The sequence below is a fragment of the Pyrus communis genome, chromosome 7, assembly GCF_041283825.1.
Source record: "Pyrus communis isolate YQ-2024b chromosome 7, ASM4128382v1, whole genome shotgun sequence".
Classification (NCBI taxonomy): Eukaryota; Viridiplantae; Streptophyta; class Magnoliopsida; order Rosales; family Rosaceae; genus Pyrus; species Pyrus communis.
The window spans coordinates 11,786,701-11,858,789 of record NC_142571.1 but is presented as its reverse complement, the minus strand read 5'-3'; the positions used below and the strand labels follow the sequence as shown (position 1 = coordinate 11,858,789).

General features: G+C 40.0%; 1 long non-coding RNA gene across 1 annotated transcript; it reads left to right on the top strand.

Moving 5' to 3' along the window:
* The first annotated feature begins 30,059 nt into the window (after positions 1–30,059).
* On the top strand, positions 30,060–69,721 carry LOC148695726 (uncharacterized). Its single transcript, XR_015963912.1, has 2 exons — positions 30,060–30,297; positions 69,485–69,721. It is a non-coding gene; the product is annotated as an uncharacterized LOC148695726 (long non-coding RNA).
* The last annotated feature ends 2,368 nt before the right edge of the window (positions 69,722–72,089 follow it).

The window sequence follows — 72,089 nt, the reverse complement described above, 5'->3', positions numbered from 1 at the left end:
CTAAAATTTTTTTCCCTCACAAAATTTATGATCAACATTTATTTACCAAAACATAAGGTTAAATCTCAAATTATTCACCAAATTCGTTTTCTTAGTTCAATTTATCAACAAAAGATTTATCTCGATTATTTAAGGCTGCATCTAACCCCTGTTAAATTGCCTACGTACCATTGAACGGAATCAAGCCTTTCGTAGTTCACCATTCAATCTTAATCCATTTCCAAATATATTCCAAATAAAGGAAATATCCAACATTATTTCTAATGATTTAAACACATCCAATGGGTACCAAATTCTTATTTAGAATATCCAAATTTGTACAAAATAGCAATATCAGCCCACTGGCCATGCGCCGCCGTGGGTGGCGGTTTTTGGGGAACGGAAACCCAATTTTCCGACTAACTCTAAAAATTACTAAATTTTACAGGTAAGTAGAGTTCAATGAGAGGAACAACTTTCATACCTAGGATGAAGTCTAATTCAGTTGGGAACACCTCAAATCGCCCTCGAACCGCGGGAAACCCTTGATTTAAGTGCTCTTAATTCAACTCCAAAACAGCTTTATCGCCCCCAAACTTGTTTGGGCTTTGTTCCTGCACTCAAGAGGATGCTATAGGTGGTGGTGATTAAAGGAATTTGTTTCAGAAATAGGAGGATCGACGGTAAGAACCCCTCACCCACTGTGCCGTTTCTCCCAAATTCAAAGCCAATTTTCCTATATTTTTGGGTGAAGTGGGTAGAGAGAACGACTGCGTTCGAGGTAAGGATCATTTTGGCACCAGTCCCATTGTCAACGGTGGCCGAAATAGAGAGATATGGCTAGGTCGGGTTGGCGGGTCGAAGAGGGATCCAGTTCCCTCTTTCTCTTCTCCTTCATTTCCCCTCCTTTCCTTTTCTCCTGATTGGCCGATCCCCTTCCTCCTTTCTCTCCTTTCTCTTCTATCCTTCTCATTCAGCCGTCAATCTCTCACTCTTCTTTTCTTTTCCTTTCATCCCAGCCACACACGTGGCATATCATATGGCTCCAGAAAATCTGGAGCCTTCTAAAGAAGGTTAAAATTATCAAAATATCCTTGACTTTAAACGTTAATAACTTCTTCGTTATAACTCCGTTTCACAAACGGTTTACGCCTACATATTCGCGAGATCAAGCTCTCTTCAAAAATATAAATTGTGACCTCGAAAGGTCTATGGATTTTGGATAATTAATTTTCAAACTTCAAACTTTGTAACTAATTTAATTTAAAACTAGATTCAAATAAATTAATATAAATTCTAAAATCTCAATAATACAATTACATAAATTATAATAATTTCCAATAACAAAATTTTAAAATTCCTCAATTAAATTTTCATAACCATAAATCGATTTATTTTCGATTTCCTCCACATATTCATAATTATTGTCACATCCCCGCCCGGGGCGGATCACTTCCCCGGCCCGCTCCACCACTGTAGCACAATATTGTCCGCTTTGGGCTTACCATTCCCTCACGGTTTTGTTTTTGGGAACTCACGAGCAACTTCCCAGTGGGTCACCCATCATGGGATTGCTCTAGCCTCTTTCTCGCTTAACTTCGGAGTTCCTATGGAACCCGAAGCCAGTGAACTCCCAAAAGGCCTCGTGCTAGGTAGAGATGGGAATATACATATAAGAATCACTCCCCTGGGCGATATGGGATGTTACAATTTGTCACATCCCGGCCCGGGACGGATCACTTCCCTGGCCCGCTGCACCACTGTAGCACGATATTGTCCGCTTTGGGCTTACCATTCCCTCACGGTTTTGTTTTTGCGAACTCACGAGCAACTTCCCAGTGAGGCACCCATCATGGGATTGCTTTAGCCTCTTTCTCGCTTAACTTCAGAGTTCCTACGGAACCCGAAGCCAGTGAACTCCCAAAAGACATCATGCTAGGTAGAGATGGGAATATACATATAAGGATCACTCCCTTGGGCGATGTGGGATGTTACAATCCACCCCCCTTAGGGGCCCGACATCCTTGTCGGCACACACGCGGCCAGGGTTAGGCTCTGATACTAATTTGTCACATCCCGGCCTAAGGGGGATCACTTCCTGAGCCTGCTTCACCACCGTAGCACGATATTGTCCGCTTTAGGCTTACCATTCCCTCACGGTTTTGTTTTTGGGAACTCACGAGCAACTTCCCAGTGGGTCACCCGTCATGGGATTGCTCTAGCCTCTTTCTCGCTTAACTTCGGAATTCCTACGGAACTTGAAGCCAGTGAGCTCCCAAAAGGCCTCGTGCTAGGTAGAGATGGGAATATACATATAAGGATCACTCCCCTGGGCGATGTGGGATGTTACAATCCACCCCCCTTAGGGGCCCGACGTCCTCGTCGGCACACACGCGGCCAGGGTTAGGCTCTGATACCAATTTGTCACATCCCGACCCGGGGCGGATCACTTCCCGAGCCTGCTCCACCACCGTAGCATGATATTGTCCGCTTTGAGCTTACCATGCCCTCACGGTTTTGTTTTTGGGAACTCACGAGCAACTTCCCAATGGGTCACCCATCATGGGATTGCTCTAGCCCTTTTCTCGCTTAACTTCGGAGTTCCAACAGAACCCGAAACCAGTGAGCTCCCAAAAGGCCTCGTGCTAGGTAGAGATGGGAATATACATATAAGGATCACTCCCATGGGCGATGTGGGATGTTACAATTATGAATATTCTATTTCATATATTTAAATTGTCAAGGTATTACATTAACCCTCTCTTCAAAGTTATCTTTCGCTTTAAAATATTAATATCTTAACTTTATCCTATCTTGTAGGGCATAAGTTTTATTTTAAGCTGTTTACTAAATAGTATTCTTGTATAAAATATGTTGCGAGACCCAATTTGCTAATTTGAAGAAGTAACAACTGACCTCGTATATTTACAACGGTCAGTTGCTAATTCTTAAGAAAATTTCCCACCCCGTCCCTTAAATTGAAAATTTATTAATGTCGTCTCTGAAAATGAGTGTCGCAAACCAATGTAATCATTCCGTCACAATTTTGTCAAAAATTATGTTACATGTTGATATATAACATAATTGGGTCTCACAAGTCTAATTAAATATTGTTAGTTGATTAAGAATATTTAAATAATAAAAAATAATTTTTGTGTTTGATATAATTAAAAACTTAAAAACTAAAAAAAAAAATGGGAAATTTTATTTGAACCCATGTAACATCTCTCTACACCCAACTTAAACTGTAAATGTAAATTACTTTATTATCTTATTGCATAATTATCATAAAGTACAAGATAAAACTAAAAATAAAAATGATTTTAAACCTAGTACACGTAATAATCAAACCTAACCATCACCATCACGTATCGTTCTCCTACGTTCTATTATGACAAAAATCATAAGACACTTTCATAGTGAAAAACAAGCCCTTTTGTGCGGATGGATAGTAATTTTGAACTATTGACAATCTATACTAAGCCAACTACCCCTTCTCTTATACCCAACTGAAATGGAAACGCATGGAGTGGACGCGAAAAGGGAAGGAGTTTTTTCTTCCTTTTCTATACAGAGGAAGATTAGAAGGGTGTGGCGTGCATGCAGAGCCATCATATTCAATCCCTTAAAAGTTGGACAGATTTGAGAGAAGAAACAAATAAAAATCTTAGTAAGGTTTTATGTAAGCTCAAATTGTAAACATGGGAACATAAACTTGTATGCAGCACATATGATGCACATGAGAGCCTAATTTCAAAAACATCTTTAACAAATTAAGTCTTTAAATTCTACCCATGATATGTCAAATAAGAACATGCATTGTGCTGCAATTAATTATATTAGAAACTGGCTCTTACAGTGAAACAAATGATTAAGTTGCAATTCAAGGACTCCACTCAACAAATCTAATGAGAAAATTGACCAATACTATCAAGTCCCGACAAATACGAACTAAGTTGAGAGAGCAATGCTGTAGAGAGTGATGGAGATTCCATCAAAAGTAACTGTTGGAAGGAAAGAACGTCAGAGAAGATAATGCTTTGATTTTTTGGTTTTTTATTTCTCATATGGGTGTAAAAGATAAATTTACATATTGAATTGGGTTTGTGAGGGTAGTTTATGTAGTAAATTTGGGTTTAAAGAGATATTGAAAGTTTAATTAAAAATAATATGGGTGTAAAGAGTAAGTTGGGTGTAAGGAGAGGTTAAATGGGTTTAAATAAAATTTCCCACAAAAAAAAGGGTTCTTTAGATATAGATCATTGCAACTTTTATTTCCTAGGTAAAAACCCACCTAATTCTAAACATCAAAATAAAATCCAAATTTGAAAAAGAAAAAGTAATTGACCTATTATTACAAAATGTTTACAACTTATGCCACAATATTCAAATCAAATCAATAAATATTATTACTTACCTTAATTATAATGAACAAATAATTATTACACATACTATTACCCCTAACATATGTAAATACACACAGACACACACACACACAAAATTGTGACAACCTATCTCGGACTTTTCATATCGTAGGGGTGAAATGACGGTTTTGCCCCTAATATTTTTGTTTCGTTGTGTGGCTGTTTTGGGGGTTTTGGGGGTTTTGGTTGGCTGTTTTGGACCACACACACATACACCCACACTCACCCTCATCATTTCCCTGTCCCGTATCCATGTCTCTCTCTCTCTCTTTCTCTCTTTTCTTCACCATACGTACGGACAAGACCCATTGTGCTTGAAAACTTCATGGATCGAGGAAGAAAACTACATATTTGTGCTCGTGAGGTCCTTAGGAGTTCAACCATACCCACTTCAGGTAAGGGAACCTTCATTGTCACGTCGAACCCGAGATGCTCAATTCTGGGTATTGTTCATGCAAACGTAAATTCATGTGTTTTTGAGAATTTCAAGCTTGTAGGAAGCTTGGTGAGGTCCTTAGGAGGCTCGGGGTAGTTCGTTTGAAGGTTTTGGACATCGAGATCGTGAGTTGCAGGTTTGGCCGATTTTGGTGGAGTTTTCCAAAATCGGAATATTCCTGACGGCGTTAATTGACGCCGTCAGTGTGCCAGGCACGTGTCTGTGCGTAAGCGACGCGTGGGGGCGCATGCGGTGTCAGAAAATTATTTTAAAAATATGGGGATGTTCGTGAGGTTGAGTAGATCACGTTGGTGTATTCATACACCCCATTTGAGCATTGTATGAGAAGTTATTTCGTAATGCTGGTTATGTGCTTTAAAATTAACGTTTTTATAGTTGTTTCGCATATAGATGAGACCTATCTCGAGGACGTGCGCAGTCACTTGAGGCAAGGGGGTTACGACCCTTCTACATACCAGTGAGTGGGCTTTTGGTTTTCCGCATATACCTATAGACTGTGATTTTCCCAGAAAATGAAATTAAACGTTTATATGTTTTATATGCCATGCATTATGTTTGCACGTTTAATTATGCATTATTAGTTGCATATGTATATATATGTTTGGTGCTACAGACGCACAGGTAAGTGCCAGGTAAGTTATGGTTTATGTTTATGTTTAGTAGTGATTTGAGATGCATAAAGAGTTCATAACCTGCACCCCCGGTGTTAGTGCTCCCGCCTAGAGTAGGGCACATTCCTTCATGTAATGTTCACCTCCCGCACCACATGCTCATCTTGGATCCAAGTTAGGTGCACAGTCCTGTTGTACAGACCACTATAAGTGGTTCTGACTCGTAGGTGACCCGCAATTATTCGCCCAGTCTTCATGTGATCGTAGCACTTGAGTGTACTTATTTACACCCAGTCCTGTCGTACAAACCATTTTAGGTGGTTCCGACTCGTATGCAGGTATAGTTAATGAGTTGAGGATTTGAGCTCTAGATTCAACCGTACAGGTCACGTTAGGTGACTCCGGCTGACAGATTATATAGCATTGATTTGACATTACCTGAGTACTTGCATTTTGTTTTGAGGAATTCGATATGGCATATATCTAAGCATGTTTTATATATGCGTGCATATTCTATTTTCTGGGAAACTATACAGGTTTTACGGCGAGGGGTTAGTACTTTGGATATTGAAATGATTTTGAAAAGCTTTGTTTTTGCCCACTCACACTTTCTGTTTTGCGCCCTTCCAGGTTGTAGTTTGGATAGCTCTGTTGGTGGCTCTCGAGGGATTCACGGCATATCTGACAGATTATCACCAGTGTAAGACCACCTTTGGGTGTGTTTATTTAGTGTTGTTTCTCCCGGACTGCACTAGGTCTTCCGTGCTTTGAACATTGTTTTTCACACTTACGCTTGCACATGTATGTTATTTACGCAATGTATAGCTTGGTTTTTATTTATTTGTACTTTTATTATCATTTTTTAGCTTCCGCACTGTGCACATGGTTACGTCACTTCCACATGATGGCCAGCATGCCCTGATCTCGGTCGGGGTGTGTCAGTTTGGTATCAGAGCCTAGGTTTGGCAGTCCTGTACTTTTGTGAGTATTCTAATGGTTTTGGTGTCTTCTATTAGAACTATGTCACCTCGTAGGGAACAACGTCGCTCTGCTGAGCCTAGCTTCCCCGATGTAGCTCAACTAGGGGAAGCTATCGCCACCGCTATTTAGTCGGCGTTCTGCCCTCCCCAGAGGACTCCTGTGGAGACTATGTACAATCTGAAGCTGGATAAATTCGAGGGCCACGAGGGTTTTGAGGGAGCGGAGCGGTGGCTAGAACATATTGAGAAGACCTTTCGTGTTCTGCATAATCATGGGAATCTCCCTGTTGAGAAGTGGGTTGAGACGACATCTTGGTTTTTAGGTAAGGATTTTACATCCTGGTAGGAGTAGGAGGTTCGTCATTTGTCCCCAGAGGAGAAGACTGATTGGGAGGTATTTAGAGAGCTGTTCAGGAAAAGGTTTGTGCCTCATGAGTATATAGACCGCAAAAAGCAGGAATTCACTGAGTTGAGGCAAGGGAAGTTGACGGCGAACGAGTATTACCGAAGGTTTACTGATCTGTCTCGTTATCATCCAGATGTTGCTGGCAATCCGGCAGAGATGCTTCGTCGTTTCTGTTTAGGTACTAAGAAGAAGTGGCGTTCGATGGCGACCGCTACCCATTGTGACACCTACCAGGAGTTCTATGAGATTCTGTTGAGGATTGAGGATTCCGAGAACATGCCCAGCGAGAGTGAGGAGGAAGAAAAAGATGGTAACCAGAGGAAAGATGACAAGGGCAAGGGTTAGGCATCGCTTGGACCTCGCAAGACCCAGAGCTTTAAGCGGGGTGGAACCAGTTCTAGTTATTCTAGTGGTGGTTTTGGTACCACTGGTCAGGGTCGTGGTGGTAGATTTGCTGGGGGTACTAGAGGCCAGAGGCAGGATGATACTGGTAGAGGTAGGGCTCTAGTTTACCGCAGGTGTAATAATCGAGATTTTGGAGAGTGCGGGCGAGGCAACGGTGATTGCTTCACTTGTGTGCAGATGGGACATTGGGCTGCAAATTGCCCCTAGAGTCAGTAGAAGCCCCAATAGACTTTCTTGCCACCACCTGCACTGATCCAGCAGGCTTCTGGTCTTGGTAGTTACGGGCAGACGGGTCGTAGTGGTGCCTATTACTATCAAGGCGATGTTGTTCCTTATGCCCCAGGACAGTATCCATATCCCCAGGATCCATATTATCAGGGTGGTTATCCCCAGTATTGTAGTGGTTATATGCCGTATCCTTCAGTTCGAGCAGGTCGGTCTCAGTGGTTTCAGGGAGGACAACCTCAACAGGGGGAGATTGCTGCAAGTAGTGCAGGATCTTCGAGGTAGTCTAGTCAGCCTAGTTAGGGGGCGTGGTGCACAGAGTCATGATGGCCAGACGAGTAGAGGTCGTGGTGGACGGCAGCAGACCCAGGGGCGTATTCACAATATCTCTCTGCAAGATGCTCAAAATAATCCAGACTTGATCATGGGTACGTTAAATATCCTTGGTTATTTTGCTAGAGTATTAATTGACTATGGTGCTACACATTCTGTGATTTCTCATACATTTGCTCAAGTGACGCAACCTCACCCTACACCTCTAGGGTATGATTTAGAGTTTGCTATGCCTAGAGGGGAGAGATGTACTGTTGATTGTGTGTATCCAGGATGTCCAGTGATGGTGGAGGATGTTATTATGCCAGCTGATCTTATCCCATTAGATATTGTTGATTTTGATGTGATTTTGGGCACGGATTGGTTGCATTTCAATTATGCCAATATTGATTGTTACGGGAAAATAGTTACCTTCCATCGTCCTGAATTACTTGTGGTTAATTTTGTGGGCAAGCAGAGTGTGGTGAGACATGGCGTTATTTCTGCTATGCGAGTGAAAAGGTTGTTATCGAAAGGTTGCCAGAGATATTTAGCTCATATGGTGTTAATGTTGGAAATGTGCCCTAAAACCAATCATATGATGATACTTTACGGACATTTCAAACTAATGTAGTTTAAATGTAAAGGGCAAAGATTATTGTTTGAGCCGTCTCATATAAATGTTATATGCTTAAACGATAAGTCCAAGGAATATGTGATTGGAAGAATGCGATCTAAAGAAGTTAGATTCATGAGACCATTCTTTCGTTGACACATCCTAAACGTTCCTGATCATAGGATTGTCAATTGGGCATTGACAGTCCGTTAAGATCAGTACGTGCTATGTCTTCTCTCAGGGAGAGTGACTAGTCTCGAGTCATTGGTGTGTGTGACATCAAGACAAGTACGTAGGTGCTCAATAGAGAATGAGTTCACTGAACACGATCAACGAAGAGTTCTCATATTCATGTCACATGAGAACTCATGGTTGGGATAATGCAAATTAGTCTTTTGACCTGAGGCATCACAGTTGTCTTGTGGTTAGGTCCTTAATCTTTGATTATGTCAAAGTCACTCCATCAGGAGGGTGTCCACGGCATCGTTGGGGTTAAGCCACTTAGCCATGGAGGCAAGTGAATGCGCAACAAGGGATCTCTAACCTTCAAACTGTTTGAGGGAGAATACTCTATGATATGATTTAGAATCTCTGGCTAGAGTATGAATGAGATGTTGGAATGCGTTCCAGATCACATTCAAGGTAATCATATAAGCACAAGACTCACATTGGATAGTAGACATGAATAAACTATCAAACCAAACAATGTGGTCAAGAGTATTGTATTAGAGAAAGACCGTATTGCATTTGTAATCCTAAAACTGAATAGGTTCTCCACCTCTTCTGATTAGCTTGGGTAACCATGACATGCTGCTAGGCGTCAACCATGGTTTGTGGAAGCCCTAAAAGTGTATTATCACTAACGGGAGAATTGAAAGTAAGTTCCAATTCACAATCGATTTGAAAGAGTTTGAATCGCCCACTGCCTCGCTAAAAGGAACCTAATGGATCGTACACCGTGTAAGGTAAAGATTGAAGATTCAACGGAGATGAGTAAGAATAATTAAATGGTTTAATTATTTATGGCAAGGATTAATTAATATGTTAATTAATCAAACGAATAAGTTCGTTAAAGACCTCGGGATAGTTTTGGACCTTAAGGCCCAATGGGCTTCGAACGTCAAGTCCATTGACTTAAGTTGTATGACAACTTAATGAATAATGATTCACAAAGGCCCAAATAGCCCAATAAATCCCCTTAAATTCGGCCATTTAGAGGAGGGTAGTGAACTTGGCTTAATTGCAAGTTTGCCACTCCATTGTGAGGTGGTATAAAGACATCTTTATAGCCATTTCATCCTAAGGGTTTTTCTAAGGAGAAAAGATGAAAACAAACTCTCTTTTCTCTCCAAAATGGCCGGCCAATCTAGAGGGGAACATCTAGCAATCTTACTTCCTCTAGATCACTCATTTCTTCTTCAATCTTGCCTTGGTGTGGAGACTTAGAGGTTCTCAATTTTGGGAACTTGGAGAAACCTTTTCATCCATCCAAATCCATGGATCTAAGATGCAAGGAATGAAGGCCCTCTCTTTGGGTGATTAGCCTTTGCTTATGCAAAGAGGAATCTACAAAGGTATTGATTTCTCAACTCACTTTGTTTTGAGTTGAGTCTTGGTTCACCTATCTACTAGGCTTTGAAGTTCATGGGTTAAGTTTTGTTTTTGAGTGCATATAAACATGATTCCGCCTTTTAATTGTTAATTGCATGTTGTTGATGTTGCTCAAATGAACTTGTTTTTCACAAATTTTCCTTCAGTTAAACGATGCTACTCCTAGTCGTGTGGAGGATGTAAGGGTAGTCAGGCATTTTCCTGATGTTTTCCCTGAGGATTTACCTAGTTGACCGCCAGACCAAGACGTGGAGTTCACCATTGATTTGCTTCTAGGTACTAATCCTATATATTTGACTCCTTATTGTATGGCTCTTGCTCAGTTGAGGGAATTAAAAGTTTAATTGCAGGATTTAGTGGATAAAGGTTTTATTTAGCCTAGTACTTCACCTTGGGGAGCTCTAGTGTTGTTTGTGAGAAAGAAAGACGGAACTTTGAGGCTATGTATTGATTACTAGCAATTGAATCAAGTAACGATTAAAACTCGTTATCCATTGCCACGTATTGATGATTTGTTTGATCAGCTTCAAGGTGTTTGTGTATTCTCTAAGATTGACTTAAGGTCTGGATACTATCAATTGAAGATTAGTAGGGAGGATGTCCCTAAGACTGCTTTCAATACTTGTTATGGTTATTACGAGTTTCTGGTTATGCCTTTTGGATTAACAAATGCACCAGCTGCTTTTATGGATTTGATGAACCGAGTATTCCAGCCATATTTGGATAGGTTTGTTATTGTCTTCATTGATGATATTCTGGTGTACTCTAAGTCTAAATCAGAACATGTTCGACATCTTACTTTGGTGTTGAAAAGGTTGAGGGAACACCAAATGTATGCTAAGTTTAGCAAGTGCCAGTTTTGGTTAGACCAAGTTGTATTTTTGGGGCACGTCATTTCTGCTCAAGGTATCTTGGTGGATCCTCAAAAGGTGGCAGTTGTGGAGAAGTGGGAGCAACCATAAACCGTCACTGAGGTGAGGAGTTTCCTTGGTTTAGCAGGGTATTATTGACGGTTTGTTAAGGATTTTTCTATGATTGCTTTACCACTGACGAGGTTAACAAGGAAAGATGTTAAATTTGAGTAGGATGATAATTGTGAGCAGAGTTTTCAGCAGTTTAAGTATTGTCTCACTCATGCACTTGTTTTGGCACTCCCGGATGATAGTGGTGATTTCAAGGTCTATAGTAATACTTCCTTCAATGGTCTGGGATGTGTGTTGATGCAGCATGGTAGGGTAATTGCTTATGCTTCACAACAATTGAAACCTCATGAGTTGAATTACCCTACGCATGATTTAGAGTTAACAGCCATTATCTTTGCGTTGAAGTTGTTGAGACATTATCTTTATGGAGAAAAATGCAAGATCCTTTACAGATCATAAGAGTCTTCAGTATCTTTTCACGCAGAGGGATCTTAATCTTCATCAGCGGAGGTGGTTAGAGCTGCTTAGTGATTATGATTGCACGATTGATTATCACCCTGGTCGTGCAAATGTGGTAGCTGATGCACTTAGCAGGAAGTCTCAGGGCCGTATCAATGCGTTGTACGCTAGTGCGTTCCTCTTCTAGCAGACTTAAGATCCACAGGAGTGAGGTTAGAGGCAGAAGATCAGGTGGCTTTACTTGCTAATTTTCAAATTAGGCCAATTTTAGTGGATCGTGTGCTTGAAGCTTAGGTAGCTGATGAGGAAACTCAAGAAATAATCTAAGCACGGAATCAAGGGAAGAGGAAAGACCTCAGAGTTCATGAATCGGATGACATGCTTATGCAGGAGGGTAGGATGTTTGTGCCTAATAATTTGGATTTAAAGAAAGCAATTCTCGATGAAGCACATATCTCAGCTTATGTTATGCATCCAGAAGCTACTAAAATGTATCATACCATTCGACCATTTTATTATTGGTCGGGTATGAAGAGGGAGATAGCTGAGTATGTTAGTAGTGTGCCGTTTGCCAGTAAGTTAAAGCTGAAAGGAAGAAGTCATTTGGGTTGTTGCAGCCGCTTCCCGTTCCAGAGTGGAAATGGGAAAACATTACTATGGATTTTGTGTACAAGCTTCTGCGTACGCATAATGGTTTTGACAGTATTTGGGTGATTGTTGATTGGTTTACTAAGTCAGCACATTTCATTCCAGTGAGGGAGAAGTATTCTTTGGGTCGATTAACGGAGTTGTTCATCTCGAAGATCGTGAAGTACCATGGTGTTCTTGTGAATATTGTTTCGGATCATGACCCAAGATTTACTTCTAAATTTTGGGTGGCGTTTCAGGAAGCTTTGGGTACGAGGTTACTTTATAGTACAACATATCATCCTTAGACAGACGGACAATCAGAGAGAACCATTCAGACGTTGGAGGATATGTTGAGATCTTCGGTGTTACAGTTTGGCGATGCTTGGCACAAACGGTTGGATTTAATGGAATTTGCCTACAACAACAGCTTTCATTCGAGTATTTGCATGGCACCATTCGAGGCGTTGTATGGTAGATCTTGTCGCACACCCTTGTGTTGGTCAAAGGTTGGAGAAAGAGTTTTGGTGGGCTCGGAGAATCAAGTCTAACCTGAAGGCGGTCCAGGATCGACAAAAGAGTTTAGCTGACCGGTATGCTACAGACAGAGTGTATGAGGTTGGCGATTGGGTATTTCTGAAGCTTTCACCGTGGAGAGGTGTGGTACGGTTTAGAAAGAAAGGTAAGTTGAGTCCTAGGGATATCGGACCGTACATGATCACTGAGCGAGTTGGTGAAGTGGCGTACAGACTTGAGTTGCCATTTGAGCTGGCAAAGGTGCATAATGTTTTCTACATGTCTATACTTCGACATTATGTTGCGAATTCGTCTCATGTGATACCTCCTCAACCCTTTCTAAATTAATCCGGATTTGACTTATGATGAGGAACCAGTGACAATTCTGGATTGGAAGGAAAAGGTTCTGAGGAACAAGACTGTGAGTTTGGTGAAAGTTTTGTGGATGAATCATTCAGCGGATGAGGCTACTTGGGAGACTGAAGATCGAATGAGAGATTTGTATCCTTGGTTATTCTTTGATCGTTAGTGGTTGCTGTGAGTGGTTGTTATGAATTTTGGGACGAAATTTTATTAAGGTGGGTAGGTTGTGACAGCCCATCTCGGACTTTTCATACCGTAGGGGTGAAATGACGGTTTTGCCCCTAGTATTTTTGTTTCGTTGTGTGGTTATTTTGGGGGTTTTGGTTGGCTATTTTGGACCACACACACATACACCCACACTCACCCTCATCCTTTCCTCTGTCCTGTATCCTTGTCTCTCTCTCTCTCTCTTTCTCTCTTTTCTTCACCATACGTACGGACAAGACCCATTGTGCTCGAAAACTTCACGGATCGAGGAAGAAAACTACATATTTGTGCTCGTGAGGTCCTTAGGAGTCCAACCATACCCACTTCAGGTAAGGGAACCTTCATTTTCATGTCGAACCCGAGATGCTCAATTTGGGGTATTGTTCATGCACACGTAAATTCATGTGTTTTTGAGAATTTCAAGCTTGTAGGAAGCTTGGTGAGGTCCTTAGGAGGCTCGAGGTGGTTCTTTTGAAGGTTTTGGACGTCAGGATCGTGAGTTGCAGGTTTGGCCGGTTTTGGTGGAGTTTTACCGGCAAGATTTTGTTGGTTTTAGTGCTTGAAAGTGGTAAGGATTTGTTCCTCTAGTTGTAAGCTTCATTTTGGTACTAATTTTATGAAATTTGGGTGAAAAATGAGTAAGATACGAAGTTTGGAAATTTTCCTGATTTTCTAGCGACGATGACGGCGCCGGAGTTTGGCCGGAGAAGACGACAGAATATTCCGTCAGATTGGACCGAATATTCCTAACAGCGTTAACAGAATCTGTCAGACTTAATGGAATATTCCTGACGGCGTTAACTGACGTCGTCAGTGTGCCAGGCACGTGTCTGCGCGTGGGTGGTGTGGGGGGGGGGGGCGCGTGTGGTGTCAGAAAATTATTTTAAAAATATGGGGATGTTCGTGAGGTTGAGTAGATCACGTTGGTGTATTCATACACCCCATTTGAGCATTGTATGAGAAGTTATTTCGTAATGTTGGTTATGTGCTTTAAAATTAACGTTTTTATAGTTGTTTCGCATATAGGTGAGACCTATCCCGAGGACAAGCGTAGTCACTCAAGGCAAGGAGGTTACGACCTTTCTACATACCAGTGAGTGGGCTTTTGGTTTTCCGTATATACCTATATACTTGTGATTTTCCCAGAAAATGAAATTAAACGTTTATATGTTTTATATGCCATGCATTATGTTTGCGTGTTTAATTATGCATTATTAGTTGATATATATATATATATATATATATATATATATGTTTGGTGCTGCGAACGCACAGGTAAGTGTCAGGTAAGTTATGGTTTATGTTTATGTTTAGTAGTGATTTGAGATGCATAGAGAGCTCATAACCTGCACCCCTGATGTTAGTGCTCCTGCCCAGAGTAGGGCACAGTACGTGATGTTCACCTCCCGCACCACACACTCATCTAGGATCCAAGTTAGGTGCATAGTCCTCTCGTACATACCACTATAGGTGGTTCCGACTCGTAGGCGACCTGCGATTATTCACCCAGTTTTCACATGATCGTAGCACTTGAGCGTACTTATTTACACCCAGTTTTGTCGTACATACCACTTTAGGTGATTCCGACTCGTGTGCAGGTATAGTTAGTGAGTTGAGGATTTGAGCTCTAAATTCAGCCGTACAGGTCACGTTAGGTGACTCCGGCTGACAGATTATATAGTATTGATTTGACATTACCTAAGTACTTGCATTTTGTTTTGAGGAATTCGATATGGCATATATCTGAGCATATTTTATATATGCGTGCACATTCTATTTTCTGGGAAACTATATAGGTTTTACGGCGAGGGGTTAGTACTTTTGATATTGAAATGATTTTGAAAAGCTTTGTTTTTGCCCACTCACACTTTCTGTTTTACGCCCCTCTAGGTTCTAGTTTGGATAGCTCTGTTGGTGGCTCTTGAGGGATTCACGGCATATCTGATAGATTATCACCAGTGTAGGACTACCTTTGGGTGTGCTTATTTAGTATTGTTTCTCCCGGACTGCACTAAGTCTTCCGTGCTTTTGATAGGAGCATATTCATGCGACTTAATTAGCTTGTTCTCGTGCATTTATGTTGTGTTTATTTAGTTATTTTAGTGTTTAAGGCCACTTTTGTGTATTTTCAGATTATAAGGTCAAAGTGTGCAAGAAGATGCAAATTGGAGTCTTTTGGAGCGAAAGAGGAATGAATGAGTTGAAGACGTGAAGAAACGACGAATTCCTACTCCAACGATGAATTCTTACCAAAACAAGGAATCCTACTCAAACAAGGTTTCCTACTTGAAGTAGGAAAGTTAACCCTAAGTTTCCCGTTTTGGTAACCTTTCCTAATCTAAACGTCCGTATTTTCTAGCCACTTTGAAGACCTTGTAGGTACTTTAGGACATAAAACGAAGGCCCTAGGGCCCTTAAAACCCTTTTGGCCGTGGGCTTTAGCCCAAGTCCTTCCCTTGCCGTGCAAGGGGGGGGGCACTTTGGTCCCATTTCATGCATTAAACCCTAACCCTAATCACCCTAATCACCCTAATTACCTTGCAGCCGCACCCTATTCAATATTCATTCTTTCAATTTCAGCCACCATCCCTTTTTCCCATTTAAGCCGTGACCCTAATATTCACCCAAAAAAAGAAAAAAACACCATAAGCCGTGGTCCCCCCCCCATTAGCCATTAACCATAATAAAACATTCAGCCATTGCATGCAATTCCCTTTCTAAGCCGGATCCCACCATTCAATTACAATTTTTCTTCCACCCACGCAGCCACCATTGACCCTAATATTCTATTCCATGTTTCCTCCCTAGGTCAGCCGTGACTCCCACCCAAAAATTCTCCCAAAAAAATACACCCTAGCCGCTGCCATTTAGGGGATTCTAAATACAGCCGCAAAAAATGAGATTCACCCTAATTTTCTCCCATCAGCCGTAGCCTCCCATAACCAAAAACCCTCACAGCCGTGCCTTTTCCCATCAAACTCCAGCCAATTCCCAGCCTTGCCGCAGTCATCCCCTCCACTCCAGCCACCTTCCACACCTCCATACACCTTCCTACCACCTTGCCGCACCACCACACTTCCCTAAACCCATTCCCAAACCAGAAAATCATCCAAAAACCACCCACACCATCTCTGCCACAGCAAGGAGAAGAAGAAAGAGAAGCTTGGACGCGCAGAAATTCAAGTGGATTCGTTGTGCATTCTAGGTGTAATCAATCTTTTGTTCTTTATGTTTAAATTCAATTGTATTTCTCTTTTTGTGAACATGAGAGGCTAAACCCCCTAGTTAGCTAGGGGGTGATTTGAAACCATGATTATATATGTGAAATAAGTTGATTACTTCCAATTATTGTTGCATAAGTTTTGAATACAATTTGCTTAACCGTTTGATTTAGAACTTATTCTTGTATGTTGATTGAGAGTGCACGCTTAATTTGCATGCTTGAATTTGATGCTAGGATATAAGTTTGTTTCACCTAATCGTTATGAATTTATATTCACAAGTAGTGAAGGTTGCTAGTCACGATCATGTTAAGTAGATTCCTGGCAAGCGTATCATGCTTTTCATAGTTACAAATGCCTTGTCGATGCTTATGATTTCCAAAGAACGTAATGATTCTAACTTATATCTTTATCATGCTGTTCATATAGAGAATTTGTTAGGAATAATTTGTTTGCGATGCATATTCATCCAATTCTATGATTCTAGGGAAATCTGAAGGTTAATTTAAGCGGACCTAATTAACTTGGAGTGTCGAGGTTAATAACTTATTGGATTGATAATTGGAAATTGATTTACGTTGCATATATTTCATGTGTGGAGAAGAACCCCTTAGCTATCCCATCATCCATTGATTCATCATAATTTTGTCTTAAAATCTATTTTCTTTACAATCAGCCCATTTAGTTTAAATTCATCCAACCACAATCCCCCCATATTTTGTTGAGTCGTAGTCATTCGTATTTGTTTTATTTTGTGTTTTTAAGCATTTGGAGTCATAAACACTTTCAAATTCGACCAAATTAAATTTTAGTTTTTGTGTTTTTGAGTCAATTCAAATTAGATTAGCACCCCTAGTTAATCCCCGGTTAGAACGATCCCTACTTACTTCATTACTACAATTGTCACAAATAGGGTTTAATTTGTGTGTGCTTAATTAGTTCGCATCAAATTTTGGCGCCGTTGCCGGGGATTAGCAACTTTGCTAATCCCTTGGTTCTTTTCTTTTTGGTTTAGTTGTTTTCGTTTTAGTTTCTAACTTAGTGTTGTTTTCTTTGTTTGTTGTTATTTTTGATATTTGATTTAGTTCTCTTTTTTGATGTTAGGTACTAGAGAAGTAAGATATGGATTTTGCTAGCATTCAAGCTCAATTGGCAAATCTTACTTCTCAATTGTCGCCGTATGCCGAAAGGACCACAACGCAGAGTGTCCCTACATTTGGTGCTTCATATAGGCAAGGATTTCAAGCCAATCAATGTCCACAAAGAGATTGGAGGGATCATTCAAAATCTATGTGGTGGGAAGCTCAACAAGTTCAACGTGAAGCATATTGGCAGCCATATGAGGAGTTCTATTCAAGACCTATGCAGCCACCTCAACTTCATATGCAATATGCTCAATCAAATTCAAGTTCGTCAATAGATTATAATCAAATTCTTAATGAATTAAATTCTTTGGTGCAGGGGTCACAAAATCAAGCCAAGGAGGCTCAACAAGAAGCATATTGGCAACCATATGAGGAGTTCTATACAACACCTATGCAGCAACCACAACCTCCCCCACAACAATTCCAATCAAGTTCGAGTATGTCCATGGATAATGATAAAAATTTTCAATTACTAACCTCTTTGACGCAGGACGGACAAAATCAAGACAAGAAGTTGGGTAAATTGGAGGAGCAAATTGGGCAGATTATGGAGTTCATGAAACAAATTCAGGAGCAAAGTGAACTCTCCAACTCAACTATTGAAAACTCGAAGGATGATTTTGAAATCCATAATGCTATCACTTTGGGAAGTGCTATGGAGGTTGGAGCTGACCTAAAAATGTCCAAACATAGCCTAGAAGTGGATGAGGAGCTGCTAATTGAGGAGGAGGAAGAAGACATGCACACGGCAAGGGTAGAACAACCCTTGCCGCAGCCCCCTAAGCCCTCTAAACCACCCACCACAAGTAAGGACGTCCCAATTCCATGTTATTCTGATGTTATTCCACCCAATGTCCCTTTTCCTAGCAGGTTTTTGATTCCCAACCAAGAAGAGAGTAAAAAGGACATCGTGGAAGCCTTCCCAAAGGTGCAAAATGCTATTCCAATTCTTGGTGCAACACAGCAAGTTTTAGATGGTGTTGAATTCTTCAAAGGACTTTGTACACCAAGAAGAATGATTCAAGAGAAGGTAGTGGCTGGAGAAGATGTAGAAGGCATCAAAGAGGACATATTTGAAACCACAAAACCCAAAGAAGTTGAATTTGATGACATTGGACAAGTCATAACCATCACATGCAATCTGGCAAAGTCCAATATCCCTGAAACTTTCAAAGGAGTGGTGTTTGTCATTGAGTTCTTGTCGGACAAAACAAGTAAGTCATCTTCTCCAAATTCCATTACATTTTATACTAACTGGCTGCTTTTGATGAATCAGGCACCTACACTAGAATTCAAACCAATGCCGGTTCACTTCAAGTATCACCTTCCATTCAAGGATCAATTCCATGCCGTGGGACCTAGGGAAGTTTGAATGGAAGTTTCGTCCGGCTGGAAGACGTTAAAGCAAGCGTTACTTGGGAGGCAACCCATGCAATCAACAAAGGAAGAACTTGGGAATCGCTCCACACTCAGATTTGCATCCCTAAACCCTTTCCTTTGTTGCTTACTTTATGATATGTGTAATGTGTTTAATTGTGTCTAAAACATTGAGGACAATGTTTAGTTTAAGTGTGGGGGGGGTAACATTCTGTTTTGAGATATTTTTGCATGAAAAGTCGTAGGGTATTACCACCTAACATGTCTAAACTTGTTTCCCACTGTTTTTGAGTGTTTTTAACATGTTTTGAAGTCTTTTTATGTGTTATTTTGAAAAATCCGAAAATCCCTAAAAAATTGAAAAAATTGTTTTGAAAAACCCAAAAAAGAGTTGTGTTTGTATGTTTGTTTGTGTCGTAGGTCACCTTCCAACACAATGATGAGGATTTGGTTTTTAATTGCATGATGGTTAAAGAAAGTTACAAATATGGATGGACGTTTGATATACTCTTTGGTTTATGCTTGTTTGTAGTTATAGTTTACGAATTCATATGTAATCACAAAAGAAAAAAAATTAGTTTTTGTAACATGCTTGAAGGAAGGAACTTAACAAACGCTACAGCCCTGTGAGACTTGAGCCTAAACGTTATTTGGAGAGTTAAAATCTGTGCATTATTGTTTTCTAAAATCGTTGCATGATCTCATTATTCATTGCTTGGTTACTACTTAGAAGGCGGTTTCATCACTTAGTTCCAAATGCTAGAACTCATGCCCATTTCATTCAAAGCATGTTATTGAATTGCATAACACACATTCAAGATGAAGTTGTGTAGTGACCACCATCAAAGCCAAACAGCCATGTGCCCTTCACTCATTTTGTGTTTAAGTGTAACCCCATTGAGCCGTGTTAGCCATGTTCTTTGTTAACCCATATTATCCTCACCTAGCCTAGATTAGGACCATCCGTACCCTTGTTCTTGAAGCATAGTAAGCATGAATGAATTCCCTTTGATTAATGTGTTTCAGAAAATAAGTGTGGGGGAAGGATTATTGATATGAGTTTATGTGCCATAGGCATGGTTAGAAAAAAAAAAAAAAAAAAAAGAAAAAAAAAAAAAGAAAAAGAGTTGAAAAGTATTGTTTGTTGAAGTAAGGGCCCAAAACAATGAATTAGGCCCTAAGAGTTGTTTGAATCTCCCCTATTTGTCTAACAGTTGATTTCTGCATTCTAAGTGGATTCTAAGTCTCAATTTCATTTCTTTGCTTGCTATTGCTTAAAGAACTTTTGTTTATCCCTACCTTTCCTTGTTAGCCAATACCCCAAGCCCCGTTACAACCCTTGACTTCTATCTTGAGTGTTGTACATTTCAATTGTGGAGTTTGAATTTGGTATGAGCATATGGTGTCACTGGTTCTCGCGTTTAAGTAGTAGCATTCCATTCATGAGATCATATCTAAACACGTTTAATTACTCCAGAAATTGTGTTCCTTGTTATAACATATGTGAGTACTAGTCTTTCATGTTTACATCTATCTTCTCACATATAACTAGTGTAGGTGTGTAGTCAGAAAATCTGAGTGAAAATTGAGTGCATAACTAGTGAGGAATTGAGGGAATTCTCTAAGGCATGTGACTACATTCAAAATGTGTTTTAATTGATTAAATGCGAACTAGTGAATGGTGACTATGATTAAGTATGTGCTCGAGGGGAAGGAAGACTAAAAGCTATGTGAGTAATGATCTTTGATATGTCATGTTTCATTGGAAATCCCTGAGGCAAACGTTGGAAGGTTTAGGTTATGTTTTGTTTGTTTTGTTTCGTTTTGTTTAGTTTAGTTGTTTAGTTTTGCTCGAGGACTAGCAAAAGTTAAGTGTGGGGGAATTTGATAGGAGCATATTCATGCGACTTAATTAGCTTGTTCTCGTGCATTTATGTTGTGTTTATTTAGTTATTTTAGTGTTTAAGGCCACTTTTGTGTATTTTCAGATTATAAGGTCAAAGTGTGCAAGAAGATGCAAATTGGAGTCTTTTGGAGCGAAAGAGGAATGAATGAGTTGAAGACGTGAAGAAACGACGAATTCCTACTCCAACGATGAATTCTTACCAAAACAAGGAATCCTACTCAAACAAGGTTTCCTACTTGAAGTAGGAAAGTTAACCCTAAGTTTCCCGTTTTGGTAACCTTTCCTAATCTAAACGTCCGTATTTTCTAGCCACTTTGAAGACCTTGTAGGTACTTTAGGACATAAAACGAAGGCCCTAGGGCCCTTAAAACCCTTTTGGCCGTGGGCTTTAGCCCAAGTCCTTCCCTTGCCGTGCAAGGGGGGGGCACTTTGGTCCCATTTCATGCATTAAACCCTAACCCTAATCACCCTAATCACCCTAATTACCTTGCAGCCGCACCCTATTCAATATTCATTCTTTCAATTTCAGCCACCATCCCTTTTTCCCATTTAAGCCGTGACCCTAATATTCACCCAAAAAAAGAAAAAAACACCATAAGCCGTGGTCCCCCCCCCCATTAGCCATTAACCATAATAAAACATTCAGCCATTGCATGCAATTCCCTTTCTAAGCCGGATCCCACCATTCAATTACAATTTTTCTTCCACCCACGCAGCCACCATTGACCCTAATATTCTATTCCATGTTTCCTCCCTAGGTCAGCCGTGACTCCCACCCAAAAATTCTCCCAAAAAAATACACCCTAGCCGCTGCCATTTAGGGGATTCTAAATACAGCCGCAAAAAATGAGATTCACCCTAATTTTCTCCCATCAGCCGTAGCCTCCCATAACCAAAAACCCTCACAGCCGTGCCTTTTCCCATCAAACTCCAGCCAATTCCCAGCCTTGCCGCAGTCATCCCCTCCACTCCAGCCACCTTCCACACCTCCATACACCTTCCTACCACCTTGCCGCACCACCACACTTCCCTAAACCCATTCCCAAACCAGAAAATCATCCAAAAACCACCCACACCATCTCTGCCACAGCAAGGAGAAGAAGAAAGAGAAGCTTGGACGCGCAGAAATTCAAGTGGATTCGTTGTGCATTCTAGGTGTAATCAATCTTTTGTTCTTTATGTTTAAATTCAATTGTATTTCTCTTTTTGTGAACATGAGAGGCTAAACCCCCTAGTTAGCTAGGGGGTGATTTGAAACCATGATTATATATGTGAAATAAGTTGATTACTTCCAATTATTGTTGCATAAGTTTTGAATACAATTTGCTTAACCGTTTGATTTAGAACTTATTCTTGTATGTTGATTGAGAGTGCACGCTTAATTTGCATGCTTGAATTTGATGCTAGGATATAAGTTTGTTTCACCTAATCGTTATGAATTTATATTCACAAGTAGTGAAGGTTGCTAGTCACGATCATGTTAAGTAGATTCCTGGCAAGCGTATCATGCTTTTCATAGTTACAAATGCCTTGTCGATGCTTATGATTTCCAAAGAACGTAATGATTCTAACTTATATCTTTATCATGCTGTTCATATAGAGAATTTGTTAGGAATAATTTGTTTGCGATGCATATTCATCCAATTCAATGATTCTAGGGAAATCTGAAGGTTAATTTAAGCGGACCTAATTAACTTGGAGTGTCGAGGTTAATAACTTATTGGATTGATAATTGGAAATTGATTTACGTTGCATATATTTCATGTGTGGAGAAGAACCCCTTAGCTATCCCATCATCCATTGATTCATCATAATTTTGTCTTAAAATCTATTTTCTTTACAATCAGCCCATTTAGTTTAAATTCATCCAACCACAATCCCCCCATATTTTGTTGAGTCGTAGTCATTCGTATTTGTTTTATTTTGTGTTTTTAAGCATTTGGAGTCATAAACACTTTCAAATTCGACCAAATTAAATTTTAGTTTTTGTGTTTTTGAGTCAATTCAAATTAGATTAGCACCCCTAGTTAATCCCCGGTTAGAACGATCCCTACTTACTTCATTACTACAATTGTCACAAATAGGGTTTAATTTGTGTGTGCTTAATTAGTTCGCATCAGCTTTGAACATTATGTTTCACACTTACGCTTGCACATTTATGTTATTTACGCAGTGTATAGCTTGGTTTTTATTTATTTGTACTTTTATTATCATTTTTTAGCTTCCACACTGTGCACATGGTTACGTCACTTCCACGTGACGACCAACATGCCCTGATCTCGATCGAGGTGTGTCATAAATACATTCCAAAGTATATCATACTACTAAAAGTTCAATATACATATAATTTACCTATATGTATATAGTACTACTATACATTCAAATATATACATGCGCAATACTAACGTATATGTTAAAAAATTATTATATGTAATTAGTTTACCTATTTGTAAATTTATGATTAGCAATTAATATATTTTGTAGGTAAATTAATAATATTTTCTAGGTAAATTAGTATTAAATAAAATAATATTGCTTTATTATGTAGGTAAATTATTTTGTGACATCCTGTCCCGGAAATATCGAAACGCACGTGTGAAATTACGATTTTTGCCCCTAGTTCGTTTTTGTCACGTTATGGGTTGTTTTGTGTGGTGTGGCATGTGTTGGACCACACACACACTCCCACACACAGACACTGTCCCTCTCTCTCTCCTTCTGTCTTCTCTCTGTCTCTCCCGTGCTCCCTTCCTCCCTTCTCCATTGAAACTGTACGGACACACACATAACCATACCAAACCTTGCAGATCAAGGGAACCAAGCATACCATTGAACTCGTGAGGTCGAGGCGAGCACAGCCATACTATTTTCAGGTAAGAAAACCAACATTTTCACGTCGATTTGAAGTGGTCCGACTTGGGTACTGTTCATGCAAACTTAACCTAGTTAGTTTTTGGACTTTTGAAGCTTGTAGATGTGTTGGTGGGGTCCCAAGGAGCTTGGGAGTGCATCGTTGGACAGATTTGGACGTCGGAACCACGAACTGTAAGTTTGGCCGAATTTTCATATTTTGGAAAGTTTGATCCCGTTGTTTTTAGGCCCTAAAACTAGTCCAATGTGGTAGATTATGTTTAGGGCTTCATTTTGGTATAAAGTACGTGAAAAATGGATGAAAAACAAAGGAGAATAGCGAGTTTTAAGTTTCCCAGTTTTTCCGGCGACCGGTGTCCGGCGAGGGTAGGCCGGAGAAGAAGCAGAAATATTCCGTTAAGTTTAACGGAATATTCCTAACGGTAGTAACGGTATCCGGTTAAGTTTAACGGAATATTCCAGAATCTTAACGGAATATTCCTGACGGCGTCAGTTGACACCGTCAGTGTGCATGGCACGTGGCCGCGCGTGGGGGGCGCGTAGGTCCGTGCCTTGGCCGGCGCGTGGGGGCGCGTGCGGCGGAGGAAAATTATTCTAAAAATATGGTTGTGATCCTGAGGTTGTGTAGAGCACGTTGGTATATTCATTTGTCCATTTTGAGCAATGTATGAGAAGTTATTACGAGAAGTTGGTTATGTGCTTTAAAGTTAACGTTTTTATAGTTGTTTCGCATTTAGGTGACACGTACCCCGAGGACGAGCGTTCGCACTCGAGGCAGGGGGGCTACGACCCTTCCACTTACCAGTGAGTGGGCTTTTGTTTTCCGTATATACCTATATACATTTATATTCCCAGAAATTGATTAAAAAGGGTTTTGTATGTTATGCCATGCACCGTATTGTTATTGTTTATGTATCATCACATGCATTAGTAGTGGCATACATTTATATATGCATATTGGTGCTGTGGACGTACAGGTAAGTGCCAGGTAAGTGTTATTCACGTTTATATTTCAGTAGTGGTTAGAGATGCTTAGAGAGCTCATAACCTGCACCCCCGGTGTTAGTGCTCCCGCCCAGAGTAGGGCACAGTCCTTCACGTGATGTTCACCTCCCGCACCACACGCTCAGCTTGGATCCAAGTTAGGTGCATAGGCCTGTCGTACAGACCACATTAGGTGGTTCCGACTCGTAGGTGACCTGCGATTATTCGCACAGCCTTCACGTGATCGTAGCACTAGAGCGTATATATATATTACACCCAGGCCTGTCATACAGACCACTTTAGGTGGTTCCGACTCGTGGGCAGGTTCAGTTAGTGAGTTTGAGATTTGAGCTCTATATGCAGCCGTATAGGTCACGTTAGGTGACTTCGGCTGCCAGATGTTGTGCTATTGATGTGATTTATACCTGGGCACTTGCATTCATTATGAGGTTCCGACATGGCATATTATGGAGCATGATTGGCATACCCTTGAGCATGTTTGGCATATTTATACATACGTATATATGTTTATTTTTCTGGGAAGTATACAGGTTTTACGGCGAGGGGTTAGAATGTATTTTGCTAAATGGTTTTCAAAGAGCTTTGTTTTTGCCCACTCACGCTTTTGTTTTGCGCCCCTCCAGGTTCTAGTTGCTTAGCCGTTGCGGTGGTTTCCCCTGAGGGCTTTCCGGCGTTTCTGACAGACACTCCCCATTGTAGGGTCGCCTTCGGGCTTACTACTGTTGTCGTTTGCGTTTGGGCTGCTATAGACCTGCTCTGAAATTGTATCTCACTTACTAGCACTTGTTTTAGTACTTTGTATGCTAGTTTTTAATTATTCATACTTTTTTATTATTACTTTATTAGCTTCCGCACGTGCACATGGCTACGTCACCTTCGTGTGACGGCCAGCACGCTCCGATCTAGGTCGGGGTGTGTCAATTTAGCATGTATTTTGCATATATATATATATATATATATATTTGGCCAAATGTATTTTGCATATATTGGGTTTGTTTATTATGTAGGTAAATTATTTTTCATGTATTTTACATAGATTGGGTAAATTATTTTGAGCAATCTAACACTTTAAAATTTTAATAGTAGGTGCACTATTTGAATCAAATACTATTTTTTTAGGTAAATTATTTTGCATGAAATTTTACATATATTAGTTATTTTTTTATATATGTGTGTGAAATAATTTACATACATTAATATGTTAAATATAATGTTAGTGGCTTAATTAAGCATCTATATATATAAAGTGAGAGCCCTAGTCAATATATTAGACAAGTCTTATTGTTATTATATATTAGGCAATGAATTTATGACAAATGTTTTTTTTAGTAAAATTATTAATTCTCCTTTATAATTCGCATGACATTAATTATGTACATCAAACAAACATTCAAATAGGAGTATTTTAGGCATTCAGAAAATTTTAAGTGTGTTAAGTCAAACTTGAATCCAGTAAATAAGTTTTATTTGAGTAAGAAACTTATGTCTATTTTTATGTAGAGAAAATTAAATTGTAGGGGATAAAGTTATATTTTCAGTAAAAAGAACAGTTCATCTTCTTCACCCCTGGGACGGTAACTTGGGTTCTTCACTTTTCAACAAATCCTTTGTCCCTCCTTGTTTTGAAGGGAACAAAACTATCATAGTTCATAGGGTTAATTATCTTCAAAACTCAACCCAATTTCTTGGAATTTAATTCCTAGTTTTTTCCAGTAGATGAGAGTGGAGTGGGACTTCAAGGACGATGACCTTGCTGCTTTGGTGGGTTCCAGCATCTCACAAACCCAGATGAAGAATAAACCAACTAAATCTCTGGGATTGGATTTCAAGAAATTGGAGGATTAATGGTAATAATAATGGAAGTGATCATCTGAAAGTAATATGCTTGGTCGACGATTGCAGGGCAGACCTCAACCGTAGTTGGGGAATACCATCGGCGGCACAGAGTCTGCGAGCTCCATTTCAGGACCCCGTTGTCGTTGTCAGGGGCGAACATATTTAAATAAAACAAAACTATTATAATTTTCATAATTCTAACCAAAACTTAAGGTAAAAATACTACAATACGATTCTTAACTAAAATAATTACAAAACTATATTTTCTTCATCTTTGTCAACTGTCTGTAATTACAGACTCGAAACTGTGGAGGCAAGTTGCGATTATCCTGTGTTGGAACTTGTGTTATGTGGGACTGCCGGTCTCACATCGCCCATACACCGGTAGTCCCACATCGCCCATACACTCTTTACACTAACTCTTTATAAGTGAGTTCACTCATTTATAGTTTGAATTGAATTGGGCCAAAGTTATGGACCTTGGGCCTTAGACTTAGAAGGTTTGAGTGTATATATTAAATGTCAAAGATGGGCCTTGGGGCTCTTGGGCTCGGATGGACGAAAAACACAAGTTATGTTTTTTATTTTTTGGATTCAGTTTTTTCCGAAAGGATAAAACTGATTGAACAGTTACGTTCAGTTTTTAAATTGATTGAACAGTTGCATTCGGTTTTCTTTCTAAAAAAAACTGATAAGCATGAACGGTTGTATAACTTCAAATTATGCCATTATATATATGGCAATAAAATCAGAAACTGATAATATATTTCATATTCATTCCTCCATATTTCGCTGAGAACCACACAACCAATTCGCCAAGAATCCGAGTTCGAGTGCAAGAACTTGGATTAGATAGTTGTATCCTGCAAGATAGACGTCCATTGAACTGCTGCACTGAAGTAGGGACGAATTTTTGTCTTAAGAGATTGCTTCTGCAAGCCTCTATCTTCAAGAAACAAGTCAGTAATTTGTGATTTTATATATAATCTCATTAAGTGTTTATGTTTTAATATATTGTATTTGTCGTTGAGTTTTTTACATTTAAAATAAAATTGTGCAAATTGTTCTACAATACACTTGACATTTGATTGGTTATAACATCCTGGAGGAGAAAGACAACGAAGGAGTGGATTTTCTCGGAGAGTCATTGGTCCTGGAATTTACAATCCGCGAGGTAGAGGACAAACGGAATGAAATTCCAAAAGGGAAAGGGAATAAAAAGTTGGAAGGAGGAAATGGAATGGAAAAGTCAAAGAAGGAGGGCGAAGACCATTGTGATGGATAACCCCGGATGACGAAAATGTGACTCGGCTGGAACAGACAATTGATGAAAGATGAAGAAGCTGATGGTTCTGTAAACTTGACAAAGATGAAGAAGATATAGGTTTGAAATAATATTTTCACGTCAAGTTTTTGTTAAAATTATAAAAAAATTTAATGATTGGCAAAAATTTTGGCTATTTTTTCCAGTTTCCCAATATTTTTTACCTATAATAATTAATTAAGCATGCTGCCTGCTGGCATAATCATTTCTTCTTTATTTATTTTTTTAAGTTTTTTATTATGTAATAACAATTTTTTTTAATTCACATGGCAATATAATTAGATCTATGAGACTTAGTTATGTGTTATATCAGCATATAACATAATTTTTGACAAAATTATGACGGAATGACCACATTGATTTATGACACTCATTTTTCAAGGATTACATTAATCAATTTTCAATTTCAAAGATTATCTTAATGAGATAGGTCAATTTTAAGGATTATTTGTGATCAAGACATTTTTAATTTGGAGATGCTTTTTTCATAACAAATATAAGTTTGTTACCAAAATACTATTTCCTTGGAAAATGCTTTAAAATAATGGATTAAGATTACGTTTGGCATCATTTGATTTTTAGAATTTGATTGGAATGGATAATTCATTATGTTCAATATATTAAAAGTAGAGATTTTCAAGTTTCCATAACGCAAGTCCACCCATTGCCCAATCAGTAGGGCAATTGGGACCGTTACAAAAAACTTGGTCCACCAGTCACAAAATGGTAGGGCAATTGGGCAGTTGCCCTTGCCAAAATTGCCTTGCCTTGTGCCGTTATAGATGCCGAATTGCAGCCAAAAGCGAACCCCCCCAAAAAAAAGGGTGAAATTTCAACTTCATGCTTATGTAAATGCAGCAGCCGTTGGATTTCAAACGATCATTTAATCTAGACCGTTGGATTTACAACGATAAAAAATATTGCAACTTTTTATGCAGTTGCCAAGTGGTGATATCTTGGCCATCCAACGGTAATAGTTTTGAAAATCAACAGTCATAATTATTTTAAACGGTGAAGAACAAAAAAAAACTAAAAAATACCAAAAAAAAAAAAACCCTAATTTTTTTTTTCTATAAATTCCCAACCATATTCTTCATTCTCCATACCATCACTCAATATTTATTTTTGTCTCCTAGGTTAAACTTGATTATGTGTGTTGTAATGTTATGTTTTTCTCTTGTATTTAAAAGAAATTATTGAAATTAGACTATATTAAAGAAACAATGACATGTGGAGGATAAGGTCAAGAAAACATATAGAAATATATATATATATATATATATATATATATATATATATATATATATATATATATATATGTGAATAGTAATCGTTTTTGCCCTTTCCCTCCTTCCCAAACAGGTGGATTTGCACAAACGCAAATATTGTTTAGAATGAATAGTAAGAGTAATTTCATTGCCCTTGCCCTCCTGAACTTGCACTAATTGATGTCAATTAGTAAGGAATGCATTACAGAATATTAAATAAGAGATTAGAGATGCATCATGTGAGCATTTTGAATTTTGTGAGAAGAATTTGCAAATCTCTACTTGGAATGAGTCATTTACAAATTCCTCTTGGATGTCTTCGTAATACTCTTATGGTGTATTTCTAATCTCTCATATCTAACAGTGATTCATCCCTTATTCAACTTGAAATTTTTTCGCCCAAACATATCTTTCTAATATAACCATTTTGAAGGGATTGAATTAAAATTGATCAAGGCATCTTTGGTACAGTTTTCAAAATATTGTATTTTTCACGGACAATAATACAAATATAAATGAGTTTGGTAGTACGTTTTATAAGAAAGAAAAACAATTACACCAACTAGACACAAAAATAATGACAGTACTTTCATTCATAAATCATGATAAAAACTACAATTCAAGCTATAAGAGCAATGCTAGCATCAATTGCTAGACAACTTTCTCCGACAGTTGCTGCATGTGCGGTTGAAACATGGATACCTTTTAAAATTTTAAAATAATGGTACAACTTTGAAAGAGTAAGGTCATATTCAACCGAATGAGGACAAGATGACTCGTTTTAACTTTTTATGTGAAATTTCATCCCCGAAATTTCACTATTAATTACATATCTCATTACTACAAACGACTGAGTACAAATATAGTGAAAAATTGGAACTTGGAACTAGAAAGATTTTACAAAACAAGTATCAATCATTTTATTCAAAGCAGAGGAAAAAGATAATATCACTAATTATAAAATATTATTGATAGAATAAAAAAATAAAAAGAGAGAGGAAGGAGGCAGAACTATCGAGAAGAATTGGGAAGAGAAGAGAGGGAGAAAAAGGGGGTGGGGGAAGTCGACGGAAAGAAAGGGAGAAAAAAAAAAACAATGAAGGGGGTTCTCTCCGGTCTGGGTAGGATCATCCCCTTTTCGTTGGATGTCGTCCCGTGCCGCCAAAACTATGCCTCGCAAAGTATGGCTGCTCAAATTCCACAGAATCAGAAAGCTTACTGTTGTAAGTTCTTCTTCTGTCTTTGTTTATATTTCTTCAATTTGATACCAGAGTGCTGTGGTGGTGAATAATTTGATCATGTATTTTGCACACTCTTCTTCTGTTCATAATTGGGAGTGGGTGTGGTCCTTTAGTTTGGTTAATTTCAGTGATTTGCAGCACTGTTGTTCCTTGTTGTCTGAATGCTTTCTGGGAAGGAAAATGAAAAATAATTTCATGAACCATTGTTAAACTAATGATTATGGTGGTCACGTGGAAGGATTGCTGTCTTATCTGATGCATATTTATTAGGTCTTTTAGCTTCGGTCTACACCTTTGCTTAGACTTCATTTTCTGGTTCCCAGCCATGTTTGAAGTAAGGTGATTTAGCTGATGGTTCTAGTAGTATTTGTTTCAGTGCATTAATGTAATGTTGATTGATAATGGGGAATCGGTATTTATATTATATTGTCTCATAATGTGAAATTGTTTCTCTTTATACTTAGTACAATTTTGCTAGAGTTGTTTGTATACATTTAGTCCGATGTGGTCCAGATTTTGTCTTTGAGATGACAGTGAATAGCCATCGTTTTTATATGAATGATAGTGAATAGCCATTGTTGATGAACACATTAATTCCATCTCATTAGTTTAACATTATTAGACCTTTTTGCATATGTCTGAAGTTGAACGAATACTTATATGTATATATAGAATATTGAAGTGATGAAATTGTTTTTATTTATTTATTTACCGTATACATATATCTATACATGCATATTCAAAGGAACTTACTTGTATCACTAGAATTCATATCATGCATTGCCATAATACAAGGCATGATTCAGTGAACTACGAATGGCTTGATCTCTATTGAGGTTACGTAGGCAGTCTAACGAGGAGGTTAGTGTTGGAAATGTGCCCTAAAACCAATCATATGATGATACTTTATGGACATTTCACATGTTAAACTAATCTAGTTTAATATTAAGGGCAAACATTATTGTTTGAGCCGTCTCATATAAATGTTATATGCTTAAACGATAAGTCCAAGGAATATGTGATTGGAAGAATGCGATCTAAAGAAGTTAGATGATACGAGAATTATACGTATACAAATTAAACCCTATTTGTGACAATTGTAGTAATGATGTAAGTAGGGATCGTTCTAACCGGGGATTAACTAGGGATGCTAAATACTTGACTCAAATAAATAGAACTAACTTTTAAAACACTAAGACAAACTAAAAGACTCAAAACAAGTTTAAAAGACTCCAAATACTCAAAAACATAAAATAAGACAAATCAAATGAATAAGACTTAACAAAATAAGGGGGGTGATTGTGGTTGGACGAGATTAAATTAAACGGACAGATTATAATTTAAAACAGATAGTAAAGATGAATGTGATGAAAATATGGATGATGGAATAGCTAAGGGGTTCTTCTCCACACATGTTACACTTGCATACAAGATTGATTTTCGGTTGGTCTTTTGATAAATTATGAAACTCAATACTCCAAGTTAATTAGGTCCGCTTAAATTAACTTTCAGATTTCCCTAAATTCATTGGATTGAATGGAATACGCATTACAACCAAATTATTCTTAATCAAAGTCCCTAACTATGGAATACGCATGATAGAGACATTCAACAAAGATCATTAAGTTCAACGGAAATCATAAACATCGACGAGGCATTCGTTACTATGGAATACGCATGAAACTTATGCCAAGAATTCATTTAACGCGATTGTTTATAAGCAACCTCCACTACTTGTGAATATAAGTTCATTACGATTAGGTGAAATTCACTTATATTCTAGCGTCATATTTATGCATGAAAATTAAGCGCGCATTCTTAATAAACATTCATAAATAAGTTATCAATCAAACGGTTAAACAAATTGAATCCACAACTTATGAAATTCCAACCAAAAGTAATCAATTCATAATGCAAGCATAAACATGTATTTTGAATCACCCCCTAGCTAAAGGGGGTTTAGTTCCTCATAACTTTGAAATCAAAGAAACACCTAAACATTCCAACAACTCAAACTTGAATTGTATGAACGTTTAGGCACTCTTCTCTTCCATTACAAAACAAAGAAAATTGAATTTAAACATTGAAATCAAAGAAACACCTAAACATTCCAACAACTCAAACTTGAATTGTATGAACGTTTAGGCACTCTTCTCTTCTTCGTTATTATGGCACAAGGTCTAAGGGATGTTGTTGGTGTGTTGAATGGATTGGGGACTTATGGAAATGGATGAGGAAAGATAGAAAATGGAAAGAAACCCACGACAAGGAAGGGAATTTCAGGATGTGAAGATGGTGTGTGTTTGTGTTGTGGTGTGAGAAATGGAGAGATGTCCATGAATGAATGAATGCAAGGGTATTTATAGGAGTAGTGGAGGGAACATATGGCTATGTCATTTGTAGGTGAAGTAAGTGTGTGAGGTTGGTGAAGTAAGTGGAGGTTGTAGGTGAAGTAGGTGGATGTTGTAGGTGAAGTAGGTGGATGTTGTAGGTGAAGTAGGTGGATTACATGTGTTTAAATGGTTGAAATGTGTAGATGATTATGAGTGATAAGTGATAAGTGTATGATATGTTAAGTGATAAGTGAATGATTATGATAAGTGATAAATGAATATATGATATGATAAGTGGTGAATGATAAGTGGTAGTGTTTAAGTATTTAAAATAGGGAACAAAGCCCTTCCTTGCCATGCAAGGAAGGGAGACACAAGGAAACACACGACAATGTCCTAAGGTTGCTAGGAATGTTGTTTTTGTGTTCTAAAATGCGTAGGAGTTTTCAATGATGCTCAAACATGAGGTCTTTTTAGGATTTAACTTTCCTACTTCAAGTCTTCAATTTCGTCCATCCTTTTGGCTCCAAGCATATGATATCCATTCCAATCTCTAATTTGCTCCAAAAGGCTTCAAAAGGCATCATTTTGCATACTTTGCCCTTAGAACCTGAAAACACACAAAAGAAGCATAAAAAACTAAAATAACTAAAGAAACATAACGTAAATGTACGAGAACAAGCCATTTAAGTCGCATAAATATGCTCCTATCAAACTCCCCCACACTTATCTTTTGCTAGTCCTCAAGCAAAACAGAAAAACAAAACAAAACCTAAACCTTCCAACAATCGTCTTAGGGATTTCCAATGCACATGACAAGTTAAAAATCATTATTCCCACAGATTTTAGCCATCTTTACACTTAAGTACATTCTTACTCATAGTCACCACATATTATTTCTCAATTAAGCATTTAAAACCATGTTTTGAATGTAGTAACATGCTTTAGAGAATTTGCTCAAATCCTTACAAGATATGCACTCGTTTTTCACACGGATTTTCTGACTACACACCCTACACAAGTTATATGTGAGAAGATTGATGTAAATATGAATTCTAACACTCACATATGTTATAACAAAGAAAGCATTTTCTGGAGTTAATAAGCATGTTTAGATATGATCTCAAGAATGGAATGCTCCTACTTAGATGCGAGAACCAGTGACACCATAAGCTCAAATCAATTCCAAACTCCACATTATTGAACACATAACGATCAAGATAAAAGTCAAAGGGGTGTAACGGGGCTAAAAAGTGTTTGGCTAACAAAGAAGGGATATGGAAAACAAAGGTTCTTAAAGAAATAGCGAGCAAAGAATTTGAATTAACTTAGAATTCACTTTTGAATGAAAAACTCAACTTTTGAACAAAAAGGGAGAACAAGCTCTTTTTTCTTTCTTTCTTTCTTTTCTTTTCTGTTTTTCTTTTTCATATGTTTTTCACAATTTTTTTTTTTTTTTTCTTTTCTTTTGACTCTCAAAACATACATAAACGCTTAAGAACAAAACATTCTCCCCCACACTCATTTTCTTTCATAATGTACTCAAAAGGAATTCATTTAAGTCATGCTCACTATCATTTAAGAACAAGGGTGTGGACTGTCCTACACTAGGTTAGGTAAGGGGTGATGTGGTTAGCAAAGAAAATAGGCTAAACGAGGCTCAACGGGGTTAAAACTAATATATACGAAATATGGGAAGTAAGGCTATTTGACTATGGTGGCAACTACACAACTTCATCTTGATATATGTTATGCAATTCAATGTCATGCTTTGAATGAAACGGATATAAGTTCTAGCATTTAGTTCTATCATGATACAATTGCATTCTAAGTAGCAACCAAGCAAGGAATAATGAGATCATGCAACAACTTTAGAAAACAAAGAATCACAGAATATAACTCTCCAAAGAAGGTAATGGCTCGAGTCTCACAGGGATGTAACATTATTATGAATTCCTTCCTTCAAGCATGTTACAAAAACGAATTTTTTTCTTTTATGATTGCATGTGAAGTCATACATTATAACCATAACCAAGCATATACCAAGAGTAAATCAAACTTTTCTCTATGTTTATAACTCTTTCTAACCGTCATGCAATTATAAACCAAATCCTTATCATTGTGTTGGAAGGTACCCTAAGACACAAACACACAAAAACGACTTAAAACACTCTTTTTAGGCTTTTCAAAACATTTTCTTCAAATTTTTATGTGATTTTCGGAGTTATAAAACAAAACACACTAAAACACTCTAAAACAACTTAAAAACACCTTAAAACAGCAAGGAACAACATTTGAAGTTATGGGTGATAAAATCCCTCGAATTTGCATCAAATACACTTAGTTACCCCCCCCCCCCACACTTAAATCAAACATTGTCCTCAATGTTTTAAGCATAGATTCACACAAAACATAAGTAAACACACAAAAAGCACTTAAACATACTAAACATGGCATAATGTAAATAACAAAGAGAAGAGGTTAGGGACGCAAATCTGGTTGTGGAATGTAAATTCCATCTTCTCCTTGGTGATTGCATTGATGCTTGATTTTGTTGATTCCACAGGCTTACTCTCGAACTGGTTGCCGCCCATCGTTGATTTTCCTTTGTGCTACTCTTGATCTGGGCAGCAGGATTCCTTTTAGGGTCTCCCCCGAAGGTCTGAGCTTCCTCCTGTTATCTGTTTCTTTGTTCAATCTTTGCAGGAGTGGTCCCTTCTCTGGAAGTGTATCAACCGTTGAAGATGACTACTCGAGAGCAACGCTAGGTAAGCAATCAGGAATAGATTCCAGGCAGTTGGCTCCAGATCGGTAGACTGACTCCAAGTGCCAGCTGATTGCTTCTTTTACTTTGCCATGCAAGTAAGAACAAGGACAAAGAAAAAGACAGGGAAAGAGCATGATATGAGATATTTTTGCTTTTGACCTTGATGATATGAGATACCTTTGCTTTGAAGAAGCGGTGAATGAATCAGCACATGCTTCAATCCGCCGTTTCCTCCTGGGTCATATGTACTCCAGGCATCTGGTATCATCTTTGGGGAAGAAGAAAGAATTGAGTATTTCGAAAGGCTTTGCTGGGAGTGCGCCCTCAGAGGTGAGGGAGAGTTGGGCATTTTCTTCAGGTTTGCCCTGCCATAAAAGACGAAGGTCGACATATATAGAGATAATATCAAGTGGTGGTATTGTTCTTTTACCTTTGTCGACAAACGTTTTGATCCCGCAAATCCGGCTTTTTGAAATAGTGGCGCCTCTTCGATCTTTGAAAACGCCTCTTCGATTTCTGAGCAGACGCCTCTTCGATCTTTGAACGACGCCCCTTTGCTTTCTGAACGACACGTAGTAGTGCGGATGCGGCTCCTTTTGACAAAGCTGCACGCGTTTTCTGAAAAGCAGAGAAAGCGTCGCCGAACTTTGCGCTTGTCGGCTAAAGATGTGTAGTTGCGATGATGGCCTCCACGTGTTGTCTGAAAAGAAGAAATCTTTTGACAAAGTTGAATGCGTCTTCTGAAAAGCCGAGAAAACGTCGCCTAAATTACGCCGGAAATTCCGGCTTCTTGAATCGGTGGACGCGTCGCCTTGGCTTTTTATAGAGCTATCGATCACCAGAACAAACACACTCTGAAGATTTCCCATTCTTGAAAATTGACTCCGACCCTTTGAAATTTAACTCCATCCCTTCTCTTTGAACACTTTTGAAAAATGGCAAACTCATCGAACCTTAGCTTGGAATTGAGCCTTAGCAGTGATACGGGCGCGCCGCGTCAAGGTAACGTATGGCGCCCTTCTTTCTTTTCTTCTAACGGTCATCTCATAGGTGAAGACTCCGTGATGCAGGACGCCACAACAGCTACAATAGTAGCTAGGAACCTCCTCACTCCAAAAGATAGTAGGCTGCTGTCAGGACGGTCCGATGAGTTGGCCGTTCAAGAGTCCCTCGCACTTAGTGTTCAGTGTGCGAGTTCTGTGTCCAACATGAGCCAACGCCTGCTTGCCCGCTCCCGTCAGGTGGAATCATTGATGGCAGAGGTGGAAAGTCTCAAGCAGGAAATCCAGCAGCTTAAGTATGAGAATAGAAGTTTGCATGTGCTTGCAAATAACTATTCGTCGGGCATGAAGAGGAAGCTTGATGAACTGCAAGAATCTGAGGGTCGAATTCACAGTGACCGTCAAAGGCTTGCGGCTTATCTCCAGAGGCACCTGTTTCCTGGGTCATCCAGCGCTTGGCCAAGTATTGAGGCCTGGAATGCTCTAGCTCCGATGCCTTCTGCTCTGATGTCTTCTGCCCCGATGCCTCCCGCTTCTATGCCTTCTGCTTCGACGCCTCGTAGTGGGGCTTCAAGTAAACGCCCTTTGTGAAGGCTCCATCTTTCTTTGTTTAGTAGTGCCTATCAATAAATCAAACATTTTCTCAATGTTACAATCATAGACTCACACAATTAATAAACAAACAACCTAACAAGGCAGAAACGAAATAGCAACAAAGAGAAGAGTTTTTAGGAATCTGGAATTGGAGTGCTTTTTAAGTCTTCCTTTGTTGAATGCATGGGTTGCCTCCCAAGTAACGCTTTCTTTTACGTCTTGCAGCCGGACGGTACCTCCGTTTAAGCTTGACTAGGTTCCACGGCATGGAGGGGTACCTCCTCCACGACATGCTCCTCGAACATCTCGTAATAGGGCTTCAATCGATGCCCATTCACTTTGAATTCTTGCTGCGTCCTTGAACTTTTGATTTGTACTGCACCATGAGGGAAAACATTAGTGACAATAAAAGGACCAACCCATTTGGAACGCAACTTACCCGGAAACAACCGAAGGCGAGAATTGAACAACGACACTTTCTGCCCAATAGAGAACGTCTTGGCACGAATCATCTTGTCATGAAATGCCTTTGTTTTCTCCTTGTAAATCCGGGCATTCTCATATGCTTCATTTCGGATTTCATCAAGCTCACATAATTGAAGCTTCCTATGTAAACCTGCGGCATCAAGGTCCATATTGAACGTTTTGACGGCCCAATGTGCACGATGCTCTAGTTCGACGGGAAGATGGCATGGCTTCCCATAGATGAGCCGAAAAGGTGACATCCCAATGGGGGTTTTGTAGGCAGTGCGATACGCCCACAATGCATCGTTTAAGCGCAAACTCCAATCCTTCCTTGTAGGCCCCACGGTCTTCTCAAGAATCTGCTTGATTTCCCTATTCGAAACCTCGGCTTGCCCGCTCGTTTGAGGATGATAAGGTGTGGCCACCTTATGTGTGACATTGTATTTCTTGAGCAATGCCTCGATGGTTCGATTACAAAAATGGGAACCTCCATCACTGATTAGCACTCGTGGCATTCCAAACCTTGCAAAAATGTTAGTTTTCACAAAATCTGCAACCACTCGAGAATCATTAGTTCGGGTGGCTTTTGCTTCCACCCATTTCGACACATAATCCACAGCAAGCAATATATAAATAAACCCATGTGACGAAGGAAAGGGACCCATAAAATCAATACCCCAAACATCAAAGATTTCAACACTAAAAATGGGGGTTTGCGGCATTTGCTGTTTAGGACCAATATTTCCCGTTCTTTGGCATCTATCACAAGACATGCAAAATGTTCTAGCATCCCTAAAGATGGTAGGCCAATAAAAACCACATTCTAACACCTTAAGTGCTGTTCTTTGAGTGCCAAAGTGTCCCCCACAAGCATAAGTGTGACAAAAGGTTAGAATAATATTAAACTCAGAATCGTGCACACACCTACGTATAACTTGGTCAGGGCAATATTTCCATAAATACGGGTCATCCCACACATAAAACCGTGCCTCTTTCTTTAATTTATCACATTGGTGTTTAAGTAATTCTCTAGGAACATGTTTAGACACCAAATAATTCACCAAATCAGCATACCAGGGTTCACTTACCTTGACGGACATCAGTTGCTCATCTGGGAATGTCTCTATGATAGGCACGGCATCCTCTTCATGCACCATACGGCTCAAGTGGTCAGCCACCATGTTTTCACTTCCTTTCTTGTCCCGGATTTCGATATCGAATTCTTGGAGAAGAAGCATCCATCGGATAAGGTTCGGCTTTGCTTCCTTTTTCGTGAGCAAGTACCTCAAAGCTGCATGATCAGAATAAACGATTACTTTAGTTCCAATTAAATATGAACGGAATTTATCTAAAGCAAAAACCACAGCTAGAAGTTCTTTTTCCGTCGTGGAGTAGTTCAATTGGGCATCATTGAGAGTCCGAGAGGCATAGTATATGACATGCGGCCGCTTGTCTCTTCTTTGTCCTAGAACAGCTCCTAATGCATAGTCGGATGCATCGCACATGAGCTTGAACGGAAGGCTCCAATCTGGAGGTACAATAATGGGGGCCGAGACTAGCTTCTCCTTGAGTTGGTTAAATGCCGAATTACACTCTTCATCAAACTTGAATGACACATCTTTTTGAAGCAATCGGCAAAGAGGGTTGGACATCTTGGAGAAGTCCTTGATAAAACGCCTATAGAACCCTGCATGGCCAAGAAACGAACGTACCTCTCTAACCGAAGTAGGAGAGGGTAAGTGACGTACAAGGTCTATTTTCGATTTATCTACTTCAATTCCTTTTTCTGAAACAATATGTCCTAAAACTATACCTTGTTTCACCATAAAATGACATTTCTCCCAATTCAAGACAAGGTTAGTTTCAACACATCGTTTCAAAATTAAGGTCAGATTATCCAAGCAATTATCAAATGAACTCCCAAATACACTGAAATCATCCATGAAAACCTCAATGATCTTTTCAACAAAATCGGAAAATATACTTACCATACACCTTTGGAAAGTGGCCGGTGCGTTGCATAAGCCAAATGGCATGCGACGATAAGCAAATGTTCCAAAGGGACATGTGAATGTGGTCTTCTCTTGATCATCCGGGGCTATCACAATTTGGTTATATCCAGAGTATCCATCAAGAAAACAGTAAAAAGCATGACCGGCTAACCTTTCGAGCATCTGGTCGATGAATGGCAAAGGAAAGTGATCTTTTCTAGTCATGGCATTTAGCTTCCGGTAATCGATACATACTCGCCAACCTGTGTGAATGCGGGTTGGCACAAGCTCATTCTCAGCATTCTTCACCACTGTCACTCCGGACTTCTTTGGAACACATTGCACCGGTGACACCCAACGACCATCAAGGAGCTTTCGGCCTCGGGTTTGGATAATGCATTGCCTCTTTGTATCCAATACCCCACGGCTGCAGAGGGGAAGACTGAGGTGTTTGAACTCAAATCCAGTTTGTTACACCATATTCCGAAGTTCCATGGCTTGTCTATGGAAGACCCCAACAAACACTTGAAGGAGTTCGAGGTGGTTTGTTCGAGCATGACCCCCGTCACTGTGGATGGGAGTATATTGAAGATGAAGGCCTTTCCATTTTCACTTATGGACAAGGCCAAAGATTGGCTATACGAACTAGCCCCGGAAACTGTGACTTCGTGGGAGAGTATGAAGCGTGCTTTCTTGGAGAAATTCTTCCCTACTTCGAGAGTGATTCTCCTACGGAAGAAAATTAGTGGTATTCAACAGAATCATGGTGAGACATTCCCGGCTTATTATGAGCGCTTTAAGGGCCTTGTAGCTTCATGTCCTCAACATCAAATGAAGGAGGAACTTCTCCTTCAATATTTCTATGAGGGCCTCCTTCCTATCGAACGTCAAATGCTTGATGCATCAGCGGGAGGAGCATTGGTGGACAAAACACCAAGGGATGCCAAGGTTCTCATAGCCAACCGAGCGCTCAACGCTCAACAATATGAAGGAGTGGGCCAAAGGGAAGCCCCACGGCAACAAAGTGTAAATGAGGTGAGTGCTATTTCTGAAATTCAATCACAACTTGCTAATCTTACTTCTCTTGTTTCTCAGGTTGTGATTGGTCCAAAAGCACAAGAACACCAAGTTTGTGGCGTGTGCTCAATTCAAGGGCATCCATCCGACAAGTGCCCTCAACTAATCGAGAATGGTGGGTGGGAATCTGCCAATGCAATTGGTTTCCAAGGACAAAATCAAAACAACCCATACTCGAACACTTACAATGTCGGATGGAGGGACCATCCAAACTTCAAATGGAGGGAGCCACAACAAGCTGCCCAACAAGGAGGATTTAGGCCAAACCCCCCTGGTTTTTATTCCAAGCCGTATGCACCCCAACAACCCCAACAACCTTCGGCATCATCTCATTCAGGTATGTCCTTGGAAAGTGATCAAGCTATGCAATTACTAACCTCTATTTCGCAGGGATTGCAAAATCAAAACAACCGGATAGCAAATAACGAAAAGGAGATGATGGATATGAAGAAACAAATAGGGTAGATTTCTGAGTTCCTTGGACAGATTAGAGAGCAAGGAAAGCTTCCTAGCTCAACCACAGTCAATCCAAAGGGAGGATTCGAATCAGCCAAGGCCATCACCCTAAGGGGTGGAAAAGAAGTTGGGACCGAGCAAAACAATCCCAAATCTGCCCAGAAAGTAGATGAAGAGACGACACAACCTGAGGCAGATCACCCTAACTCGGCCAAATCAGGTAATTTAAGTTCAAATTCATGTACTTCACGTCCTAATCTGCCCAATGTACCTTTTCCTAGCAGGTTCATGCAAGAAAAAAAGGAAGAAAGCGAGAAGGACATTCTTGAAACGTTCCGGAAGGTGCAAGTGAACATACCGCTTCTCGATGCAATCAAACAGGTTCCAAAGTATGCTAAATTCCTCAAGGACCTATGCAATACAAAGAGAAGAAGGGCAAACAAAGAGGTAGTGAAGGTAAGCGAGAATGTGTCCGCTGTTTTGCAACGTAAACTGCCTACCAAGTGCAAAGACCCCGGTAGTTTCACGATTCCTTGTGTGATTGGACATAATCGTTTTGAACATGCCATGCTTGATTTAGGTGCATCCATAAATGTCATGCCTTATTCTATTTATGCATCTATGAATTTGGGTGAATTAAAACAAGATGGTGTAATTATACAATTGGCCGATCGTTCTAATGCATATCCAAAAGGAGTTTTGGAAGATGTGCTTGTGCAGGTGAACCATTTAATTTTTCCGGCTGATTTCTACGTCCTAGACATGGAGGATTCAGCCCATTCTACATCTTTGCCGATTCTCCTTGGTAGGCCATTCATGAAGACGGCCCGAACGAAGATTGATGTATACAAAGGCACCTTGACAATGGAATTCGATGGGGAAGTGATTGATTTTAATATTTCTGAAACTATGAGATATCCCGTTGATGACCATTCTTGTTTTTCCATTGATGTTATCGATTCTTTGGCGCAGGTATACCTTGAAGAATTGAACGAGGACGCCCTGGAAACAACCATCACTAAGGCCATAGAGCACAAAAATGAAGGATTTGGGCCAATGCAAGGCCACGGCAAGGAGGAGGAATTCTTTGCAATGGGTTCTAGTGAAGAAATAATTGAGGTTGTGGCAGCCCTTGAGTCATTGCCACAACAATATGGTAAGGTTCCACTCTCACTTTCAAATTCAGTTTCCACTAAGATGCTACCTTCTGTTGTTCAGGCACCATCGCTTGAACTTAAGCCGTTGCCGGACCATTTGAAGTATGTGTTTTTGGGAAAAGGCGAAACATTGCCCGTCATCATTTCATCAAGTCTGACGGCAATGGAGGAGGAGAAGCTTGTGAGGGTGCTGCGAGAGCACAAAACGGCCATAGGGTGGACTTTGGCCGACATTAAAGGAATAAGCCCTACCACATGCATGCACCGTATACTTCTTGAGGAGGGGGCTAAACCAACTCGAGAGGCTCAGCGCCGTCTCAACCCTCCAATGATGGAAGTTGTGAAAAAGGTTCGAGACGGCGCTGAGCCTCTCGAGTTGGTTTAGCCCCCTCCTCAAGAAGTATACGGTGCATGCATGTGGTAGGGCTTATTCCTTTAATGTCGGCCAAAGTCCACCCTATGGCCGTTTTGTGCTCTCGCAGCACCCTCACAAGCTTCTCCTCCTCCATTGCCGTCAGACTTGATGAAATGATGACGGGCAATGTTTCGCCTTTTCCCAAAAACACATACTTCAAATGGTCCGGCAACGGCTTAAGTTCAAGCGATGGTGCCTGAACAACAGAAGGTAGCATCTTAGTGGAAACTGAATTTGAAAGTGAGAGTGGAACCTTACCATATTGTTGTGGCAATGACTCAAGGGCTGCCACAACCTCAATTATTTCTTCACTAGAACCCATTGCAAAGAATTCCTCCTCCTTGCCGTGGCCTTGCATTGGCCCAAATCCTTCATTTTTGTGCTCTATGGCCTTAGTGATGGTTGTTTCCAGGGCGTCCTCGTTCAATTCTTCAAGGTATACCTGCGCCAAAGAATCGATAACATCAATGGAAAAACAAGAATGGTCATCAACGGGATATCTCATAGTTTCAGAAATATTAAAATCAATCACTTCCCCATCGAATTCCATTGTCAAGGTGCCTTTGTATACATCAATCTTCGTTCGGGCCGTCTTCATGAATGGCCTACCAAGGAGAATCGGCAAAGATGTAGAATGGGCTGAATCCTCCATGTCTAGGACGTAGAAATCAGCCGGAAAAATTAAATGGTTCACCTGCACAAGCACATCTTCCAAAACTCCTTTTGGATATGCGTTAGAACGATCGGCCAATTGTATAATTACACCATCTTGTTTTAATTCACCCAAATTCATAGATGCATAAATAGAATAAGGCATGACATTTATGGATGCACCTAAATCAAGCATGGCATGTTCAAAACGATTATGTCCAATCACATAAGGAATCGTGAAACTACCGGGGTCTTTGCACTTGGTAGGCAGTTTACGTTGCAAAACAGCGGACACATTCTCGCTTACCTTCACTACCTCTTTGTTTGCCCTTCTTCTCTTTGTATTGCATAGGTCCTTGAGGAATTTAGCATACTTTGGAACCTGTTTGATTGCATCGAGAAGCGGTATGTTCACTTGCACCTTCCGGAACGTTTCAAGAATGTCCTTCTCGCTTTCTTCCTTTTTTTCTTGCATGAACCTGCTAAGAAAAGGTACATTGGGCAGATTAGGACGTGAAGTACATGAATTTGAACTTAAATTACCTGATTTGGCCGAGTTAGGGTGATCTGCCTCAGGTTGTGTCGTCTCTTCATCTACTTTCTGGGCAGATTTGGGATTGTTTGGCTCGGTCCCAACTTCTTTTCCACCCCTTAGGGTGATGGCCTTGGCTGATTCGAATCCTCCCTTTGGATTGACTGTGGTTGAGCTAGGAAGCTTTCCTTGCTCTCTAATCTGTCCAAGGAACTCAGAAATCTGACCTATTTGTTTCTTCATATCCATCATCTCCTTTTCGTTATTTGCTATCTGGTTGTTTTGATTTTGCAATCCCTGCGAAATAGAGGTTAGTAATTGCATAGCTTGATCACTTTCCAAGGACGTACCTGAATGAGATGATGCCGAAGGTTGTTGGGGTTGTTGGGGTGCATACGGCTTGGAATAAAAACCAGAGGGGTTTGGCCTAAATCCTCCTTGTTGGGCAGCTTGTTGTGGCTCCCTCCATTTGAAGTTTGGATGGTCCCTCCATCCGACATTGTAAGTGTTCGAGTATGGGTTGTTTTGATTTTGTCCTTGGAAACCAATTGCATTGGCAGATTCCCACCCACCATTCTCGATTAGTTGAGGGCACTTGTCGGATGGATGCCCTTGAATTGAGCACACGCCACAAACTTGGTGTTCTTGTGCTTTTGGACCAATCACAACCTGAGAAACAAGAGAAGTAAGATTAGTAAGTTGTGATTGAATTTCAGAAATAGCACTCACCTCATTTACACTTTGTTGCCGTGGGGCTTCCCTTTGGCCCACTCCTTCGTATTGTTGAGCGTTGAGCGCTCGGTTGGCTATGAGAACCTTGGCATCCCTTGGTGTTTTGTCCACCAATGCTCCTCCCGCTGATGCATCAAGCATTTGACGTTCGATAGGAAGGAGGCCCTCATAGAAATATTGAAGGAGAAGTTCCTCCTTCATTTGATGTTGAGGACATGAAGCTACAAGGCCCTTGAAGCGTTCATAATAAGCCGGGAATGTCTCACCATGATTCTGTTGAATACCACTAATTTTCTTCCGTAGGAGAATCACTCTCGAAGTAGGGAAGAATTTCTCCAAGAAAGCACGCTTCATACTCTCCCACGAAGTCACAGTTTTCGGGGCTAGTTCGTAGAGCCAATCTTTGGCCTTGTCCATAAGTGAAAATGGAAAGGCCTTCATCTTCAATATACTCCCATCCACAGTGACGGGGGTCATGCTCGAACAAACCACCTCGAACTCCTTCAAGTGTTTGTTGGGGTCTTCCATAGACAAGCCATGGAACTTCGGAATATGGTGTAACAAACTGGATTTGAGTTCAAACACCTCAGTCTTCCCCTCTGCAGCCATGGGGTATTGGATACAAAGAGGCAATGCATTATCCAAACCCGAGGCTGAAAGCTCCTTGATGGTTCTATTATCTGCTGCCATGGCTTGTTCTTCTTCAAAAATCTGATCCGTGGGCTTTTCTTCTACACCTACTTCGTCTTCTTCAAGCCTAGGTTGTGGTGGAGGTTGTGGTGGCTCTTGTTGACTCCTCGTTCTCCTCAAAGTGCGTTCAAAATCACCGTCAAAGTCGGAGATGTTCTCTATAATAGGCCGAGAGCTACGAGTCATACACAGTACCTAAAAAAACAAGGAAACAAACAAACTAAGAATCTAAAATAAGAATGCACGAAAAACAAAAAAATATAAAAATAAAGACAAGGGATTAGCAAAGTTGCTAATCCCCGGCAACGGCGCCGAAATTTGATACGAGAATTATACGTATACAAATTAAACCCTATTTGTGACAATTGTAGTAATGATGTAAGTAGGGATCGTTCTAACCGGGGATTAACTAGGGATGCTAAATACTTGACTCAAATAAATAGAACTAACTTTTAAAACACTAAGACAAACTAAAAGACTCAAAACAAGTTTAAAAGACTCCAAATACTCAAAAACATAAAATAAGACAAATCAAATGAATAAGACTTAACAAAATAAGGGGGGTGATTGTGGTTGGACGAGATTAAATTAAACGGACAGATTATAATTTAAAACAGATAGTAAAGATGAATGTGATGAAAATATGGATGATGGAATAGCTAAGGGGTTCTTCTCCATACATGTTACACTTGCATACAAGATTGATTTTCGGTTGGTCTTTCGATAAATTATGAAACTCAATGCTCCAAGTTAATTAGGTCCGCTTAAATTAACTTTCAGATTTCCCTAGATTCATTGGATTGAATGGAATACGCATTACAACCAAATTATTCTTAATCAAAGTCCCTAACTATGGAATACGCATGATAGAGACATTCAACAAAGATCATTAAGTTCAACGGAAATCATAAACATCGACGAGGCATTCGTTACTATGGAATACGCATGAAACTTATGCCAAGAATTCGTTTAACGCGATTGTTTATAAGCAACCTCCACTACTTGTGAATATAAGTTCATTACGATTAGGTGAAATTCACTTATATTCTAGCGTCATATTTATGCATGAAAATTAAGCGCGCATTCTTAATAAACATTCATAAATAAGTTATCAATCAAACGGTTAAACAAATTGAATCCACAACTTATGAAATTCCAACCAAAAGTAATCAATTCATAATGCAAGCATAAACATGTATTTTGAATCACCCCCTAGCTAAAGGGGGTTTAGTTCCTCATAACTTTGAAATCAAAGAAACACCTAAACATTCCAACAACTCAAACTTGAATTGTATGAACGTTTAGGCACTCTTCTCTTCCATTACAAAACAAAGAAAATTGAATTTAAACATTGAAATCAAAGAAACACCTAAACATTCCAACAACTCAAACTTGAATTGTATGAACGTTTAGGCACTCTTCTCTTCTTCGTTATTATGGCACAAGGTCTAAGGGATGTTGTTGGTGTGTTGAATGGATTGGGGACTTATGGAAATGGATGAGGAAAGATAGAAAATGGAAAGAAACCCACGGCAAGGAAGGGAATTTCAGGATGTGAAGATGGTGTGTGTTTGTGTTGTGGTGTGAGAAATGGAGAGATGTCCATGAATGAATGAATGCAAGGGTATTTATAGGAGTAGTGGAGGGAACATATGGCTATGTCATTTGTAGGTGAAGTAAGTGTGTGAGGTTGGTGAAGTAGGTGGATGTTGTAGGTGAAGTAGGTGGATGTTGTAGGTGAAGTAGGTGGATTACATGTGTTTAAATGGTTGAAATGTGTAGATGATTATGAGTGATAAGTGATAAGTGTATGATATGTTAAGTGATAAGTGAATGATTATGATAAGTGATAAATGAATGTATGATATGATAAGTGGTGAATGATAAGTGGTAGTGTTTAAGTATTTAAAATAGGGAACAAAGCCCTTCCTTGCCATGCAAGGAAGGGAGACACAAGGAAACACACGACAATGTCCTAAGGTTGCTAGGAATGTTGTTTTTGTGTTCTAAAATGCGTAGGAGTTTTCAATGATGCTCAAACATGAGGTCTTTTTAGGATTTAACTTTCCTACTTCAAGTCTTCAATTTCGTCTATCCTTTTGGCTCCAAGCATATGATATCCATTCCAATCTCTAATTTGCTCCAAAAGGCATCATTTTGCATACTTTGCCCTTAGAACCTGAAAACACACAAAAGAAGCATAAAGAACTAAAATAACTAAAGAAACATAACGTAAATGTACGAGAACAAGCCATTTAAGTCGCATAAATATGCTCCTATCATTAGATTCATGAGACCATTCTTTCGTTGACACATCCTAAACGTTCCTGATCATAGGATTGTCAATTGGGCATTGACAGTCCGTTAAGATCAGTACGTGCTATGTCTTCTCTCAGGGAGAGTGACTAGTCTCGAGTCATTGGTGTGTGTGACATCAAGACAAGTACGTAGGTGCTCAATAGAGAATGAGTTCACTGAACACGATCAACGAAGAGTTCTCATATTCATGTCACATGAGAACTCATGGTTGGGATAATGCAAATTAGTCTTTTGACCTGAGGCATCACAGTTGTCTTGTGGTTAGGTCCTTAATCTTTGATTATGTCAAAGTCACTCCATCAGGAGGGTGTCCACGGCATCGTTGGGGTTAAGCCACTTAGCCATGGAGGCAAGTGAATGCGCAACAAGGGATCTCTAACCTTCAAACTGTTTGAGGGAGAATACTCTATGATATGATTAAGAATCTTTGGCCAAAGTATGAATGAGATTTAGGAATGTGTTCCAAATCACATTCAAGGTAATCATATAAGCACAAGACTCACATTGGATAGTAGACATGAATAAACTATCAAACCAAACAATGTGGTCAAGAGTATTGTATTAGAGAAAGACCGTATTGCATTTGTAATCGTAAAACTGAATAGGTTATTCACCTCTTCTGATTAGCTTGGGTAACCATGACATGCTGCTAGGCGTCAACCATGGTTTGTGGAAGCCCTAAAAGTGTATTATCACTAACGGGAGAATTGAAAGTAAGTTTCAATTCACAATCGATTTGAAAGAGTTTGAATCGCCCACTGCCTCGCTAAAAGGAACCTAATGGATCGTACACCGTGTAAGGTAGAGATTGAAGATTCAACGAAGATGAGTAAGAATAATTAAATGGTTTAATTATTTATGGCAAGGATTAATTAATATGTTAATTAATCAAACGAATAAGTTCGTTAAAGACCTCGGGATAGTTTTGGACCTTAAGGCCCAATGGGCTTCGAACGTCAAGTCCATTGACTTAAGTTGTATGACAACTTAATGAATAATGATTCACAAAGGCCCAAATAGCCCAATAAATCTCCTTAGGCCGGCCATTTAGAGGAGAGTAGTGAACTTGGCTTAATTGCAAGTTTGCCACTCCATTGTGAGGTGGTATAAAGACATCTTTATAGCCATTTCATCCTAAGGGTTTTCTTAGGAGTAAAGATGAGAACACAAACCTCCCTTTGCTCTAAAAGAGGCCGGCCACCTTGGAGGGATCATCTAGCAATCAAACTCCTCCAAGGTCACTCATTTCTTCTACAATATGCCTTGGTGTGGAGACTTAGAGGTTCTCAATTTTGGGAACTTGGAGAAACCTTTTCATCCATCCAAATCCATGGATCTAAGATGCAAGGAATGAAGACCCTCTCTTTGGGTGATTAGCCTTTGCTTATGCAAAGAGGAATCTACAAAGGTATTGATTTCTCAACTCACTTTGTTTTGAGTTGAGTCTTGGTTCACCTATCTACTAGGCTTTGAAGTTCATGGGTTAAGTTTTGTTTTTGAGTGCATATAAACATGATTCCGCCTTTTAATTGTTAATTGCATGTTGTTGATGTTGCTCAAATGAACTTGTTTTTCACAAATCTTACTTCAGTTAGATGCAGCCATAAAGTTTACGAAAAATCATTACGCCAGTTAAGGCTTGAGTTATGCTTGGTACATATTCCGGAGGCGGGGTATGTGAGATATACAGGTTCTTATTGATGTCACGTGTTATTCCTGGACGTATGTCTGGATCGGGGCGTGACACCTTGACGCTCTAAGAAATTAATATTTTAATGAATAGTACAAGACCATATTTCTTACCATCTCTAACCGAGGGGCAAGAGGGCCATAGGCCAAACATAGTCCTATGATAAAAAAATAATCTCCAACCGAGGGCCAAAGAGTCATAAGACTAAACACAATTTATTATTTAAATTTCAAAACTACAACAACTTAAATTTAAAAATTATAACTACAACAAATTAAATGTAATATAATTGAATATTTAAAATAAATTGTGAAAGGAACTACAACTACACCCATTATAATTGTTCCACATCGGGCGTGGGAGATGAATGAGCAAGGAAACATGCTTATGCTGACGTTAGCTAGCCATTGGTTTTGAATCTATGGCCTGGCTCGGGGCTGGCTGATTGGTTCCCTTGGGCCAGCCGGTTGGTCCTTCGGCCTTTTTTTGTCTAGTGGGGCCCACGAACCTTTTGGTCTGGCCTTCGGTTGGAGACGGTTATTGGGCTATTTTCGGCCATCTGACCCTCTGGACCCTTCGGTTGGAGATGGCTTAAATAGATAACAAAAGGGTTGGCTTTTACATTGTTGTATCACTATTTTAAACATTAAAAAGCCAGCCACGTGTCAACTACGCAAGCAACGACCAACGGAGAGAGTTATCTTGTAATTGATGCTAGATGAGTTTTGAAACATAACATAATATTAGCTTCATTATCACTACAAACGAAAAAATATTTCTCAATATAAACAATCAAATTATCACTCAACTATTAATCTCATATTATGTTGTAGAATGGACTCTTATTTATGCTTTATGGCGCAAATGCCCTCTCTGCTAAAACAATTGTAGCCTTAAAATCAAAGTTAGTATAATAAGCAAATATAGATATTACATTTCTTATGATTGTTGATAAATTTAGTGTTGGAGCAAGATATCACATGGTTCGGTATTGTTGTGCCTTGAAAAAAAAAAAAAAATGTTTCTGCTGTGTTGTGAGAATAAGCAGATATGAAATAAAGTAGTAGAGTGTTTGGTAAACTTTTTTATAAAAGTGCTTTTAGCAAAAAAAAAAGAAAAAAAAAAGTAGTGTTATAGTATTTGGTAAATTTTTATGTAAAACAGCTGTAATTGTGAAAAATGACCAAAAAATGTATAATACTGGATGTGTCACATCCCAACCCGCCGGGTACCAAGATATTGTCCGCTCATGCATTCCCTGGCCCGAAGGCAGGGCTACCTCGCGGTTTTGTTCCTGTGGACTGGTACTCACCCGTAGGCAGTGCCTGCCAACCCCGAAGGGCCTGCCCACAAAACGCGTCTTGGTAACCAACAAGGTTGCGAATGGATATATAAGGCCAGGACTCGACCCTCGTGTGGCCGATGTGGGATACTACAATCCACCCCCCTTAGGGAGACCGACGTCCTCGTCGGCACACCGAACCAGCACGAGTCCGGCTCTGATACCAAATTGTCACATCCCAACCCGCCAGGTACCAAGATATTGTCCGCTCATGCATTCCCTGGCCCGAAGGCAGGGCTACCTCGCGGTTTTGTTCCTGTGGACCGGTACTCACCCGTAGGCAGCGCCTGCTGATGCGAGATTTATACGCACACAAATTAAACCCTCTTTTCGTCAAATTGTAGTATATGTATAAGTAGGGATCGTTCTGGACCGGGGATTATGAGGGATTGTTAATCACTTGGATTTGACTCAAAAAAACGTAAAAACACAAAATAAATGTATTTCTAACTAATCTAACACTTTAAAATAAATGGGGGATTGGTTTTGGACGAAATTAAACTAAAATAGAAACTTGGAAACAAAACAGATTGTACAAACGAAATTGATGGAATAGAATGAAGAAAAACTAGTTAGAGGGTTCCTTATCCACACATGAACATAAGCATATAATTTGACTCCCAGTTATGACTTCAACAAACGATGAATGACAATGCTCCAAGTTAATTAGGTCCGCTTAAATTAACCTTCAGATTTCCCTAGATTCATTGGATTGAATGGGATACGCATTACAACCAAATTATTCCTAATCAAAGTCTCTCACATGGAATACGCATGATAGAGACATTCAACAAAGATCATTAAGTTCAACGGAAATCATAAACATTGACTAGGCATTCATAACTATGGAATACGCATGTTAATCCAGCCTAGGGTTTACTAAACACAATCGTGACTAGCGATTTTTACTACTCATGAATATAAGTTCATAACGATTAGGTGAAATTCCCTTATATCCTAGCATCAAGTCTTAGGCATGCAAATTAAGTGTCGACCCTCAACCCACATACATAAACAAGTTCTTAATCAAAACAGAAAAGTAACCCACATCTAAAGTTCATGAATTCATAACTGGAGTAAATCAAATCATAACCAACATATGTCCATGGCTTCAAATTCGCCTCTAACTAAAAAGAAATTAGTTTCACATGTTTAACATAATTGAATAACAAGTTAAATTAAACATGAAAACAGAAACAAGAAAAGAAAGAACAAATGGATGGAATTGAATGGATGGAAAGTTAGCTACGGGGTTCATCTCCACATATGTTATACTTGCATAATAAAACGATTTCCAATTGCATTTCAACAAATCATTAATTCTCAACGCCCCGGGTCAATTAGGTCCGCTTAAATTAACCGTCAAGTTTTCCTTAAGTTAATGAATTGGATGGGTTAGCGCAACGCAATTCACAACATTCTCCAAAAGTCCTTTACGTGAAAAGCACAATAAAGATCATTAAGCATCATGAAAACTTTAAGTGTTGACGAGGCATTCGTTACTATGGAATACGCATGAAACTTATGCCAAGAATTTATTTAACGCGATTGTTTATAAGCAACCTCCACTACTTGTGAATATAAGTTCGTAACTATTAGGTGAAACTCACTTATATTCTAGCGTCATATTGATGCATGAAAATTAAGCGCGCATTCTTAATAAACATTCATAAATAAGTTATCAATCAAACGGTTAAACAAATTGAACCACAACTTATGAAACGCAATTAGAATTAATCAAATCAAAATGCAAGCATAAACATATATTTCGAATCACCCCCTAGCTAAAGGGGGTTTAGTTTATTATAACTTTGAAATCAAAGAAATACCTAAACATTCCAACAACTCAAACTTGAATTGTATGAACGTTTAGGCACTCTTCTCTTCCATTCCTCATACGTACAAACAAAGAGAATTGAATTTAAACATTGAAATCAAAGAAACACCTGAACATTCCAACAACTCAAACTTGAATTGTATGAACGTTTAGGCACTCTTCTCTTCCTCGTTGTTGTAGCACAAGGTCTAAGGATAGTTTGATGGTGTGAATGGTTTGGGGAGTGGTGTTTGGATTAATAGGGAAATGGAAAAATGGTGTTTGGATTACAAGGGAACTCACGGCAAAGAGAAGGAATGGAAGTGTTTGTGGTGTGTTGTGTATGAAATGAGATGTCCATGAATGAATGAATGCAAGGGTATTTATAGGAGTAGTGGAGGGAACATATGGCTATGTCATTTGTAGGTGAAGTAAGTGTGTGAGGTTGGTGAAGTAAGTGGAGGTTGTAGGTGAAGTAGGTGGATGTTGTAGGTGAAGTAGGTGGATGTAGTAGGTGAAGTAGGTGGATGTTGTAGGTGAAGTACATGTGTTTAAATGGTTGAAATGTGTAGATGATTATGAGTGATAAGTGATAAGTGTATGATAAGTTAAGTGATAAGTGAATGATTATGATAAGTGATAAATGAATGTATGATATGATAAGTGGTGAATGATAAGTGGTAGTGTTTAAGTATTTAAAATAGGGAACAAAGCCCTTCCTTGCATGGCAAGGAAGGGAGACACAAGGAAACACACGACAATGTCCTAAGGTTGCTAGGAATGTTGTTTTTGTGTTCTAAAATGCGTAGGAGTTTTCAATGATGCTCAAACATGAGGTCTTTTTAGGATTTAACTTTCCTACTTCAAGTCTTCAATTTCGTCCATCCTTTTGGCTCCAAGCATATGATATCCATTCCAATCTCTAATTTGCTCCAAAAGGCTCCAAAAGGCATCATTTTGCATACTTTGCCCTTAGAACCTGAAAACACACAAAAGAAGCATAAAGAACTAAAATAACTAAAGAAACATAACGTAAATGTACGAGAACAAGCCATTTAAGTCGCATAAATATGCTCCTATCAAATACCCCCACACTTAGCTTTTGCTAGTCCTCGAGCAAAACAGAAAAACAAAACAAAAAGAACAAAACACAACCTACACCTTCCAACAATCGTATCAGGGACTTCCAATGCACATGACAAGTTAAAAATCATTATTCTCACATATTTGAGCCATCTTTACACTTAAGTACATTCTTACTCATAGTCACCACATACTAGTTCACAATTAAGCATTTAAAACCATGTTTTGAATGTAGTAACATGCCTTAGAGAATTCCCTCAATTTCTTACTAGATGTACTCTCGTTTTTCACACAGATTTTCTGACTACACACCCTACACTAGGTATATGTGAGAAGATTGATGTAAACATGTAGACGAACACTCACATATGTTATAATAAGGAAAGCATTTTCTGGAGTTAATAAGCATGTTTAGATATGATCTCATGAATGGAATGCTACTACTTAGACGCGAGAACCAGTGACACCATAAGCTTATACCAAGTTCAAACTCCACAATTGAAATACATAACACTCAATATAGAAGTCAAGGGTTGTAACGGGGCTTGGGGTAATTGGCTAAAAATGAAAGGTAAGGATAACAAACGTTCTTCAAGCAATAGTGAGCAAAGTATTGAATTAGGCACTTAGAATTTCCTTTAGAATGCAGAAGTCAACTTTGATCACCCAAGGGGGAATTACACAGAACTTAGGGCCATATTCATCTTTTTTGGACCCTTTCTTCAACCATCAACGCTCGTGAGTTCATTCTTACTTATTTTCACTCCTTTTTTTTTTTTTTTTCTTTTCTTCTTCTTTTTCTTTTGAATCTCAAAACATACATATAAACGTAAGAACAAACTTTTACTCCCCCACACTCATTTTCTTGCATAATGTAACTCAAAAGGAATTCATTTAAGTCATGCTCACTAAACTTTAAGAATAAGGGTATAGGAAAGTCCTACTCTAAGCTAGGTAAGGGGTGATGTGGGTAAACAAGGAATAAAGGCAAAACGAGGCTCAACGGGGTTAAAACTTACAACATATACGAAGTATGGGAAGTAAGGCTATTTGGCTATGGTGGTGGTCACTACACAACTTCTTCTTGAATATGTGTTATGCAAATCAATAACATGCTTTGAATGAAATGGGCATGAGTTCTAGCATTTGGAACTATATGATGAAACGCCTTCTAAGTAGTAACCAAGCAAAGAATAATGAGATCATGCAACGACTTTAGAAAACAAGAAATCACAGATTATACTCTCCAAAGAACGTTATAGGCTCAAGTCTCTCAGGGTTGTAGCGTTTGTTTGAGTTCCTTCCTTCAAGCATGTTACAAAAACAAATTTTTTTCTTTTATGATTGCATGTGAAGTCATACATTATAACCATAACCAAGCATATACCAAGAGTAAATCAAACTTTTCTCTATGTTTATAACTCTTTCTAACCGTCATGCAATTATAAACCAAATCCTTATCATTGTGTTGGAAGGTACCCTAAGACACAAACACACAAAAACGACTCTTAAAACAACTCTTTTTGGGTTTTTCAAAACAATTTTTCAAATTTTTATGGGATTTTCGAATTATAAAACAAAACACACTAAAACACTCTAAAACAACTTAAAAACACCTTAAAACAGCAAGGAACAACATTAGAAGTTATGGTGGATAAAACCCTACGAATTTGCATCAAAACACTTTAGTTACCCCCCCACACTTAAATCAAACATTGTCCTCAATGTTTTAAGCATTGATTCACACAAAACATAAGTAAACACACAAAAAGCAACTAAACATATTAAACATGGCAGAATGTAATTAACAAAGAGAAGAGTTTAGGGACGCAAATCTGGTTATGGAGTGTAAATTCCCTCTTCTCCTTGGTGATTGCATTGAGGCTTTGATCTTTGTGATTCCACAGGCTTACTCTTGAACTGGTTTCCGCCCATCGTTGATTTTCCTTTGTGCTACTCTTGAACTGGGCAGCAGGATTCCCTTTAGTGTCTCCCCCGAAGGTCTGAGCTTCCTCCTGCTATCTGTTTCTTTGTTCAATCTTTGCAGGAGTGGTCCATTCTCTGGAAGTGTAACAACCGTTGAAGATGACTACTCGAGAGCAACGCTAGGTAAGCAATCAGGAATAGATTCCAGGCAGTTGGCTCCAGATCGGAAGACTGACTCCAAGTGCCGGCTGATTGCTTCTTTTACTTTGCCATGCAAGTAAGAACAAGGACAAAGAAAAAGACAGGGAAAGAGCATGATATGAGATACTTTTGCTTTTGACCTTGATGATATGAGATACCTTTGCTTTGAAGAAGCGGTGAATGAATCAGCACATGCTTCAATCCGCCGTTTCCTCCTGGGTCATATGTACTCCAGGCATCTGGTATCATCTTTGGGGAAGAAGAAAGAATTGAGTATTTTGAAAGGCTTTGCTGGGAGTGCGCCCTCAGAGGTGAGGGAGAGTTGGGCATTTTCTTCAGGTTTGCCCTGCCATAAAAGACGAAGGTCGACATATATAGAGATAATATCAAGTGGTGGTACTTTTTACCCTTGTCGACAAACGTTTTGATCCCGCAAATCCGGCTCTTTGAAATAGTGGCGCCTCTTCGATCTTTGAATACGCCTCTTCGATTTCTGAGCAGGCGCCCCTTCGATTTCTGAACGACGCCCCTTCGCTTTCTGAACGACACGTGGTAGTGCAGATGCGGCTCCTTTTGACAAAGCTGCACGCGTCTTCTGAAAAGCAGAGAAAGCGTCGCCGAACTTTGCGCTTGTCGGCTAAAGATGTGTAGATGCGATGATGGCCTCCACGTGTTTTCAGCTTTGTCAGAAATCTTTTGACAAAGTTGAACGCGTTTTCTGAAAAGCCGAGGGAGCGTCGCCTAAATTACGCCGGAAAATCCGGCTCTTTGAATCGGTGGACGCGTCGTCTTGGCTTTTTATAGAGCTATCAATCACCCCAACACACACACTCTGAAGATTTCCCATTCCTGAAACTCAACTCCGGCCCTTTGTGAAATTTTAACTCCATCCACCCCTTCTCTTTGAACACTTTTGAAAAAAAATGGCAAACTCATCGAACCTTAGCTTAGATTTGAGTCTCAGCAGCGATCCGGTTGCGCCCCGTCAAGGTAATGTATGGCGCCCTTCTTTTTTATCTTCTAACGGTCCTCTTTCAGGTGAAGACTCTGTGATGCAGGACGCCACAACAGCTACAATAGTAGCTAAAAACCTCCTCACTCCAAAAGATAGTAGGCTGCTGTCAGGACGGTCCGATGAGTTGGCCGTTCAAGAGTCCCTCGCACTTAGTGTTCAGTGTGCGAGTTCTGTGTCCAACATGGGCCAACGCCTGCTTGCTCGGTCCCGCCAAGTGGAATCGTTGATGGCAGAGGTGGAAAGACTTAAGCAAGAGATCCAGCAGCTTAAGTACGAGAATAGAAGTTTGCATGTGCTTGCAAATAACTATTCGTCGGGGATGAAGAGGAAGCTTGATGAGCTGCAAGAATCTGAGGGTCGAATTCACAGTGACCGTCAAAGGCTTGCGTCTTATCTCCAGAGGCACCTTTTTCCTGGGTCATCCAGCGCTTGGCCAAGTATTGAGGCCTGGAATGCTCTAGCTCCGATGCCTCCCGCTCCGATGGCTTCCGCTCCGATGCCTCCCGCTTCTATGCCTCCCGCTTCTATGCCTTCCGCTTCTGCGCCTCGTAGTGGGGCTTCACGCAAACAACCTTTGTGAAGCTCCACCTTTCTCCATGTTTAGTATCTTTCTTTCTCTTTTTTTTTTTTTTTTATTTTTTTTTTTTTTTATTTTTTTTATTTTTTTTTTTTATTAACATAAATAAAATCAAACGGCATGGAATTGGTCCTTGAATGGAAGGTGATACTTGAAGTGAACCGGCAATGGTTTGAATTCTAGTGTAGGTGCCTGATTCATAAAAAACAGCAAGTTAGTATAAAATGTAAAGGAATTTGAAAAAAACTTACTTGTTTTGTCCGACAAGAACTCAATGACAAACACCACTCCTTTGAAAGTTTCAGGGATATTGGACTTGGCCAGATTGCAAGTGATGGTTATGACTTGTCCAATGTCATCAAATTTAACTTCTTTGGATTTTGTGGTTTCAAGAATGTCCTCTTTGATGAATTCATGACATTCCCTACTTGTCACCTTTGAAAGGGCTTCCAAGATGTCTTTTTCACCTTCTTCTTCCTTGGAAGTCATGAATCTGCAAGGAATAGGGATACTTGTTGGAACGGGGTTAAAAATAATGAAATTTGGAACAACCATACCTGTATTAGATGGCATAGGAGCAATAGGTGCCTCCGGTAAAGGTGTTTCCACCCTTTCCGTGGGTTGGGTGTATTCCTCTTCCTTGTGATTTGATTTTGATGGTTGAGGGTCCGTTCCAACCTCCTTGTCACTTCTCAACATGATAGCATTGGTGTTTTCAAATTCTCCCTTCTGATTTGCAATGGTTGAACTAGGGAGTTCGCCTTGGTCTCGAAACTGTTCTACGAACTCCGCGATCTGCCCAATTTGCTTATCCAAGTGGTCCAACCTTTGTGGTGGCTGCATAGGCGTTGAATAGAACTCCTCATATGGCTGCCAATATCCTTCTTGTTGAGCCTCATTGTCTTGATTTTGTGAGCCCTGCACCAAACAAATTAATTCATTAAGCTTTTGATTATAATCTATTGACGAACTTGAGTTTGGTTGGGCATATTGAATATGAGGTTGTGGTGGCTGCCAATTATTCCTAATCAAAGTCTCTCACATGGAATACGCATGATAGAGACATTCAACAAAGATCATTAAGTTCAACGGAAATCATAAACATTGACTAGGCATTCATAACTATGGAATACGCATGTTAATCCAGCCTAGGGTTTACTAAACACAATCGTGACTAGCGATTTTTACTACTCATGAATATAAGTTCATAACGATTAGGTGAAATTCCCTTATATCCTAGCATCAAGTCTTAGGCATGCAAATTAAGTGTCGACCCTCAACCCACATACATAAACAAGTTCTTAATCAAAACAGAAAAGTAACCCACATCTAAAGTTCATGAATTCATAACTGGAGTAAATCAAATCATAACCAACATATGTCCATGGCTTCAAATTCGCCTCTAACTAAAAAGAAATTAGTTTCACATGTTTAACATAATTGAATAACAAGTTAAATTAAACATGAAAACAGAAACAAGAAAAGAAAGAACAAATGGATGGAATTGAATGGATGGAAAGTTAGCTACGGGGTTCATCTCCACATATGTTATACTTGCATAATAAAACGATTTCCAATTGCATTTCAACAAATCATTAATTCTCAACGCCCCGGGTCAATTAGGTCCGCTTAAATTAACCGTCAAGTTTTCCTTAAGTTAATGAATTGGATGGGTTAGCGCAACGCAATTCACAACATTCTCCAAAAGTCCTTTACGTGAAAAGCACAATAAAGATCATTAAGCATCATGAAAACTTTAAGTGTTGACGAGGCATTCGTTACTATGGAATACGCATGAAACTTATGCCAAGAATTTATTTAACGCGATTGTTTATAAGCAACCTCCACTACTTGTGAATATAAGTTCGTAACTATTAGGTGAAACTCACTTATATTCTAGCGTCATATTGATGCATGAAAATTAAGCGCGCATTCTTAATAAACATTCATAAATAAGTTATCAATCAAACGGTTAAACAAATTGAACCACAACTTATGAAACGCAATTAGAATTAATCAAATCAAAATGCAAGCATAAACATATATTTCGAATCACCCCCTAGCTAAAGGGGGTTTAGTTTATTATAACTTTGAAATCAAAGAAATACCTAAACATTCCAACAACTCAAACTTGAATTGTATGAACGTTTAGGCACTCTTCTCTTCCATTCCTCATACGTACAAACAAAGAGAATTGAATTTAAACATTGAAATCAAAGAAACACCTGAACATTCCAACAACTCAAACTTGAATTGTATGAACGTTTAGGCACTCTTCTCTTCCTCGTTGTTGTAGCACAAGGTCTAAGGATAGTTTGATGGTGTGAATGGTTTGGGGAGTGGTGTTTGGATTAATAGGGAAATGGAAAAATGGTGTTTGGATTACAAGGGAATTCACGGCAAAGAGAAGGAATGGAAGTGTTTGTGGTGTGTTGTGTATGAAATGAGATGTCCATGAATGAATGAATGCAAGGGTATTTATAGGAGTAGTGGAGGGAACATATGGCTATGTCATTTGTAGGTGAAGTAAGTGTGTGAGGTTGGTGAAGTAAGTGGAGGTTGTAGGTGAAGTAGGTGGATGTTGTAGGTGAAGTAGGTGGATGTAGTAGGTGAAGTAGGTGGATGTTGTAGGTGAAGTAGGTGGATGTTGTAGGTGAAGTAGGTGGATGTTGTAGGTGAAGTACATGTGTTTAAATGGTTGAAATGTGTAGATGATTATGAGTGATAAGTGATAAGTGTATGATAAGTTAAGTGATAAGTGAATGATTATGATAAGTGATAAATGAATGTATGATATGATAAGTGGTGAATGATAAGTGGTAGTGTTTAAGTATTTAAAATAGGGAACAAAGCCCTTCCTTGCATGGCAAGGAAGGGAGACACAAGGAAACACACGACAATGTCCTAAGGTTGCTAGGAATGTTGTTTTTGTGTTCTAAAATGCGTAGGAGTTTTCAATGATGCTCAAACATGAGGTCTTTTTAGGATTTAACTTTCCTACTTCAAGTCTTCAATTTCGTCCATCCTTTTGGCTCCAAGCATATGATATCCATTCCAATCTCTAATTTGCTCCAAAAGGCTCCAAAAGGCATCCTTTTGCATACTTTGCCCTTAGAACCTGAAAACACACAAAAGAAGCATAAAGAACTAAAATAACTAAAGAAACATAACGTAAATGTACGAGAACAAGCCATTTAAGTCGCATAAATATGCTCCTATCACCTGCCAACCCCGAAGGGCCTGCCCACAAAACGCGTCTTGGTAACCAACAAGGTTGCGAATGGATATATAAGGCCAGGACTCGACCCTCGTGTGGCCGATGTGGGATACTACAATCCAACCTGCTGACAAACAAATCGTCGATACGAGGCAATGGATAACGGTTTTTAATCGTTACCCGATTCAATTGCCTGTAGTCGATGCACAGCCTCAAAGTCCCATCTTTCTTCCTCACAAACAACACTGGAGCGCCCCAAGGCGAAGTACTAGGTTGAATGAATCCCTTATCCACTAATTCCTGTAACTGAACTTTCAATTCCCTTAACTCAGCGAGAGCCATACGATAAGGAGTTAATGAAATAGGATTAGTACCTGGAAGTAACTCAATAGTGAAATTCACGTCTCGATCTGGGGGTAAGCCAGGTAAATCCTCGGGAAAAACATCAGGGAAGTGTCTGACCACTCTCACATCCTCAACTCTGTTAGGAACGGCCTCATCTAACACCACATGAGCTAGATACCCCTGACAACCTTTAGACAACAACTTCTTCGCTCGCAAAGCCGAAATAACGCCGTGTCTTACCCCACTCTGCTCACCCACAAAAGTAACCTCAGGTAATCCAGGACGGTGAAACGTAACTACTTTCCCGTAACAATCAATGTTGGCACGATAGAAGTGCAACCAATCTGTGCCCAAAATCACATCAAAATCGATAATATCTAACGGGATAAGATCAGCGGGCATAACAACACCCTCTACTATCACTGGACATCCTGGGTACATACAATCTACAACACATCTCTCTCCTCTAGGCATAGCGAACTCTAAATCGTACCCTAGAGGTGTGGGGCGAGGTTGCGTTACTTGAGCAAATGTATGAGAAATAACGGAGTGTGTAGCTCCACAATCAATTAAGACTCTAGCAAAATAACCAAGAATGTTTAACGTACCCATAATTAGATCCGCGTTGTTCTGAGCATCCTGCAGGGAAATATTGTGAATACGCCCCTGGCCCTGCTGTCGTCCGCCGCGACCTCTGCTCGCTTGAACACCGCGACCTTGAGCTCCACGCCCCTGACTGGGCTGACTCAACTCAATAACTGAATCTAGCAGCCGGGAGTCAACTAACGTGACCTGTACGGCTGCATCTAGAGCTCCAATCTCAACTCAATAACTGAATCTGCACACGAGTCGGAACCACCTAACGTGGTCTGTACGACAGGCTGGGTGTAATATATATATATATATGCTCTAGTGCTACGATCACGTGAAGCTGTGCGATAAATCGCGGGTCACCTACAAGTCGGAACCACCTAATGTGGTCTGTACGACAGGCTTTGCACCTAACTTGGATCCAAGGCGAGCATGCGGTGCGGGTGAACATACACGTGAAGGCTATGCCCTGGCCACGGGCGGGAGCACTAACACCGGGGGTGCAGATTATGAGCTCTCTAAGCATCTCAAACTACTACAACATAACAACATGAATACCACTTACCTGGCACTTACCTGTGCGTCCACAGCACCAAATACACATATATAAATGTATAACGCTACTAATGCATGTGATGATGCATAAGTGATAATAATAAAATGCATGGCATAAATCAATTACTCTTTTTAATCTATTTCTGGGAATTTAAATGTATATAGGTATATACGGAAAACAAAAGCCCACTCATTGGTAAGTGGAAGGGTCGTAGCCCCCCTGCCTCGAGTGTGAACGCTCGTCCTCGGAATATGAATCACCTATACGCGAAATAGCTACGAAAACGTTAATTTAAAAGCACATAACCAACTTCTCGTAATAACTTCTCATACATTTGCTCAAGTAACGCAACCTCGCCCCACACCTCTAGGGTACGATTTAGAGTTCGCTATGCCTAGAGGAGAGAGATGTGTTGTAGATTGTATGTACCCAGGATGTCCAGTGATAGTAGAGGGTGTTGTTATGCCCGCTGATCTTATCCCGTTAGATATTATCGATTTTGATGTGATTTTGGGCACAGATTGGTTGCACTTCTATCGTGCCAACATTGATTGTTACGGGAAAGTAGTTACGTTTCACCGTCCTGGATTACCTGAGGTTACTTTTGTGGGTGAGCAGAGTGGGGTAAGACACGACGTTATTTCGGCTTTGCGAGCGAAGAAGTTGTTGTCTAAAGGTTGTCAGGGGTATCTAGCTCATGTGGTGTTAGATGAGGCTGTTCCTAACAGAGTTGAGGATGTGAGAGTGGTCAGAAACTTCCCTGATGTTTTTCCCGAGGATTTACCTGGTTTACCCCCAGATCGAGACGTGGATTTCACTATTGAGTTACTTCCAGGTACTAATCCTATTTCATTAACTCCTTATCGTATGACTCCCGCTGAGTTAAGGGAATTGAAAGTTCAGTTACAGGAATTAGTGGATAAGGGATTCATTCAACCTAGTACTTCGCCTTGGGGCGCTCCAGTGTTGTTTGTGAGGAAGAAAGATGGGACTTTGAGGCTGTGTATCGACTACAGGCAATTGAATCGGGTGACGATTAAAAACCGTTATCCATTGCCTCGTATCGACGATTTGTTTGATCAGCTGAGAGGTGCTTGTGTATTTTCTAAGATAGACTTGAGGTCTGGGTACTACCAGTTGAAGATTAGTAGGGATGATGTTCCTAAGACGGCGTTCAGGACTCGTTACGGTCATTACGAGTTTCTGGTTATGCCATTTGGGTTGACGAATGCACCAGCTGCTTTTATGGATTTAATGAACCGGGTATTCCAGCCTTACTTGGATAGATTTGTTATTGTCTTCATTGACGATATTCTGGTGTATTCTAAGTCCAAAGCGGAGCATGTTCGACATCTTACTTTGGTGTTGAAGAGGTTGAGGGAACACCAATTGTATGCTAAGTTTAGCAAGTGCCAGTTCTAGTTAGATCAAGTCGCGTTTTTGGGACACATCATTTCTGCTCAAGGTATTCTGGTTGATCCTCAGAAGGTTACAGCTGTGGAGAGTTGGGAGCAACCACGAACCGTCACTGAGGTGAGAAGTTTCATTGGTTTGGCAGGATATTATCGGAGATTCGTTAAGGATTTTTCGGTAATTGCCTTGCCACTGACGAGGTTAACAAGGAAAGATGTTAAATTTGAGTGGGATGATAAGTGTGAGCAGAGTTTCCAGCAGTTGAAGCATTATCTTACTAATGCACCTGTTTTGGCACTTCTGGACGATAGTGGTGATTTCGAGGTTTATAGCGATGCTTCCTTGAATGGTCTGGGATGTGTGTTGATGCAGCATGGTAGGGTGATTGCTTATGCTTCGCGGCAGTTGAAACCCCATGAGATGAATTACCCTACACATGATTTGGAGTTGGCTGCTATCATCTTTGCGTTGAAGTTGTGGAGACATTATCTTTACGGAGAGAAGTGTAGGATCTTTACGGATCACAAGAGTCTTCAGTATCTTTCACCCAAAAGGAACTTAATCTTCGTCAACGGAGGTGGTTGGAGTTGCTCAGCGATTACGATTGCACGATTGATTATCACCCTGGTCGTGCGAACGTAGTGGCTGACGCACTTAGCAGGAAGTCACATGGACGTATCAATGCGTTGTACGCTAGTCGTATTCCTCTTTTGGTGGACTTGCGTGCTACGGGTGTAAGGTTAGAAGCAGAAGATCAAGAAGTGGCGTTACTTGCTAATTTTCAAGTTAGGCCAATCTTGGTTGATCGGGTGCTTGAAGCTTAAGTAGCTGATGAGCAGATTCAAGAACTAATTCGAGCTCGAGATCAAGGAAGGAGGCGAGATCTCAGAATTCGTGATTCTGATGGCATGTTGATGTTAGGGGGTAGAATGTTCGTGCCTAGTAATGCGGATTTGAAGAAGGAAATTCTCGATGAAGCACATATCTCGGCTTATGCCATGCACCCAGGGGCAACTAAAATGTTTCATACCATTCGACCATTTTACTATTGGCCGGGTATGAAAAGGGAGATAGCTGAGTATGTGAGTAGATGTGCTGTGTGTATTGGCCGGGTATGATAAGGGAGATAGCTGAGTATGTGAGCAGATGTGCTGTGTGTCAGCTTGGTATCAGAGCCTAGGTTTGGCAGTCCTGTGTCTTTGTGAGTATTCTAATAGTTGGTGTCTTCTGTCAGAATCATGCCGCCTCGTCGGGAACCACGTCGTTCTTCTGAGTCTAGCTTTCCCGATTTTGCTCAGTTGGGGGAAGTTATTGCTACAGCCCTTCAGACAGCTATCCGCCCTCCCCAGAGGACTCCTCTGGAGACTATGTATAACCTGAAGTTGGATAAGTTCAATGGTAGTGAGGGTCACGAAGGCGCAGAGCGTTGGTTGGAACACATAGAGAAGACTTTCCGTGTGTTGCATAACCAGGGGAACCTTCCTATGGAGCGGTGGGTCGAGACAACCTCATGGTTTCTGGAGATGGAGTCTGCAGCTTGGTGGGAGCAAGAACTTCGTAGGTTGACTCCAGCTCAGAGAACTGATTGGAATGTTTTCAAGGATGTGTTTAAGAGGAGATTTGTACCCCCTGAGTATATTGATCGTAAGAAACAGGAATTCACCGAGTTGAAACAGCGGAAGTTGACGGCTAACGAGTATTATCGTAAGTTCACTGATTTGTCTCGTTACCATCCGGACGTCGCAAGTAATCCGGCAGAGATGCTTCGTCGTTTCCGCTTAGGCACTAGGAAGAGATGGCGTTCTATGGCGACTATTACTCACTGTGAGTCCTACCAGGAGTTCTATGAGATACTATTGAGGATTGAGGACTTAGAGAATATGTCGAGTGACAGTGATGAAGAGAAAAACGACAATCAGAAGAAAGATGACAAAGGGAAAGGTCAAATGTCGCTTGGGCCTCGCCAAACTCAGAACTTCAAAAGGGGTGGTACTAGTTCGAGTTCGTCTAGTGCTGGTTTTAGTGCCTCTGGACAAGGACGAGGAGGTAGGTTTTATGGAGGTGCTCGAGGCCAGAGACAAGGTGATGGTGGCCGAAACCGAGTCCCATTTTGCCGTAGATGTAATAACCGACATTTCGGCGAGTGCAGGCATAGCAGCGGTAGTTGTTTCACGTGTGGACAGGTGGGACATAGAGCGGTGAATTGTCCCCAGGGTCAGCAGCAGAGGCCGCAGCAGACCTTTATGCCGCCACATGCACCGATTCGGCAAATCCAGGGTCCGAGTAATTATGGTCAAGCAGGTAGAGGAGGTGCCTACCACTATCAGGGTGATGCTGTTCCCTATGCCCCGGGACCGTATCAGTACCCCCAGGACCCGTATTCACAAGGTGGTTATCCCCCGTATCCCAGCAACTACATGTCGTATCCTCCAGCTCCGGTAGGTGGTTCTCAGTGGCACCAAGGAGAACAGTATCAACAGGGTGAGATTGCTACTAGTAGTGCAGGGTCTTCGAGACAGATCAGTGAACTTACGATAATACTCGTTAGCCGTCAACTTCTGCTGTTTCAACTCAGTGAATTCCTGTTTCTTACGATCAATATACTCAGGGGGTACAAATCTCCTCTTAAACACATCCTTGAAAACATTCCAATCAGTTCTCTGAGCTGGAGTCAACCTACGAAGTTCTTGCTCCCACCAAGCTGCAGACTCCATCTCCAGAAACCATGAGGTTGTCTCGACCCACCGCTCCATAGGAAGGTTCCCCTGGTTATGCAACACACGGAAAGTCTTCTCTATGTGTTCCAACCAACGCTCTGCGCCTTCGTGACCCTCACTACCATTGAACTTATCCAACTTCAGGTTATACATAGTCTCCAGAGGAGTCCTCTGGGGAGGGCGGATAGCTGTCTGAAGGGCTGTAGCAATAACTTCCCCCAACTGAGCAAAATCGGGAAAGCTAGACTCAGAAGAACGACGTGGTTCCCGACGAGGCGGCATGATTCTGACAGAAGACACCAACTATTAGAATACTCACAAAGACACAGGACTGCCAAACCTAGGCTCTGATACCAAGCTGACACACATCACATCTGCTCACATACTCAGCTATCTCCCTTTTCATACCCGGCCAATAGTAAAATGGTCGAATGGTATGATACATTTTAGTTGCCCCTGGGTGCATGGCATAAGCCGAGATATGTGCTTCATCGAGAATTTCCTTCTTCAAATCCGCATTACTAGGCACGAACATTCTACCCTCTAACATCAACATGCCATCAGAATCACGAATTCTGAGATCTCGCCTCCTTCCTTGATCTCGAGCTCGAATTAGTTCTTGAATCTGCTCATCAGCTACTTGAGCTTCAAGCACCCGATCAACCAAGATTGGCCTAACTTGAAAATTAGCAAGTAACGCCACTTCTCGATCTTCTGTTTCTAACCTTACTCCCGTAGCACGCAAGTCCACCAAAAGAGGAATACGACTAGCGTACAACGCATTGATACGGCCATGTGACTTCCTGCTAAGTGCGTCAGCCACTACGTTCGCACGACCAGGGTGATAATCAATCGTGCAATCGTAATCGCTGAGCAACTCCAACCACCTCCGTTGACGAAGATTAAGTTCCTTTTGGGTGAAAAGATACTGAAGACTCTTGTGATCCGTAAAGATCCTACACTTCTCTCCGTAAAGATAATGTCTCCACAACTTCAACGCAAATATGATAGCAGCCAACTCCAAATCATGTGTAGGGTAATTCATCTCATGGGGTTTCAACTGCCGCGAAGCATAAGCAATCACCCTACCATGCTGCATCAACACACATCCCAGACTATTCAAGGAAGCATCGCTATAAACCTCGAAATCACCACTATCGTCCGGAAGTGCCAACACAGGTGCATTAGTAAGACAATGCTTCAACTGCTGGAAACTCTGCTCACACTTATCATCCCACTCAAATTTAACATCTTTCCTTGTTAACCTCGTCAGTGGCAAGGCAATTACCGAAAAATCCTTAACGAATCTCCGATAATATCCCGCCAAACCAATGAAACTTCTCACCTCAGTGACGGTTCGTGGTTGCTCCCAACTCTCCACAGCTGCAACCTTCTGAGGATCAACCAGAATACCTTGAGCAGAAATGATGTGTCCCAAAAACGCGACTTGATCTAACCAGAACTGGCACTTGCTAAACTTAGCATACAATTGGTGTTCCCTCAACCTCTTCAACACCAAAGTAAGATGTCGAACATGCTCCGCTTTGGACTTAGAATACACCAGAATATCGTCAATGAAGACAATAACAAATCTATCCAAGTAAGGCTGGAATACCCGGTTCATTAAATCCATAAAAGCAGCTGGTGCATTCGTCAACCCAAATGGCATAACCAGAAACTCGTAATGACCGTAACGAGTCCTGAACGCCGTCTTAGGAACATCATCCCTACTAATCTTCAGCTGGTAGTACCCAGACCTCAAGTCTATCTTAGAAAATACACAAGCACCTCTCAGCTGATCAAACAAATCGTCGATACGAGGCAATGGATAACGGTTTTTAATCGTCACCCGATTCAATTGCCTGTAGTCGATACACAGCCTCAAAGTCCCATCTTTCTTCCTCACAAACAACACTGGAGCGCCCCAAGGCGAAGTACTAGGTTGAATGAATCCCTTATCCACTAATTCCTGTAACTGAACTTTCAATTCCCTTAACTCAGCGGGAGCCATACGATAAGGAGTTAATGAAATAGGATTAGTACCTGGAAGTAACTCAATAGTGAAATCCACGTCTCGATCTGGGGGTAAACCAGGTAAATCCTCGGGAAAAACATCAGGGAAGTGTCTGACCACTCTCACATCCTCAACTCTGTTAGGAACGGCCTCATCTAACACCACATGAGCTAGATACCCCTGACAACCTTTAGACAACAACTTCTTCGCTCGCAAAGTCGAAATAACGCCGTGTCTTACCCCACTCTGCTCACCCACAAAAGTAACCTCAGGTAATCCAGGACGGTGAAACGTAACTACTTTCCCGTAACAATCAATGTTGGCACGATAGAAGTGCAACCAATCTGTGCCCAAAATCACATCAAAATCGATAATATCTAACGGGATAAGATCAGCGGGCATAACAACACCCTCTACTATCACTGGACATCCTGGGTACATACAATCTACAACACATCTCTCTCTTCTAGGCATAGCGAACTCTAAATCGTACCCTAGAGGTGTGGGGCGAGGTTGCGTTACTTGAGCAAATGTATGAGAAGTTATTACGAGAAGTTGGTTATGTGCTTTTAAATTAACGTTTTCGTAGCTATTTCGCGTATAGGTGATTCATATTCCGAGGACGAGCGTTCACACTCGAGGCAGGGGGCTACGACCCTTCCACTTACCAGTGAGTGGGCTTTTGTTTTCCGTATATACCTATATACATTTAAATTCCCAGAAATAGATTAAAAAGAGTAATTGATTTATGCCATGCATTTTATTATTATCACTTATGCATCATCACATGCATTAGTAGCGTTATACATTTATATATGTGTATTTGGTGCTGTGGACACACAGGTAAGTACCAGGTAAGTGGTATTCATGTTGTTATGCTGTAGTAGTTTGAGATGCTTAGAGAGCTCATAATCTGCACCCCCGGTGTTAGTGCTCCCGCCCGTGCCAGGGCATAGCCTTCACGTGTATGTTCACCCGCACCGCATGCTCGCCTTGGATCCAAGTTAGGTGCAAAGCCTGTCGTACAGACCACATTAGGTGGTTCCGACTTGTAGGTGACCCGCGATTTATCGCACAGCTTCACGTGATCGTAGCACTAGAGCATATATATATATTACACCCAGCCTGTCGTACAGACCACGTTAGGTGGTTCCGACTCGTGTGCAGATTCAGTTATTGAGTTGAGATTGGAGCTCTAGATGCAGCCGTACAGGTCACGTTAGGTGACTCCCGGCTGCTAGATTATATGTTATTGATGTGAATTACGCTTGAGCACTTACATTTTATTATGAGATTCCGATGTGGCATATTCTCGAGCATGAATGGCATATTTTGGAGCATTTGACATATCTATACATACGTATATATGTTCATTTTCTGGGAAGTATACAGGTTTTACGGCGAGGGGTTAGAATGTGTTTTGCTAAAGAGTTTTCAAAGAACTTTGTTTTTGCCCACTCACGCTTTTGTTTTTGCGCCCCTCCAGGTTCTAGTGGTCTAGCAGATTCGGTGGTTTTTCCCAGAGGGCGTCCCGGCATTTCTGACAAACACTCACCATTGTAGGGTCACCTTCGGGTGTATTTATGTCGTATCTTTCCTTTTTGACTGCTGTAGATTTGCTCTGAATTTGTGTCTCACATACGCTAGCTCTTGTCTTAGTACTTTGTAAGCTAGTTTTTAATTATTAGTACTTTTATATTACTATCTTAATAGCTTCCGCACGCGCACATGGCTACGTCACCTTCGTGTGACGGTCAGCACTCCCTGATCTCGGTCGGGATGTGTCAGGATGTGTGATTAATTTATTTTTCTTAACAAATAAAGGTTAGTTACTAAATTTACTTTATTTATTTTTAAATGTTTATAAACTTATCTCAAATATTAATTAGTATGACAAATTACTTCAAAATATTGAAATATTTTAGACGAAATAGCTAGAATTCATTAGTACTATATTGTTGATGTACTTGAAAGTAGTCTAATTAGATGTATTTATCAAACTTGTCGTTATTCTATTTCTTAATGTTTCTATCTCATGTGATCCTTCAACTTGATAATTATGATATTCTTCATCATCATCGTCATCCATATCATTCTCTTCACAAAGTCACTTGGGTTATCAAAATGATGATCACATCCATAATACCTCCATATATAGTTACGAAGAGTCATTGTAGTAATGACAATCTTCACTTACTTATTGAACGGGTAATTAGGCATATCCCTTAAAATTGCCATCTTTTCTTCCATACCCCAAATATTTGTTCAATGATGCTCCTAAGAAAAAAATGAATACCTCCTTATCACTCGTTAGTGGCCACCCTTACGAAAGTCCTAGAGATGATATATTTAACCTTTATATTGTCACATCCCGGCCCGGGTCCGCATCACATCCCGGGCTCGACTCCATCGTAGCACGATATTGTACGCTTTGGGCCCCTACCACACCCTCATGGTTTTGTTTTTGGGAACTCACACGAGAACTTCCTCGTGGGTCACCTATCCTGGGATTGCTCTAGCGCGAACTCTCTTAACTTCGGAGTTCTGATGGAACCCGAAGCCAATAAGTTCCCAAAAGACCTCGTGCCAGGTAGAGATAGGAATATATATATATAAGGCTTATAGGATCCACTCCTCTAGGCGATATGAGATGTTACAATCCACCCCCCTTAAGGGCCCAACGTCCTCGTTGACACACTTCCGGCCAAGGATTGGCTTTGATACCAAATTGTCGCATCCCGACCCAGGCATCCATCACATCTCGGGCTTGACTCCACCGTAGCAGGATATTGTTCGCTTTGGGCCCCTACCACACCCTCACGATTTTGTTTCTGGGAATTCACACGAGAACTTCCTAGTGGGTCACCCATCCTGGGATTGCTCTTGCGCGAACTCGCTTAACTTCAGAGTTCCGATGGAACCCGAAACCAATAAGTTCCCAAAACGCCTCGTGCTAAGTAGAGATGGGAATATACATATAAGGCTTACAGGATCCACTCCCCTGGACGATGTGGGATGTTACAATATGGTCACAAATAACCTCTCATTTGTGGATAATTCGCATCTAATAAATAATATTTTTCTGACAATTGAAAATTTTGTTTTCCAATGTAATAATTATAAAAGGTGAATATGTAAAATGTTATAACAAGTATGAAGATTCTGGCAAAATAACAAGTATGAAATTACCATTGGGAGGCTTAGGAAAATAACAAGTATGAAAATTCCAGCCAAAATAACAAAATAACTAGTATGATATCACAGTTAGAATGCACCATGCATGTTACCAATGAATACGTTGAAGTGCGACCTGGAGAACAAGAGAGATTTCTGGGAGGAAGGATCATATTTGGTTGTTCTACGAGAGTGGAAAGACTGATAGCATGAGAAAGCAGGGCATGATTGGAAAATTGAAAAAATTCATTTATTAGTTACTGTTCACCTGTGTTTCTTTGAAATAAGCTGGTTTTCTGAAATTGCTTTTTGCATCTTTAGGTTTTTTACTTCTTTTCACCCAAAACTTTGAAAAAAATTTGATTTAAAGTGTTTACTAAACACTTGAAACGCCCCAACACTAAACCAAACTAGTACATAGAATGGGAGATGAATTTTGCTAGTTCAATAACATCATATTAGGGTTGACCCCAAGTCAACGCCTCTTTTCTTGATCAAGGGTACGAAAAGATTTAGGAAATGTAAAGGACACAAAATCATTTTCTTCATAAGCTCCTACTTTAGGGAAACAAGAAAAAGCTCATAAGCTTTTATTTCATCAAAAATGGTTGATCATTCAAAAGCATAATCTTAGGGCTAGAGTTTCATTATCGTAGAAGGTTGTGACTTAATAAAGTCCTTCCTAATTAAAGTAAAATCTTTAATTTGAGGACTAGATACGTGCTTAGTAATCGTTTGGATGATATGGATGTCCCTTATTACTTTCACTTGTAAGTGAAGGATTTTAAATTTGGTAGATTACGCGTTTGAAACCAATTTACTTCCCTACTCCTACTCCTTAGTGTAAATAAATCGTTGTATCAAAAATGCATTTCATGGGTATTATTTGTAGTGTTAAGCTAGAACTTTTAGAATCA